Here is a 68,862-nt window from a genome sequence, read left to right as displayed (position 1 = left end):
CGGGACTGCGCCGGACGTCGCTGTGGTGAGTGGAGCTGGAGGGTTTGTCGGAGTTGGGGCTCTGTGTCTGGGTGGTGGCTTGAGGATCTCCCTGTGGGGCCGTTGGGTGGCGGTTCCTCGCCTTGAGGCGCGGGAGCTGGAGCTTTTGGGGCTTGAGTGCGTCCTCGTCCATCGGCAGGAGCGATGGGCCGCCGAGGCGAGGGTGAGCAGAGCAGAGGGGAGCAGCGCCTTCGAGTTCAAGAGCGCAACGGCGAGGCAAGAGGGAAGCAGAAGAGCAGCAGGCTGGATCTGAAGAGGGGGCGAGAGAGGCCCTCTGGGCAAAGGGCATTCCTGGCACGGCCAGGGCACCTTCTCGGTGCTGCAGCTGTCTTTGCGCTGGGCGGCCATCCCTGTAAGCTGGGCTTGGTCTTTGCTGTCATTGGCCTTTTGCCGCTGTGCTCCTTTGGCTGCCTGGAGAGAGGGGCAACCCTGTAAGGAGGGTGAGAGCCCCTTTCTCCACACCTGTCGGGGGGGAAATGGAGCTCTGCCAGACCCCAGCCCAGCCTGTAAGCAGGCCAGGGCTTTTTCCCAACCCAGTGGCAAGCCGCTTAGTGGTAGCGTGGGCTCCGGGACCCACCTGTAGCCAGGGTCTGGGTCTCTGCCTATGCTGCGTGGCTGCCAGTCCCGCTGATGACCTGCCAGGCGTGCCGGCCCTGTACTCAGGGCACGTGTCACGACTTTGTGGAGCCCTTTGTCGCCAGGAGCGGGCCCAGGTCCCTGTAAGCAGGGCCGGGGAGGCTCCTTTAGCCCGGTTACAGGAACGAGCGCTTCCTGGCCCTTCCAAGGGTTCAGGTTGAAGAAGTGCCGTGTCCTTAGGGCGCGGTCCCGCCTTTGGCGCCTGCTTTGTGCCGCTGTGACCACCGTGCTTGGCTCCATTTTTCAAGAGGCTCCCCGGGCTCCAGCCGACACATCTGTCGTTGCTGTGCTGAGCCGTGCCCGGACCAGGCTCCGGCCGGCCCCTACGTGGGGCGCAGGCCGGAGCCTGTGCTCCGTGGCACTTGCTGGGAAGTGCCGGGCTGCGGGGGGCGGCCCTGTAAGTGGGGTTGCGTGCGTCCCCTGCCCTCGGCGGGCGGTTGGAGGGACCCCCTGTAATCAGGCGGGTATCCCTGGCCTTGGCCTTTCAGAGGTGTGAGGCCAGGAGTGACGGGGGCCGGGCGTGTGCCCTCCCCGTCATCGGGGCTGGGAGCCCCGGCCCCTCGGCCTTAGGCCGTGAGCTGGAGTGCTTGACTCTGGAGTCTCGTTCCTGTTGCCGCGGGGAAGGCTGAGCTCCGTGTCTCCCTGGGTGTTGACCGGCCTGTAAGCAGGCTGCAGGTCTGGGATGCTGTGTGCTCCCTCAGCTGGCAGCCTGCGTGGGGCGAGCGCCCCCTTAGTGGGGAGTGCCCCGGAACTGGAGAGAAGGAGCCTCCGTAGGCCTTGGGGGCCAGGGCCGCCCTGTAAGTCAGGGCCGGTGCTCTGGATTCCCGGGCGCTTTGCAATGCAGGCAGCGGCCTGAGCTCCCTGTAAGCAGGGGTGCAACCTCTTTTTGGCCGCTGCTTTTCGTGCCCAGCTTCATTTGCCCAGAGGGCCTGGCTCCCAGCACCGCACGGGACTGCGCCGGACGTCGCTGTGGTGAGTGGAGCTGGAGGGTTTGTCGGAGTTGGGGCTCTGTGTCTGGGTGGTGGCTTGAGGATCTCCCTGTGGGGCCGTTGGGTGGCGGTTCCTCGCCTTGAGGCGCGGGAGCTGGAGCTTTTGGGGCTTGAGTGCGTCCTCGTCCATCGGCAGGAGCGATGGGCCGCCGAGGCGAGGGTGAGCAGAGCAGAGGGGAGCAGCGCCTTCGAGTTCAAGAGCGCAACGGCGAGGCAAGAGGGAAGCAGAAGAGCAGCAGGCTGGATCTGAAGAGGGGGCGAGAGAGGCCCTCTGGGCAAAGGGCATTCCTGGCACGGCCAGGGCACCTTCTCGGTGCTGCAGCTGTCTTTGCGCTGGGCGGCCATCCCTGTAAGCTGGGCTTGGTCTTTGCTGTCATTGGCCTTTTGCCGCTGTGCTCCTTTGGCTGCCTGGAGAGAGGGGCAACCCTGTAAGGAGGGTGAGAGCCCCTTTCTCCACACCTGTCGGGGGGGAAATGGAGCTCTGCCAGACCCCAGCCCAGCCTGTAAGCAGGCCAGGGCTTTTTCCCAACCCAGTGGCAAGCCGCTTAGTGGTAGCGTTGGCTCCGGGACCCACCTGTAGCCAGGGTCTGGGTCTCTGCCTATGCTGCGTGGCTGCCAGTCCCGCTGATGACCTGCCAGGCGTGCCGGCCCTGTACTCAGGGCACGTGTCACGACTTTGTGGAGCCCTTTGTCGCCAGGAGCAGGCCCAGGTCCCTGTAAGCAGGGGTCGGGGAGGCTCCTTTAGCCCGGTTACAGGAACGAGCGCTTCCTGGCCCTTCCAAGGGTTCAGGTTGAAGAAGTGCCGTGTCCTTAGGGCGCGGTCCCGCCTTTGGCGCTGCTTTGTGCCGCTGTGACCACGTGCTTGGCTCCATTTTTCAAGAGGCTCCCCGGGCTCCAGCCGACACATCTGTCGTTGCTGTGCTGAGCCGTGCCCGGACCAGGCTCCGGCCGGCCCCTACGTGGGGCGCAGGCCGGAGCCTGTGCTCCGTGGCACTTGCTGGGAAGTGCCGGGCTGCGGGGGGCGGCCCTGTAAGTGGGGTTGCGTGCGTCCCCTGCCCTCGGCGGGCGGTTGGAGGGACCCCCTGTAATCAGGCGGGTATCCCTGGCCTTGGCCTTTCAGAGGTGTGAGGCCAGGAGTGACGGGGGCCGGGCGTGTGCCCTCCCCGTCATCGGGGCTGGGAGCCCCGGCCCCTCGGCCTTAGGCCGTGAGCTGGAGTGCTTGACTCTGGAGTCTCGTTCCTGTTGCCGCGGGGAAGGCTGAGCTCCGTGTCTCCCTGGGTGTTGACCGGCCTGTAAGCAGGCTGCAGGTCTGGGATGCTGTGTGCTCCCTCAGCTGGCAGCCTGCGTGGGGCGAGCGCCCCCTTAGTGGGGAGTGCCCCGGAACTGGAGAGAAGGAGCCTCCGTAGGCCTTGGGGGCCAGGGCCGCCCTGTAAGTCAGGGCCGGTGCTCTGGATTCCCGGGCGCTTTGCAATGCAGGCAGCGGCCTGAGCTCCCTGTAAGCAGGGGTGCAACCTCTTTTTGGCCGCTGCTTTTCGTGCCCAGCTTCATTTGCCCAGAGGGCCTGGCTCCCAGCACCGCACGGGACTGCGCCGGACGTCGCTGTGGTGAGTGGAGCTGGAGGGTTTGTCGGAGTTGGGGCTCTGTGTCTGGGTGGTGGCTTGAGGATCTCCCTGTGGGGCCGTTGGGTGGCGGTTCCTCGCCTTGAGGCGCGGGAGCTGGAGCTTTTGGGGCTTGAGTGCGTCCTCGTCCATCGGCAGGAGCGATGGGCCGCCGAGGCGAGGGTGAGCAGAGCAGAGGGGAGCAGCGCCTTCGAGTTCAAGAGCGCAACGGCGAGGCAAGAGGGAAGCAGAAGAGCAGCAGGCTGGATCTGAAGAGGGGGCGAGAGAGGCCCTCTGGGCAAAGGGCATTCCTGGCACGGCCAGGGCACCTTCTCGGTGCTGCAGCTGTCTTTGCGCTGGGCGGCCATCCCTGTAAGCTGGGCTTGGTCTTTGCTGTCATTGGCCTTTTGCCGCTGTGCTCCTTTGGCTGCCTGGAGAGAGGGGCAACCCTGTAAGGAGGGTGAGAGCCCCTTTCTCCACACCTGTCGGGGGGGAAATGGAGCTCTGCCAGACCCCAGCCCAGCCTGTAAGCAGGCCAGGGCTTTTTCCCAACCCAGTGGCAAGCCGCTTAGTGGTAGCGTGGGCTCCGGGACCCACCTGTAGCCAGGGTCTGGGTCTCTGCCTATGCTGCGTGGCTGCCAGTCCCGCTGATGACCTGCCAGGCGTGCCGGCCCTGTACTCAGAGCACGTGTCACGACTTTGTGGAGCCCTTTGTCGCCAGGAGCAGGCCCAGGTCCCTGTAAGCAGGGTTGGGGAGGCTCCTTTAGCCCGGTTACAGGAACGAGCGCTTCCTGGCCCTTCCAAGGGTTCAGGTTGAAGAAGTGCCGTGTCCTTAGGGCGCGGTCCCGCCTTTGGCGCTGCTTTGTGCCGCTGTGACCACCTGCTTGGCTCCATTTTTCAAGAGGCTCCCCGGGCTCCGCCGACACATCCGTCGTTGCTGTGCTGAGCCGTGCCCGGACCAGGCTCCGGCCGGCCCCTACGTGGGGCGCAGGCCGGAGCCTGTGCTCCGTGGCACTTGCTGGGAAGTGCCGGGCTGCGGGGGGCGGCCCTGTAAGTGGGGTTGCGTGCGTCCCCTGCCCTCGGCGGGCGGTTGGAGGGACCCCCTGCAATCAGGCGGGTATCCCTGGCCTTGGCCTTTCAGAGGTGTGAGGCCAGGAGTGACGGGGGCCGGGCGTGTGCCCTCCCCGTCATCGGGGCTGGGAGCCCCGGCCCCTCGGCCTTAGGCCGTGAGCTGGAGTGCTTGACTCTGGAGTCTCGTTCCTGTTGCCGCGGGGAAGGCTGAGCTCCGTGTCTCCCTGGGTGTTGACCGGCCTGTAAGCAGGCTGCAGGTCTGGGATGCTGTGTGCTCCCTCAGCTGGCAGCCTGCGTGGGGCGAGCGCCCCCTTAGTGGGGAGTGCCCCGGAACTGGAGAGAAGGAGCCTCCGTAGGCCTTGGGGGCCAGGGCCGCCCTGTAAGTCAGGGCCGGTGCTCTGGATTCCCGGGCGCTTTGCAATGCAGGCAGCGGCCTGAGCTCCCTGTAAGCAGGGGTGCAACCTCTTTTTGGCCGCTGCTTTTCGTGCCCAGCTTCATTTGCCCAGAGGGCCTGGCTCCCAGCACCACACGGGACTGCGCCGGACGTCGCTGTGGTGAGTGGAGCTGGAGGGTTTGTCGGAGTTGGGGCTCTGTGTCTGGGTGGTGGCTTGAGGATCTCCCTGTGGGGCCGTTGGGTGGCGGTTCCTCGCCTTGAGGCGCGGGAGCTGGAGCTTTTGGGGCTTGAGTGCGTCCTCGTCCATCGGCAGGAGCGATGGGCCGCCGAGGCGAGGGTGAGCAGAGCAGAGGGGAGCAGCGCCTTCGAGTTCAAGAGCGCAACGGCGAGGCAAGAGGGAAGCAGAAGAGCAGCAGGCTGGATCTGAAGAGGGGGCGAGAGAGGCCCTCTGGGCAAAGGGCATTCCTGGCACGGCCAGGGCACCTTCTCGGTGCTGCAGCTGTCTTTGCGCTGGGCGGCCATCCCTGTAAGCTGGGCTTGGTCTTTGCTGTCATTGGCCTTTTGCCGCTGTGCTCCTTTGGCTGCCTGGAGAGAGGGGCAACCCTGTAAGGAGGGTGAGAGCCCCTGTCTCCACACCTGTCGGGGGGGAAATGGAGCTCTGCCAGACCCCAGCCCAGCCTGTAAGCAGGCCAGGGCTTTTTCCCAGCCCAGCGTTTTTGTGCCTGTTTCCGAGCGCTGGGCAGCATTACCCCCTGTAGTCGGGGCACATGGTAGGCTTTTTCCCTGTTGCACTCCTGGAGCGCCTCCGTGTGCTGAGCCCCCTGTGTCCTTCCCACAGTGCAGGGGCCTGTCTGCGGCTTTTCTCCCTGCCTTGGCGTTGGGGATGTCTCCCAGCACGTGGCTGCACAGAACTTGCTCCCTCTTCTGGGACTGTGTTTCCCTCCCCTGTGTTCCCTCTAGTTGGTATGAGTGAGTGAGTGAGATTATGGGTAAGGCTCCCTTTAGAAATAGAGCAGTGTGGTTTAGATGTCCCAGGAGGGAAAGAGGAGCTCTGTGTGGCCATAGGGCCGTCCCCATAAAAAGCCAGGCTGGAGAAACAGTCTGGCCTCGCCCCTGACTTGAGGACAAAGCGAAGCCGCTTAGTGGTAGCGTGGGCTCCGGGACCCACCTGTAGCCAGGGTCTGGGTCTCTGCCTATGCTGCGTGGCTGCCAGTCCCGCTGATGACCTGCCAGGCGTGCCGGCCCTGTACTCAGGGCACGTGTCACGACTTTGTGGAGCCCTTTGTCGCCAGGAGCGGGCCCAGGTCCCTGTAAGCAGGGCCTGGGGAGGCTCCTTTAGCCCGGTTACAGGAACGAGCGCTTCCTGGCCCTTCCAAGGGTTCAGGTTGAAGAAGTGCCGTGTCCTTAGGGCGCGGTCCCGCCTTTGGCGCCGCTTTGTGCCGCTGTGACCACCTGCTTGGCTCCATTTTTCAAGAGGCTCCCCGGGCTCCAGCCGACACATCCTGTCGTTGCTGTGCTGAGCCGTGCCCGGACCAGGCTCCGGCCGGCCCCTACGTGGGGCGCAGGCCGGAGCCTGTGCTCCGTGGCACTTGCTGGGAAGTGCCGGGCTGCGGGGGGCGGCCCTGTAAGTGGGGTTGCGTGCGTCCCCTGCCCTCGGCGGGCGGTTGGAGGGACCCCCTGTAATCAGGCGGGTATCCCTGGCCTTGGCCTTTCAGAGGTGTGAGGCCAGGAGTGACGGGGGCCGGGCGTGTGCCCTCCCCGTCATCGGGGCTGGGAGCCCCGGCCCCTCGGCCTTAGGCCGTGAGCTGGAGTGCTTGACTCTGGAGTCTCGTTCCTGTTGCCGCGGGGAAGGCTGAGCTCCGTGTCTCCCTGGGTGTTGACCGGCCTGTAAGCAGGCTGCAGGTCTGGGATGCTGTGTGCTCCCTCAGCTGGCAGCCTGCGTGGGGCGAGCGCCCCCTTAGTGGGGAGTGCCCCGGAACTGGAGAGAAGGAGCCTCCGTAGGCCTTGGGGGCCAGGGCCGCCCTGTAAGTCAGGGCCGGTGCTCTGGATTCCCGGGCGCTTTGCAATGCAGGCAGCGGCCTGAGCTCCCTGTAAGCAGGGGTGCAACCTCTTTTTGGCCGCTGCTTTTCGTGCCCAGCTTCATTTGCCCAGAGGGCCTGGCTCCCAGCACCGCACGGGACTGCGCCGGACGTCGCTGTGGTGAGTGGAGCTGGAGGGTTTGTCGGAGTTGGGGCTCTGTGTCTGGGTGGTGGCTTGAGGATCTCCCTGTGGGGCCGTTGGGTGGCGGTTCCTCGCCTTGAGGCGCGGGAGCTGGAGCTTTTGGGGCTTGAGTGCGTCCTCGTCCATCGGCAGGAGCGATGGGCCGCCGAGGCGAGGGTGAGCAGAGCAGAGGGGAGCAGCGCCTTCGAGTTCAAGAGCGCAACGGCGAGGCAAGAGGGAAGCAGAAGAGCAGCAGGCTGGATCTGAAGAGGGGGCGAGAGAGGCCCTCTGGGCAAAGGGCATTCCTGGCACGGCCAGGGCACCTTCTCGGTGCTGCAGCTGTCTTTGCGCTGGGCGGCCATCCCTGTAAGCTGGGCTTGGTCTTTGCTGTCATTGGCCTTTTGCCGCTGTGCTCCTTTGGCTGCCTGGAGAGAGGGGCAACCCTGTAAGGAGGGTGAGAGCCCCTTTCTCCACACCTGTCGGGGGGGAAATGGAGCTCTGCCAGACCCCAGCCCAGCCTGTAAGCAGGCCAGGGCTTTTTCCCAGCCCAGCGTTTTTCGTGCCTGTTTCCGACCGCTGGGCAGCATTACCCCCTGTAGTCGGGGCACATGGTAGGCTTTTTCCCTGTTGCACTCCTGGAGCGCCTCCGTGTGCTGAGCCCCCTGTGTCCTTCCCACAGTGCAGGGGCCTGTCTGCGGCTTTTCTCCCTGCCTTGGCGTTGGGGATGTCTCCCAGCACGTGGCTGCACAGAACTTGCTCCCTCTTCTGGGACTGTGTTTCCCTCCCCTGTGTTCCCTCTAGTTGGTATGAGTGAGTGAGTGAGATTATGGGTAAGGCTCCCTTTAGAAATAGAGCAGTGTGGTTTAGATGTCCCAGGAGGGAAAGAGGAGCTCTGTGTGGCCATAGGGCCGTCCCCATAAAAAGCCAGGCTGGAGAAACAGTCTGGCCTCGCCCCTGACTTGAGGACAAAGCGAAGCCGCTTAGTGGTAGCGTTGGCTCCGGGACCCACCTGTAGCCAGGGTCTGGGTCTCTGCCTATGCTGCGTGGCTGCCAGTCCCGCTGATGACCTGCCAGGCGTGCCGGCCCTGTACTCAGGGCACGTGTCACGACTTTGTGGAGCCCTTTTTCGCCAGGAGCGGGCCCAGGTCCCTGTAAGCAGGGCTGGGGAGGCTCCTTTAGCCCGGTTACAGGAACGAGCGCTTCCTGGCCCTTCCAAGGGTTCAGGTTGAAGAAGTGCCGTGTCCTTAGGGCGCGGTCCCGCCTTTGGCGCTGCTTTGTGCCGCTGTGACCACGTGCTTGGCTCCATTTTTCAAGAGGCTCCCCGGGCTCCAGCCGACACATCTGTCGTTGCTGTGCTGAGCCGTGCCCGGACCAGGCTGTGGCCGGCCCCTACGTGGGGCGCAGGCCGGAGCCTGTGCTCCGTGGCACTTGCTGGGAAGTGCCGGGCTGCGGGGGGCGGCCCTGTAAGTAGGGTTGCGTGCGTCCCCTGCCCTCGGCGGGCGGTTGGAGGGACCCCCTGTAATCAGGCGGGTATCCCTGGCCTTGGCCTTTCAGAGGTGTGAGGCCAGGAGTGACGGGGGCCGGGCGTGTGCCCTCCCCGTCATCGGGGCTGGGAGCCCCGGCCCCTCGGCCTTAGGCCATGAGCTGGAGTGCTTGACTCTGGAGTCTCGTTCCTGTTGCCGCGGGGAAGGCTGAGCTCCGTGTCTCCCTGGGTGTTGACCGGCCTGTAAGCAGGCTGCAGGTCTGGGATGCTGTGTGCTCCCTCAGCTGGCAGCCTGCGTGGGGCGAGCGCCCCCTTAGTGGGGAGTGCCCCGGAACTGGAGAGAAGGAGCCTCCGTAGGCCTTGGGGGCCAGGGCCGCCCTGTAAGTCAGGGCCGGTGCTCTGGATTCCCGGGCGCTTTGCAATGCAGGCAGCGGCCTGAGCTCCCTGTAAGCAGGGGTGCAACCTCTTTTTGGCCGCTGCTTTTCGTGCCCAGCTTCATTTGCCCAGAGGGCCTGGCTCCCAGCACCGCACGGGACTGCGCCGGACGTCGCTGTGGTGAGTGGAGCTGGAGGGTTTGTCGGAGTTGGGGCTCTGTGTCTGGGTGGTGGCTTGAGGATCTCCCAGTGGGGCCGTTGGGTGGCGGTTCCTCGCCTTGAGGCGCGGGAGCTGGAGCTTTTGGGGCTTGAGTGCGTCCTCGTCCATCGGCAGGAGCGATGGGCCGCCGAGGCGAGGGTGAGCAGAGCAGAGGGGAGCAGCGCCTTCGAGTTCAAGAGCGCAACGGCGAGGCAAGAGGGAAGCAGAAGAGCAGCAGGCTGGATCTGAAGAGGGGGCGAGAGAGGCCCTCTGGGCAAAGGGCATTCCTGGCACGGCCAGGGCACCTTCTCGGTGCTGCAGCTGTCTTTGCGCTGGGCGGCCATCCCTGTAAGCTGGGCTTGGTCTTTGCTGTCATTGGCCTTTTGCCGCTGTGCTCCTTTGGCTGCCTGGAGAGAGGGGCAACCCTGTAAGGAGGGTGAGAGCCCCTGTCTCCACACCTGTCGGGGGGGAAATGGAGCTCTGCCAGACCCCAGCCCAGCCTGTAAGCAGGCCAGGGCTTTTTCCCAGCCCAGCGTTTTTGTGCCTGTTTCCGAGCGCTGGGCAGCATTACCCCCTGTAGTCGGGGCACATGGTAGGCTTTTTCCCTGTTGCACTCCTGGAGCGCCTCCGTGTGCTGAGCCCCCTGTGTCCTTCCCACAGTGCAGGGGCCTGTCTGCGGCTTTTCTCCCTGCCTTGGCGTTGGGGATGTCTCCCAGCACGTGGCTGCACAGAGCTTGCTCCCTCTTCTGGGACTGTGTTTCCCTCCCCTGTGTTCCCTCTAGTTGGTATGAGTGAGTGAGTGAGATTATGGGTAAGGCTCCCTTTAGAAATAGAGCAGTGTGGTTTAGATGTCCCAGGAGGGAAAGAGGAGCTCTGTGTGGCCATAGGGCCGTCCCCATAAAAAGCCAGGCTGGAGAAACAGTCTGGCCTCGCCCCTGACTTGAGGACAAAGCGAAGCCGCTTAGTGGTAGCGTGGGCTCCGGGACCCACCTGTAGCCAGGGTCTGGGTCTCTGCCTATGCTGCGTGGCTGCCAGTCCCGCTGATGACCTGCCAGGCGTGCCGGCCCTGTACTCAGGGCACGTGTCACGACTTTGTGGAGCCCTTTGTCGCCAGGAGCAGGCCCAGGTCCCTGTAAGCAGGGTTGGGGAGGCTCCTTTAGCCCGGTTACAGGAACGAGCGCTTCCTGGCCCTTCCAAGGGTTCAGGTTGAAGAAGTGCCGTGTCCTTAGGGCGCGGTCCCGCCTTTGGCGCTGCTTTGTGCCGCTGTGACCACCTGCTTGGCTCCATTTTTCAAGAGGCTCCCCGGGCTCCAGCCGACACATCCGTCGTTGCTGTGCTGAGCCGTGCCCGGACCAGGCTCCGGCCGGCCCCTACGTGGGGCGCAGGCCGGAGCCTGTGCTCCGTGGCACTTGCTGGGAAGTGCCGGGCTGCGGGGGGCGGCCCTGTAAGTGGGGTTGCGTGCGTCCCCTGCCCTCGGCGGGCGGTTGGAGGGACCCCCTGTAATCAGGCGGGTATCCCTGGCCTTGGCCTTTCAGAGGTGTGAGGCCAGGAGTGACGGGGGCCGGGCGTGTGCCCTCCCCGTCATCGGGGCTGGGAGCCCCGGCCCCTCGGCCTTAGGCCGTGAGCTGGAGTGCTTGACTCTGGAGTCTCGTTCCTGTTGCCGCGGGGAAGGCTGAGCTCCGTGTCTCCCTGGGTGTTGACCGGCCTGTAAGCAGGCTGCAGGTCTGGGATGCTGTGTGCTCCCTCAGCTGGCAGCCTGCGTGGGGCGAGCGCCCCCTTAGTGGGGAGTGCCCCGGAACTGGAGAGAAGGAGCCTCCGTAGGCCTTGGGGGCCAGGGCCGCCCTGTAAGTCAGGGCCGGTGCTCTGGATTCCCGGGCGCTTTGCAATGCAGGCAGCGGCCTGAGCTCCCTGTAAGCAGGGGTGCAACCTCTTTTTGGCCGCTGCTTTTCGTGCCCAGCTTCATTTGCCCAGAGGGCCTGGCTCCCAGCACCGCACGGGACTGCGCCGGACGTCGCTGTGGTGAGTGGAGCTGGAGGGTTTGTCGGAGTTGGGGCTCTGTGTCTGGGTGGTGGCTTGAGGATCTCCCTGTGGGGCCGTTGGGTGGCGGTTCCTCGCCTTGAGGCGCGGGAGCTGGAGCTTTTGGGGCTTGAGTGCGTCCTCGTCCATCGGCAGGAGCGATGGGCCGCCGAGGCGAGGGTGAGCAGAGCAGAGGGGAGCAGCGCCTTCGAGTTCAAGAGCGCAACGGCGAGGCAAGAGGGAAGCAGAAGAGCAGCAGGCTGGATCTGAAGAGGGGGCGAGAGAGGCCCTCTGGGCAAAGGGCATTCCTGGCACGGCCAGGGCACCTTCTCGGTGCTGCAGCTGTCTTTGCGCTGGGCGGCCATCCCTGTAAGCTGGGCTTGGTCTTTGCTGTCATTGGCCTTTTGCCGCTGTGCTCCTTTGGCTGCCTGGAGAGAGGGGCAACCCTGTAAGGAGGGTGAGAGCCCCTTTCTCCACACCTGTCGGGGGGGAAATGGAGCTCTGCCAGACCCCAGCCCAGCCTGTAAGCAGGCCAGGGCTTTTTCCCAGCCCAGCGTTTTTCGTGCCTGTTTCCGACCGCTGGGCAGCATTACCCCCTGTAGTCGGGGCACATGGTAGGCTTTTTCCCTGTTGCACTCCTGGAGCGCCTCCGTGTGCTGAGCCCCCTGTGTCCTTCCCACAGTGCAGGGGCCTGTCTGCGGCTTTTCTCCCTGCCTTGGCGTTGGGGATGTCTCCCAGCACGTGGCTGCACAGAACTTGCTCCCTCTTCTGGGACTGTGTTTCCCTCCCCTGTGTTCCCTCTAGTTGGTATGAGTGAGTGAGTGAGATTATGGGTAAGGCTCCCTTTAGAAATAGAGCAGTGTGGTTTAGATGTCCCAGGAGGGAAAGAGGAGCTCTGTGTGGCCATAGGGCCGTCCCCATAAAAAGCCAGGCTGGAGAAACAGTCTGGCCACGCCCCTGACTTGAGGACAAAGCGAAGCCGCTTAGTGGTAGCGTGGGCTCCGGGACCCACCTGTAGCCAGGGTCTGGGTCTCTGCCTATGCTGCGTGGCTGCCAGTCCCGCTGATGACCTGCCAGGCGTGCCGGCCCTGTACTCAGGGCACGTGTCACGACTTTGTGGAGCCCTTTGTCGCCAGGAGCGGGCCCAGGTCCCTGTAAGCAGGGCCGGGGAGGCTCCTTTAGCCCGGTTACAGGAACGAGCGCTTCCTGGCCCTTCCAAGGGTTCAGGTTGAAGAAGTGCCGTGTCCTTAGGGCGCGGTCCCGCCTTTGGCGCCGCTTTGTGCCGCTGTGACCACCTGCTTGGCTCCATTTTTCAAGAGGCTCCCCGGGCTCCAGCCGACACATCCGTCGTTGCTGTGCTGAGCCGTGCCCGGACCAGGCTCCGGCCGGCCCCTACGTGGGGCGCAGGCCGGAGCCTGTGCTCCGTGGCACTTGCTGGGAAGTGCCGGGCTGCGGGGGGCGGCCCTGTAAGTGGGGTTGCGTGCGTCCCCTGCCCTCGGCGGGCGGTTGGAGGGACCCCCTGTAATCAGGCGGGTATCCCTGGCCTTGGCCTTTCAGAGGTGTGAGGCCAGGAGTGACGGGGGCCGGGCGTGTGCCCTCCCCGTCATCGGGGCTGGGAGCCCCGGCCCCTCGGCCTTAGGCCGTGAGCTGGAGTGCTTGACTCTGGAGTCTCGTTCCTGTTGCCGCGGGGAAGGCTGAGCTCCGTGTCTCCCTGGGTGTTGACCGGCCTGTAAGCAGGCTGCAGGTCTGGGATGCTGTGTGCTCCCTCAGCTGGCAGCCTGCGTGGGGCGAGCGCCCCCTTAGTGGGGAGTGCCCCGGAACTGGAGAGAAGGAGCCTCCGTAGGCCTTGGGGGCCAGGGCCGCCCTGTAAGTCAGGGCCGGTGCTCTGGATTCCCGGGCGCTTTGCAATGCAGGCAGCGGCCTGAGCTCCCTGTAAGCAGGGGTGCAACCTCTTTTTGGCCGCTGCTTTTCGTGCCCAGCTTCATTTGCCCAGAGGGCCTGGCTCCCAGCACCGCACGGGACTGCGCCGGACGTCGCTGTGGTGAGTGGAGCTGGAGGGTTTGTCGGAGTTGGGGCTCTGTGTCTGGGTGGTGGCTTGAGGATCTCCCTGTGGGGCCGTTGGGTGGCGGTTCCTCGCCTTGAGGCGCGGGAGCTGGAGCTTTTGGGGCTTGAGTGCGTCCTCGTCCATCGGCAGGAGCGATGGGCCGCCGAGGCGAGGGTGAGCAGAGCAGAGGGGAGCAGCGCCTTCGAGTTCAAGAGCGCAACGGCGAGGCAAGAGGGAAGCAGAAGAGCAGCAGGCTGGATCTGAAGAGGGGGCGAGAGAGGCCCTCTGGGCAAAGGGCATTCCTGGCACGGCCAGGGCACCTTCTCGGTGCTGCAGCTGTCTTTGCGCTGGGCGGCCATCCCTGTAAGCTGGGCTTGGTCTTTGCTGTCATTGGCCTTTTGCCGCTGTGCTCCTTTCGCTGCCTGGAGAGAGGGGCAACCCTGTAAGGAGGGTGAGAGCCCCTTTCTCCACACCTGTCGGGGGGGAAATGGAGCTCTGCCAGACCCCAGCCCAGCCTGTAAGCAGGCCAGGGCTTTTTCCCAGCCCAGCGTTTTTGTGCCTGTTTCCGAGCGCTGGGCAGCATTACCCCCTGTAGTCGGGGCACATGGTAGGCTTTTTCCCTGTTGCACTCCTGGAGCGCCTCCGTGTGCTGAGCCCCCTGTGTCCTTCCCACAGTGCAGGGGCCTGTCTGCGGCTTTTCTCCCTGCCTTGGCGTTGGGGATGTCTCCCAGCACGTGGCTGCACAGAACTTGCTCCCTCTTCTGGGACTGTGTTTCCCTCCCCTGTGTTCCCTCTAGTTGGTATGAGTGAGTGAGTGAGATTATGGGTAAGGCTCCCTTTAGAAATAGAGCAGTGTGGTTTAGATGTCCCAGGAGGGAAAGAGGAGCTCTGTGTGGCCATAGGGCCGTCCCCATAAAAAGCCAGGCTGGAGAAACAGTCTGGCCTCGCCCCTGACTTGAGGACAAAGCGAAGCCGCTTAGTGGTAGCGTGGGCTCCAGGACCACCTGTAGCCAGGGTCTGGGTCTCTGCCTATGCTGCGTGGCTGCCAGTCCCGCTGATGACCTGCCAGGCGTGCCGGCCCTGTACTCAGGGCACGTGTCACGACTTTGTGGAGCCCTTTTTCGCCAGGAGCGGGCCCAGGTCCCTGTAAGCAGGGCCGGGGAGGCTCCTTTAGCCCGGTTACAGGAACGAGCGCTTCCTGGCCCTTCCAAGGGTTCAGGTTGAAGAAGTGCCGTGTCCTTAGGGCGCGGTCCCGCCTTTGGCGCCGCTTTGTGCCGCTGTGACCACGTGCTTGGCTCCATTTTTCAAGAGGCTCCCCGGGCTCCAGCCGACACATCCGTCGTTGCTGTGCTGAGCCGTGCCCGGACCAGGCTGTGGCCGGCCCCTACGTGGGGCGCAGGCCGGAGCCTGTGCTCCGTGGCACTTGCTGGGAAGTGCCGGGCTGCGGGGGGCGGCCCTGTAAGTAGGGTTGCGTGCGTCCCCTGCCCTCGGCGGGCGGTTGGAGGGACCCCCTGTAATCAGGCGGGTATCCCTGGCCTTGGCCTTTCAGAGGTGTGAGGCCAGGAGTGACGGGGGCCGGGCGTGTGCCCTCCCCGTCATCGGGGCTGGGAGCCCCGGCCCCTCGGCCTTAGGCCATGAGCTGGAGTGCTTGACTCTGGAGTCTCGTTCCTGTTGCCGCGGGGAAGGCTGAGCTCCGTGTCTCCCTGGGTGTTGACCGGCCTGTAAGCAGGCTGCAGGTCTGGGATGCTGTGTGCTCCCTCAGCTGGCAGCCTGCGTGGGGCGAGCGCCCCCTTAGTGGGGAGTGCCCCGGAACTGGAGAGAAGGAGCCTCCGTAGGCCTTGGGGGCCAGGGCCGCCCTGTAAGTCAGGGCCGGTGCTCTGGATTCCCGGGCGCTTTGCAATGCAGGCAGCGGCCTGAGCTCCCTGTAAGCAGGGGTGCAACCTCTTTTTGGCCGCTGCTTTTCGTGCCCAGCTTCATTTGCCCAGAGGGCCTGGCTCCCAGCACCGCACGGGACTGCGCCGGACGTCGCTGTGGTGAGTGGAGCTGGAGGGTTTGTCGGAGTTGGGGCTCTGTGTCTGGGTGGTGGCTTGAGGATCTCCCTGTGGGGCCGTTGGGTGGCGGTTCCTCGCCTTGAGGCGCGGGAGCTGGAGCTTTTGGGGCTTGAGTGCGTCCTCGTCCATCGGCAGGAGCGATGGGCCGCCGAGGCGAGGGTGAGCAGAGCAGAGGGGAGCAGCGCCTTCGAGTTCAAGAGCGCAACGGTGAGGCAAGAGGGAAGCAGAAGAGCAGCAGGCTGGATCTGAAGAGGGGGCGAGAGAGGCCCTCTGGGCAAAGGGCATTCCTGGCACGCCAGGGCACCTTCTCGGTGCTGCAGCTGTCTTTGCGCTGGGCGGCCATCCCTGTAAGCTGGGCTTGGTCTTTGCTGTCATTGGCCTTTTGCCGCTGTGCTCCTTTGGCTGCCTGGAGAGAGGGGCAACCCTGTAAGGAGGGTGAGAGCCCCTTTCTCCACACCTGTCGGGGGGGAAATGGAGCTCTGCCAGACCCCAGCCCAGCCTGTAAGCAGGCCAGGGCTTTTTCCCAGCCCAGCGTTTTCGTGCCTGTTTCCGACCGCTGGGCAGCATTACCCCCTGTAGTCGGGGCACATGGTAGGCTTTTTCCCTGTTGCACTCCTGGAGCGCCTCCGTGTGCTGAGCCCCCTGTGTCCTTCCCACAGTGCAGGGGCCTGTCTGCGGCTTTTCTCCCTGCCTTGGCGTTGGGGATGTCTCCCAGCACGTGGCTGCACAGAACTTGCTCCCTCTTCTGGGACTGTGTTTCCCTCCCCTGTGTTCCCTCTAGTTGGTATGAGTGAGTGAGTGAGATTATGGGTAAGGCTCCCTTTAGAAATAGAGCAGTGTGGTTTAGATGTCCCAGGAGGGAAAGAGGAGCTCTGTGTGGCCATAGGGCCGTCCCCATAAAAAGCCAGGCTGGAGAAACAGTCTGGCCACGCCCCTGACTTGAGGACAAAGCGAAGCCGCTTAGTGGTAGCGTGGGCTCCGGGACCCACCTGTAGCCAGGGTCTGGGTCTCTGCCTATGCTGCGTGGCTGCCAGTCCCGCTGATGACCTGCCAGGCGTTCCGGCCCTGTACTCAGGGCACGTGTCACGACTTTGTGGAGCCCTTTGTCGCCAGGAGCGGGCCCAGGTCCCTGTAAGCAGGGCCGGGGAGGCTCCTTTAGCCCGGTTACAGGAACGAGCGCTTCCTGGCCCTTCCAAGGGTTCAGGTTGAAGAAGTGCCGTGTCCTTAGGGCGCGGTCCCGCCTTTGGCGCCGCTTTGTGCCGCTGTGACCACCTGCTTGGCTCCATTTTTCAAGAGGCTCCCCGGGCTCCAGCCGACACATCCGTCGTTGCTGTGCTGAGCCGTGCCCGGACCAGGCTCCGGCCGGCCCCTACGTGGGGCGCAGGCCGGAGCCTGTGCTCCGTGGCACTTGCTGGGAAGTGCCGGGCTGCGGGGGGCGGCCCTGTAAGTGGGGTTGCGTGCGTCCCCTGCCCTCGGCGGGCGGTTGGAGGGACCCCCTGTAATCAGGCGGGTATCCCTGGCCTTGGCCTTTCAGAGGTGTGAGGCCAGGAGTGACGGGGGCCGGGCGTGTGCCCTCCCCGTCATCGGGGCTGGGAGCCCCGGCCCCTCGGCCTTAGGCCGTGAGCTGGAGTGCTTGACTCTGGAGTCTCGTTCCTGTTGCCGCGGGGAAGGCTGAGCTCCGTGTCTCCCTGGGTGTTGACCGGCCTGTAAGCAGGCTGCAGGTCTGGGATGCTGTGTGCTCCCTCAGCTGGCAGCCTGCGTGGGGCGAGCGCCCCCTTAGTGGGGAGTGCCCCGGAACTGGAGAGAAGGAGCCTCCGTAGGCCTTGGGGGCCAGGGCCGCCCTGTAAGTCAGGGCCGGTGCTCTGGATTCCCGGGCGCTTTGCAATGCAGGCAGCGGCCTGAGCTCCCTGTAAGCAGGGGTGCAACCTCTTTTTGGCCGCTGCTTTTCGTGCCCAGCTTCATTTGCCCAGAGGGCCTGGCTCCCAGCACCGCACGGGACTGCGCCGGACGTCGCTGTGGTGAGTGGAGCTGGAGGGTTTGTCGGAGTTGGGGCTCTGTGTCTGGGTGGTGGCTTGAGGATCTCCCTGTGGGGCCGTTGGGTGGCGGTTCCTCGCCTTGAGGCGCGGGAGCTGGAGCTTTTGGGGCTTGAGTGCGTCCTCGTCCATCGGCAGGAGCGATGGGCCGCCGAGGCGAGGGTGAGCAGAGCAGAGGGGAGCAGCGCCTTCGAGTTCAAGAGCGCAACGGCGAGGCAAGAGGGAAGCAGAAGAGCAGCAGGCTGGATCTGAAGAGGGGGCGAGAGAGGCCCTCTGGGCAAAGGGCATTCCTGGCACGGCCAGGGCACCTTCTCGGTGCTGCAGCTGTCTTTGCGCTGGGCGGCCATCCCTGTAAGCTGGGCTTGGTCTTTGCTGTCATTGGCCTTTTGCCGCTAGTGCTCCTTTGGCTGCCTGGAGAGAGGGGCAACCCTGTAAGGAGGGTGAGAGCCCCTTTCTCCACACCTGTCGGGGGGGAAATGGAGCTCTGCCAGACCCCAGCCCAGCCTGTAAGCAGGCCAGGGCTTTTTCCCAGCCCAGCGTTTTTGTGCCTGTTTCCGAGCGCTGGGCAGCATTACCCCCTGTAGTCGGGGCACATGGTAGGCTTTTTCCCTGTTGCACTCCTGGAGCGCCTCCGTGTGCTGAGCCCCCTGTGTCCTTCCCACAGTGCAGGGGCCTGTCTGCGGCTTTTCTCCCTGCCTTGGCGTTGGGGATGTCTCCCAGCACGTGGCTGCACAGAACTTGCTCCCTCTTCTGGGACTGTGTTTCCCTCCCCTGTGTTCCCTCTAGTTGGTATGAGTGAGTGAGTGAGATTATGGGTAAGGCTCCCTTTAGAAATAGAGCAGTGTGGTTTAGATGTCCCAGGAGGGAAAGAGGAGCTCTGTGTGGCCATAGGGCCGTCCCCATAAAAAGCCAGGCTGGAGAAACAGTCTGGCCTCGCCCCTGACTTGAGGACAAAGCGAAGCCGCTTAGTGGTAGCGTGGGCTCCAGGACCACCTGTAGCCAGGGTCTGGGTCTCTGCCTATGCTGCGTGGCTGCCAGTCCCGCTGATGACCTGCCAGGCGTGCCGGCCCTGTACTCAGGGCACGTGTCACGACTTTGTGGAGCCCTTTGTCGCCAGGAGTGGGCCCAGGTCCCTGTAAGCAGGGCCGGGGAGGCTCCTTTAGCCCGGTTACAGGAACGAGCGCTTCCTGGCCCTTCCAAGGGTTCAGGTTGAAGAAGTGCCGTGTCCTTAGGGCGCGGTCCCGCCTTTGGCGCCGCTTTGTGCCGCTGTGACCACGTGCTTGGCTCCATTTTTCAAGAGGCTCCCCGGGCTCCAGCCGACACATCTGTCGTTGCTGTGCTGAGCCGTGCCCGGACCAGGCTCCGGCCGGCCCCTACGTGGGGCGCAGGCCGGAGCCTGTGCTCCGTGGCACTTGCTGGGAAGTGCCGGGCTGCGGGGGGCGGCCCTGTAAGTGGGGTTGCGTGCGTCCCCTGCCCTCGGCGGGCGGTTGGAGGGACCCCCTGTAATCAGGCGGGTATCCCTGGCCTTGGCCTTTCAGAGGTGTGAGGCCAGGAGTGACGGGGGCCGGGCGTGTGCCCTCCCCGTCATCGGGGCTGGGAGCCCCGGCCCCTCGGCCTTAGGCCGTGAGCTGGAGTGCTTGACTCTGGAGTCTCGTTCCTGTTGCCGCGGGGAAGGCTGAGCTCCGTGTCTCCCTGGGTGTTGACCGGCCTGTAAGCAGGCTGCAGGTCTGGGATGCTGTGTGCTCCCTCAGCTGGCAGCCTGCGTGGGGCGAGCGCCCCCTTAGTGGGGAGTGCCCCGGAACTGGAGAGAAGGAGCCTCCGTAGGCCTTGGGGGCCAGGGCCGCCCTGTAAGTCAGGGCCGGTGCTCTGGATTCCCGGGCGCTTTGCAATGCAGGCAGCGGCCTGAGCTCCCTGTAAGCAGGGGTGCAACCTCTTTTTGGCCGCTGCTTTTCGTGCCCAGCTTCATTTGCCCAGAGGGCCTGGCTCCCAGCACCGCACGGGACTGCGCCGGACGTCGCTGTGGTGAGTGGAGCTGGAGGGTTTGTCGGAGTTGGGGCTCTGTGTCTGGGTGGTGGCTTGAGGATCTCCCTGTGGGGCCGTTGGGTGGCGGTTCCTCGCCTTGAGGCGCGGGAGCTGGAGCTTTTGGGGCTTGAGTGCGTCCTCGTCCATCGGCAGGAGCGATGGGCCGCCGAGGCGAGGGTGAGCAGAGCAGAGGGGAGCAGCGCCTTCGAGTTCAAGAGCGCAACGGCGAGGCAAGAGGGAAGCAGAAGAGCAGCAGGCTGGATCTGAAGAGGGGGCGAGAGAGGCCCTCTGGGCAAAGGGCATTCCTGGCACGGCCAGGGCACCTTCTCGGTGCTGCAGCTGTCTTTGCGCTGAGCGGCCATCCCTGTAAGCTGGGCTTGGTCTTTGCTGTCATTGGCCTTTTGCCGCTGTGCTCCTTTGGCTGCCTGGAGAGAGGGGCAACCCTGTAAGGAGGGTGAGAGCCCCTTTCTCCACACCTGTCGGGGGGGAAATGGAGCTCTGCCAGACCCCAGCCCAGCCTGTAAGCAGGCCAGGGCTTTTTCCCAACCCAGTGGCAAGCCGCTTAGTGGTAGCGTGGGCTCCGGGACCCACCTGTAGCCAGGGTCTGGGTCTCTGCCTATGCTGCGTGGCTGCCAGTCCCGCTGATGACCTGCCAGGCGTGCCGGCCCTGTACTCAGGGCACGTGTCACGACTTTGTGGAGCCGTTTGTCGCCAGGAGCAGGCCCAGGTCCCTGTAAGCAGGGTTGGGGAGGCTCCTTTAGCCCGGTTACAGGAACGAGCGCTTCCTGGCCCTTCCAAGGGTTCAGGTTGAAGAAGTGCCGTGTCCTTAGGGCGCGGTCCCGCCTTTGGCGCTGCTTTGTGCCGCTGTGACCACCTGCTTGGCTCCATTTTTCAAGAGGCTCCCCGGGCTCCAGCCGACACATCCGTCGTTGCTGTGCTGAGCCGTGCCCGGACCAGGCTCCGGCCGGCCCCTACGTGGGGCGCAGGCCGGAGCCTGTGCTCCGTGGCACTTGCTGGGAAGTGCCGGGCTGCGGGGGGCGGCCCTGTAAGTGGGGTTGCGTGCGTCCCCTGCCCTCGGCGGGCGGTTGGAGGGACCCCCTGTAATCAGGCGGGTATCCCTGGCCTTGGCCTTTCAGAGGTGTGAGGCCAGGAGTGACGGGGGCCGGGCGTGTGCCCTCCCCGTCATCGGGGCTGGGAGCCCCGGCCCCTCGGCCTTAGGCCGTGAGCTGGAGTGCTTGACTCTGGAGTCTCGTTCCTGTGGCCGCGGGGAAGGCTGAGCTCCGTGTCTCCCTGGGTGTTGACCGGCCTGTAAGCAGGCTGCAGGTCTGGGATGCTGTGTGCTCCCTCAGCTGGCAGCCTGCGTGGGGCGAGCGCCCCCTTAGTGGGGAGTGCCCCGGAACTGGAGAGAAGGAGCCTCCGTAGGCCTTGGGGGCCAGGGCCGCCCTGTAAGTCAGGGCCGGTGCTCTGGATTCCCGGGCGCTTTGCAATGCAGGCAGCGGCCTGAGCTCCCTGTAAGCAGGGGTGCAACCTCTTTTTGGCCGCTGCTTTTCGTGCCCAGCTTCATTTGCCCAGAGGGCCTGGCTCCCAGCACCGCACGGGACTGCGCCGGACGTCGCTGTGGTGAGTGGAGCTGGAGGGTTTGTCGGAGTTGGGGCTCTGTGTCTGGGTGGTGGCTTGAGGATCTCCCTGTGGGGCCGTTGGGTGGCGGTTCCTCGCCTTGAGGCGCGGGAGCTGGAGCTTTTGGGGCTTGAGTGCGTCCTCGTCCATCGGCAGGAGCGATGGGCCGCCGAGGCGAGGGTGAGCAGAGCAGAGGGGAGCAGCGCCTTCGAGTTCAAGAGCGCAACGGCGAGGCAAGAGGGAAGCAGAAGAGCAGCAGGCTGGATCTGAAGAGGGGGCGAGAGAGGCCCTCTGGGCAAAGGGCATTCCTGGCACGGCCAGGGCACCTTCTCGGTGCTGCAGCTGTCTTTGCGCTGAGCGGCCATCCCTGTAAGCTGGGCTTGGTCTTTGCTGTCATTGGCCTTTTGCCGCTGTGCTCCTTTGGCTGCCTGGAGAGAGGGGCAACCCTGTAAGGAGGGTGAGAGCCCCTTTCTCCACACCTGTCGGGGGGGAAATGGAGCTCTGCCAGACCCCAGCCCAGCCTGTAAGCAGGCCAGGGCTTTTTCCCAGCCCAGCGTTTTTGTGCCTGTTTCCGAGCGCTGGGCAGCATTACCCCCTGTAGTTGGGGCACATGGTAGGCTTTTTCCCTGTTGCACTCCTGGAGCGCCTCCGTGTGCTGAGCCCCCTGTGTCCTTCCCACAGTGCAGGGGCCTGTCTGCGGCTTTTCTCCCTGCCTTGGCGTTGGGGATGTCTCCCAGCACGTGGCTGCACAGAACTTGCTCCCTCTTCTGGGACTGTGTTTCCCTCCCCTGTGTTCCCTCTAGTTGGTATGAGTGAGTGAGTGAGATTATGGGTAAGGCTCCCTTTAGAAATAGAGCAGTGTGGTTTAGATGTCCCAGGAGGGAAAGAGGAGCTCTGTGTGGCCATAGGGCCGTCCCCATAAAAAGCCAGGCTGGAGAAACAGTCTGGCCTCGCCCCTGACTTGAGGACAAAGCGAAGCCGCTTAGTGGTAGCGTGGGCTCCGGGACCCACCTGTAGCCAGGGTCTGGGTCTCTGCCTATGCTGCGTGGCTGCCAGTCCCGCTGATGACCTGCCAGGCGTGCCGGCCCTGTACTCAGGGCACGTGTCACGACTTTGTGGAGCCCTTTGTCGCCAGGAGCGGGCCCAGGTCCCTGTAAGCAGGGTTGGGGAGGCTCCTTTAGCCCAGTTACAGGAACGAGCGCTTCCTGGCCCTTCCAAGGGTGCAGGTTGAAGAAGTTCCCTGTCCGCAGGGAGCAGCCCCTCCTTTGCTGCTGCTTTGTGCCGCTGTGACCACCTACCTGGCTCCATTTTTCAAGAGGTTTCCCGGGCTCCAGCCGACACATCCGTCGTTGCTGTGCTGTGCCGTGCCCGGATCAGGCTCCGGCCAGCCCATACATGGGGCACAGGCTGTTCCCTCTGATCAATTTAATTAACACTGACCGAGCTGTTGACCTTTGTTCATTTTTGAACTGCAATTGTCTTCTTGTCTAAATGATACGGGTTCGGTCAGATAGAGGAAGTCCAAGAACCTTTTTTTCAATGCTCGTCAGCCCGGACTCTCAGAATCAATCCATTTTACCTTAGATTTGACAGGTACATTAACTTCTAAGTACTAATTTATAAAAATACCACACAGTTTGTCTGATTTTGAACATATGATTTGTTGTTTTAATGCTAGCAAAGAGTTCAAGTTGTCATGTTAATGCATGTTAGGGGTTCGGCAAGTTTTTTCTCCTTCCCTCAGTGGAGAAATTTTTCCCATTATCATATTAAGAAGCTCCCCGGGCCCCTCCTTTTGCTTTTAATTGCTGAAGACCACAGGAATGGGTCGGGTTGATGGTCGTGGGTTGCTTTGTCCTTCCAGGGGGACACACTCTCTTGCTGGCCCAAACGTGGAGGAGAGAGGTTCTTTCCCTCTGCGTTGGGACCGGGCCCTGTACTCCAGCACTGCTAAAGCTTCCTGCTTCTGAGAACAGCACTGACAACTGGCACAAAAATGGTGGGCGGAGGTTTTTGCTTCTCCCTTCTCCCATGCGGGGCAGCCCTGCTGCTGCCGCCTTGCCTGCCTGCTCCGGCTGCTGCTGTGACCGAGAGGAGTCCACCCCACTGCACCGGGACCATGCGGAAGAGGAGGACGTCTGTGACTGGAAAAAGGGACTGAGACTGAGTTTCCTTCTATTTTGTCACTGATTTTTCATAGCTGATGTTGTTCTTGTTTGTCTTGTATATATCTCAGTAAAGAACTGTTATTCCTAAACCCATACCTTTTGCCTGAGAGCCCCTTAATTTCCAAATTACTGTAAACTGGGAGGGGAGGGGATTTTCACTCTCCATTTTGGGAAAGGCTCCTTCCTTTTTTCCTGGCAATACTGTCCTCTAAACCAGGACAATGCAGTAGCTCAAACTAATCTTATGTCTGTTAGCTTCCATCAAGATCTTAAGGACTGTTAACTCACTCCTGTTCAGCTCTTTCTACTCTTCCCTTGATCCCAATCTCGAGCTTACAACACTTTTATGAACAGACTGTTTTGACAGTACCAACAGTACAATGGTGAAATATGCTGCATGTCAAAGGCAAGCAGCACCATCTGCCAGCTCTTTCAGAGCACTGCAAGGAGCAGCAGATTCCCAGCAAACTTGGGTAATCCTGCAGCAGAAGTGGGTGAGAAAAGGAAAGATAATACTTCTCACACCACAATTCCTTATAAAATTCTAGAATAAAGATATCTGTTAGGTGCCATTGAGTCAGTCCGTGACTCAAACTAATCAAGATTTTTTTTTTCATACACCTAACTACAACATATTTTTCTGAACATTTTGATTTGTTGCAATAAAAAAAGCATTCAAAGTAATATGCTCATTTAATTTAAAGGCTTTTGGGAAAACGTTTTCTAAGGTCCAAGCTGGATATCTGGCAAAAGAAACCTGACCTCTGGCACTCATAGATAACCAATATTCTCCTGTCTGAGGTGATCCTCTAATTTCTCACCCAGAGAACCTCTAAAATAGAGTGTAGGAGCTGTCTCTACTGCACCTATTTCTATTCTTTCACTCCTTCCATTTGTTCTCCATCCCCTTTCCAGATGTGTGAGTACCTGAAAGAGTATGTCTCCCTGCAGAGGCACAATTGGCTAGAGATTTTTTTAAGAAACTTTTGTGAAACAGTGCTTTTTCTGGTAGTATACAAGCAGGTTAGTTATGAAAACAGCCTCCTCCTCTGAGATGCAGTTGATCCAATCCATTCTCCCTGATAACAGGGGGAAAAAAATTTAAAAGTAAAAGCAAGATAGTTCTCCAGACCTCTAGCTTCTAAATAAACACATGCCATAGCACTGATCTCCTAGAAATACTCTTTCCTCAGTCCGCTCTTCTGTACCGTTGTGGGAATTAGCTTTCTGCTAGATTACATGTTTTAATTAGTGACAATAGCAGATTGAGGAGAAATGAAGATAAGTTAGCCTGGAGATTTGCAAATTCTGGCACAGAAAACGTGGCACAGCAAGAACTGAAATCCAGGGGGGTCCAAATACTAACATAGGGCAAACACGTAGCTTTTCAGATGCTTAATACAAACTTCATGTACTTCTAAAAGCCATGGTTGATTCCAGACAGAATACCAGCTGGTGTCTGGAGATAAGATGTTTTAACTTATAGCTTGTCATTCATTTGTCACTCAAATGAAATACTGCTGAACTCACAGGATGACTAAACCAATACTTGAAAAATAAAGGGCATCACTCCAGAGAAAGCTTGTATTCCACATGTTAAACCAACAGCTGTAGGTAGAGGGTCAGCACTGAGTTGGTGGCTGGTTCTACTCATATAGTATAAATCAAGTTTGTGAAATACTAAATAAAACAGAATAGCAAAAAATATGCATATGGCAATGATCAGCTTCTGGCTCATCACACACCCTGCCTGGCCAGGCTTGCCAGTGGCAAGACAGAAGGGCCCCGCTGTGGCTTTCAATGGTGGTTCTGTGTTCCTTTGCAACCTTGCTCATACTCATCCTCTCTTTCCATGGGAATTCTGCAAATTGCAATGTTATTAACACACCATTTACTATATTTAATTGTTTTTGTACTAGAAGAACTCAAGTGAAACTGGCTGGTTTTATATTTTAGTATCTTTCTGGATAAGTTCTGTACTTTTCACATCTTTGTCACATGCACAGGGCTGCCATATAGACATGTGCCTGCCCTGTAACCTTCACCAACCATACACTCACAAAGATGAGCATGTAGCAAATAAGGCTAAATGCAAAATGGAATGTCCACAGGAGAAAGTCACAAGACACTTTACATGAGAAAAGTCGGGTTTTTTTCTCTTTTCCAATGTATAACATGTACATATTCTCAACTTCTTGATACTCATTAGCTTGATAAGGAGTAACCCACACTGTTTGCTTCTGGGGTTGTTTTATTTATTTTGCAAGTTCATCAAGTTTTGGCAAATTCTGTAGAACTTAACACACGTGCACAGTCACGCAAGTCTATTAGCAATTCTTCTTGTCAGAGATCCACCAGCTAAAGTGAGGTAGAGATACTGATTTCATACCCGTATCTAAGTGGTCTCTGGCTAGTGGCTCAGTCTTGTGTTGGGTGCTGAGATACTGAGACATCCCAGAGATGCAGCTGGGGTGGAGCTGGAAAGGGGCTGCCAAATAAAGCTTGGAGCTGCAGAAAGATCTTTCCCATGGGAGGAAAGGATGGGCACTTTGTCCAAGGTCCAGCCAAGGATTACAGTTTAGTTCAGAGACAAAAGATAAACTCAAAGCTACACGTGTTAAAAGGCTACAAGATGTCATTCCAAGTAAAGACTGATGCCAGAAGCCACTTTGGAAGAGTGCCATCAGCCCTGCTCCTGGAGCTCTGGGCTTTCTCTAAACCCACCACTGAGGTAAAGCAGTGGCATTACCAGAGCTCATATCCAAAGAATTCTGATTGGGAAGGATCACTGGCCTATGGCTTAGCTTATTGCTTGGGACAGGACTAAATTTGACAGCCACAGACCACAGTAGGAGCATGGCTGGAAGATGACGAAAGGACTGTATCTTCTTTGGACATGATGTAACTGGGAGAAGGACACACTAGGATTAGGTTTAGGATCAGGTTAAGAGAAAAAGCTAGCATAAAACTAAAGCTGTAGGTACCCAGGAAAGTTTATTCCAAAGCAAACTAGAGGCTAATTCCCTAAATGTTCTCTAAGGAATATTTAGTCCAGAGGAAGCTCTTAGCTTAGGGGTAGCGTGGTTTATTCTCACCAGAACCTTCGAAACCTAACTAACACTTTATGATTTAATAGTGCATAAAATAGTACTGGTAATATTACTAGGAGAAACGTCACAAAGGAAGCAGCATAAAGCAATGTTGATTAGATGACTTTTTTTTTACAACACAGTGGACGGTATCATCTATAGGGGTTTTTGATTTAATAATGTTTACGTGCATTCCAAAGCTCTTGCGTGTTTTTGTTCCCTGTTCAGTTAGCCCTGAATGCAGGTTTTACTGACCAAGCTCACAGTCACAGGCCAGTGGCAACTCAGGCTGAGTACTGATCAAGAGTAGCCTATAGAAAAATATTGCAAATTTCTTACAGAGTAATGGCCACTGCTGCTTTCTGTTGTGTAAGAACTAGACCCACTTGCATAACCTCAGTGACAAATAACCTTCCCTGCTGGCTTCTCTGTCAGTGCTGTCATGTCTCTCTTGGATTATATACACACAAAGCTACTCACACACATTTACAAGTATTGTGCTGAGGTCCCCATGAGCTGAAGGCATCAGAGCTGCCACTGAAAGGAACATACTATGCTCGGGTCTGCAAAGGGCATGAAGTCTTATACAGAGAAATAGCATAGTGGCATCTAGTGGTTAACCACTGCCTTAGCTGGTACCAAGCAGCAATAATTCTTGATTCAATAGGGCCATGCTCTGCACCAGGGCTGAGACAGGGGAATATAAAAACTGTAGGGGTATAAAAGCTAAACTATAAAACAAAAGCTAAAGGGCAGGGGAAATCTGGAGGTCTGTCTCTGCCTCCCTTTCCCCTGCAGTGAAACCCCCTGGCATGAGGGGCCACCCCCACACAATTCTCAATAGCTCTTGCAACAGCTTCCATGAACTCATCCTTAATTTCTTCTCAATCCTCTTTCATCTGCTTCCACATATTCCACAAAAAAAATCTTGATCATATGGATATTTGTACTATAAATGTATTTGTCATCTATTTTCACTGTCTACTCATTACTAGGAAACAGGTCAGTACAGTTCTTTCTAAACCTCTGTCACCTTGGTGCCGTTCTCAAAAATAATTTCAATTTATTGTTGGGATATCTTTTACCAAAGCAGTTACATGTTTTTTGTCATGGTGCAAATAAAGGCAAGCTTTTATATTATTCAGCTAATGAGGGAGTTTATGCTGTCCATTAGCAACTCAGGCTAAGAAACTCCAGAAAAGCAAACAAGGTTGGTGGTAACTGCCCTACACAAGCTTTTTTCCAACCCCATCCCCAAAATGATTAATTCCTTAATCAAAGCTAGATAAGCATTTCAAAAAATAAAACAGCAATATGGAATCAGGCCAAAGAATCAACCAGAATCAACCTTGGAAGAAAAATATTGTCTGCAATTGTGTACAAATACTCTGGTGCATTGCACTGCCATCCCAGACTGACTGAGGTGAAAGGAGAGGAGCAGGACAGGGCTGCAGAACCCTGTCATGTCAGCCAGCACCCCCAGGGATGCTGGTACAACTAGAGCACCCCTGCTCCAAGGTGCAGACTCCCCCTTCCAGCCAGACTTGATTCCACCCACCTGAAATAAGAAAACTAGTGGAGATCCACAACACCTAATAAATACACCCCTTCAATGCCCCTCTTGATATTTCCCCCTTCTTTTTACAGTTTCCCTTGGGTGTACATACACTGCTGTACTTCTCAACTCCCTCAATAACTGCTCTCTTAGTCTTGTCACTTCTCAAATACCCTTTAAAATCAACACTTCTGAAAGCTTCAATAAAACATAGACAAACCCAGGCTGGCCTTATACAATGTGTTTATTGGAGTTTAAGGCAAATGCTAAAGAAGAAGAGAAGCAGTACAGCCCAGTGCAGCAAAATGAGGAAGGTTTCTATATTCAATGACTTAGTAAAGCAAGACACCAAGAGGGGAAGCTGAAGCGGATTCGCCAGCTATACGTGAGATGTCTGAAAACACTGATTTCTGCCAAAACACATATTTGTAACAAGATCATACAGCTTCAGCCTTTCGGGGAAAAACTAGAAAACATTTGACTGCTTTTAAACTTATTTACAGTCCCTCTAACACAATCTGAAAGGAATATTAGGTCTGTGATGCTGGCTCTTAGATTTTCAATGGGCTGATGCTTTGACTTTCTTGAGCAGAGATGTTAAGGGGCCATACAGATGCTGCAAAAACATGCAGTGCTTGTCTAGCAGAGTTACAGTGATTCAATGTGTAGAACTACACAGACCTATTAAGTTTGTGTGGCAAAAGCTGGCCTCAGCTTGCACAGAAATGGTCATACAAAAGAAAGCATTAACGCTGCTAGCAGTGCTGTGTTCACTGTTCAGGTAGGTGGCAGAGGTGGGCCTTTGTAGTCAGGACCACTGGAGGTGATCTTCAGAGCCAAAGCTAAGTCTGAGTGCTCAGGGTCATATTCAAAATTTTAATGTCTCTAGGGATGAAGGTTGCAAAATCTTTGTGTGCCAATGCTTAGTCACTCCCAATGTAAAAAATGTTTTCTTATCATGCAACCAGAATTCCCTTTGTTGAAATATTCCTTGGTTGAAACATTTCCCATCCTCCTTTTTCAAGACATAGTGGGAGCTCAGGCTGAGGAGGCTCTGAGGAGGTTCTCCTCACCAAGGAGAACTATCTGTGCTCATGGGCATTTACAGTGACTTCCGAGGTTTTTTATACAACAGGTCAGCCTATATGTCATACATGCAAGTCAAACCTGTATTTCTTAATGAAAGATAGCTGTTGTTACTTTATTACAACAGATTTTTCTCCTTGGCACAAATGGTCAAATAGAACAAGGCAGTCATTATACTGAAAAATGATGATACATTTACTAGACTTCCATAATATTAGGTATCCACCATACTGGTCTTTTCTTGACAATCCCAGGGTGAGTTCCAAAGCGACACATAGTGTGGCCTGCCATACAAACATGCATGACCTAGTCAGCCCTGAGATTCATGAAGATACTGTAATTCTGTGTTTAGCACAGAACTGATGTTCAGTTGAAGACACTCCTAAAGAATCCTCTGAACTGCTATACAGTCCTCTGCACCAAACATCATGTTACTTCTTGAAAATCTTACTGGTTTAGTGTAAATGGTTTGGTGTAATTTTTTCTTTTTATGCAGAATATTCTGGTAGATCTGCCAGAAGAGGCAAGGGATTTTATTCAGCTGCTGAAAATGCAGTTTCTGTGCTGTCAAGCCTTCTTAGGTATTTCAAGCTAGAAGGTTTCAGACTTGCTGTGCTTGCAAGTTGATTGATCACGTTGAAGAAAACAGGGAAATGGACCCAGAAACAACTCCTTTTTTCAGCAAAGTAAGAATTTGTTTTTCCATTCTGCTCCTATTCCCTCTTTGAAAATGCAAGCACAGAAAGTATTGCCATTATGTACTCTTTGGGACAAGTTTTGGGAACTCTCCCATGTAACTGAATTTGAAAGGTTTTCATTGCTTCTAAACTGGATGGTCATGCTTCTACCCTCTGACACTTATGTATGTACCCTCAGATACTTGTACCAGTATCTGAGACATCTCCTCCTGCATCATGCATTCCCTTGCTTCTCAAAAGTTCAGCAGCATCCTCAGCACAGAGTCATCCTCAATAAAGCAGATCCTTATTGACTATTTTCCTTTTGCCACTGAAATCTGAGGGTTCAGTCTGTGCTAATTTAAGATACTAGAAGTCAGAACTATTGGGATCCTGCCAGTCTTGCTTCTGAACCTGCGCAGATGTGTCGGGGAATTTAGATAGATGAAATTTAACTGCTGAATACAAAGGCATGACCTGTCAGCTGGGTGTCCCCACATTCCTGCTGTCACTGCTTCCAGGAGCACCAGAATGAAATGGGGTCACACTAGTAACACCTCCATCAGCAAAGGCCACTCCTCCCAAACTTATTCATGGGCAACAGCAAAACTGGTCTGGCAGCTATTAATGTTAAAAGCACTAAAAAAATAGTACTTGCTGCTATTTTGAAGGAATGGGTCCATCCTCAGATCCCAGGAGAACAGAGGCTTAACAGCTTAAGGAAGGTACCTCTGACAGGTGTCCTGCATCAAACAATATTCTAGAAAATGCCACTAGAAATCCTTCTGGTTCATCTTGCAATCTTGCTGTCTCATGTGGCCCAGATGAATGGCAGGTGACTTTCTGCATCAGGGTGTGTCACTGTTACCTGTATCACTTGCTATCAGGATATAACCTAAGAGAGGAGGCATCTGAGAAACATGATCCCTTCTGTTGTCACGCATAAAGGATAAATCTCATACTGCAGCATTCTGAGCTGTCACTGCATGATCAGGTCAGACTGGGTGCCTCTAACACTACTAGGTTTCCAATGCCACTTTGAGAGTCCAGAAGTGATAACAAAATGGCTGTGAAAGAGGCTAATCCCAAATAAATTATTATACAAAGAAGTGGAATGACAGGTTCCCCTGGGAACCTGAATAACCACAATAGTAAAGAATTGGGAGAGGAAGGCCTGGATTTGAATAAGTGAATGCTCCATTTAAACAACAGAAGAGGACAGATGGCTGATTCCTGCATTTTGGTAACTCCAAGTGACTAAAATTAAATGCATGTTAATAACACTAATGAAAAATGTTCCTTCAGGCAACCCATGTTTTACTGTGAACTGCATTACAGAAATACTCAGCCCCATCTCAATCTGGAAATCAGAAAGCAATCAGAACTTGTAAAGTCAGAATGCCTCTGTGTTACACTCCTTATAGTCATCTCCAAGGCAGGAAGCAGGCAAGACCCCTGGAATACAAGATTATTTCTGACATGTATAATATTGATTATCTCAGTGTCCTGTACAAATGTTTTTCAAACACAGCATTTCCTTTGTGTGGTAACCGATTTCAGGTTTGGTGCCAGCTGGCTCCCCTGCACATATCCCTGAGGTGTCTGTCGCAGGCTCCTACATGGAACGATGTATCCTCATCAACCTGCTGACCTCAGAAATCTCAAAAATTTTTCTAAACCTGTCTCTGAAAATATCTATGTATTCTTAAACGTAGAGTCAATAACTTGTCTCAGTAACCTCTGCAGACAAACTATCTTTCCTCTATTCCCTTTGTATGTACCATGAGTCACATAAGACATTTTGGCACTAATACTTCAAAGTTCATGCTGCGACGGAGAAACGGCATCTAGGCATCTAAATCTCTGTCGAGACTCCATTCAAGCACTGTCTTCACTGAGATTGTAAAGCCCCACGCAAGCTCATTACCACCTTTAATGCATTCTGTCTGAAGGCAACTCATTTGTCACATAGCCTCCCTCGTTTCCCTGTTTCCATCGTTATTTATCACTCGACTAATATTTGTCATGGTGCAGGTTTTATCAGCACTATCTTATGCGCATTTCCAGAACAAACATTAAAATGTTGAAATGTTCCTGTAGAACCTTTTCCTGCAGAAACTCACCAGGAATTTCATGAAGTAGTAAAAATCTGTCTTTAAAGGCTCTTACTCGGTAATAAGTGCTTTAACACACGCTTCTCGGTGCTATAGAAATGTTAAATACAACCATTCGATTTAATGTAGTAGACACCCGTGGAAAAGAAATCACTCTTATCCTTTTGCAGATCCTTCTATTAGACATTCTCTCCCCTCGCCCCCAATTCTCAATTTTCGCTGCTAATTTACACGCCATGAAATTATTATTTTATGATTTTTGGGTTACCTGGAGCTGACGTCATGCTAATTGCTCAATAGTGCCCTGATGTCTCATGTTTAGTTTTTTCACCATACCAGTGGAACGTAGGAGACACTTTCAAGAAAGACGCATTGATGGTCTGCAGAGCAGCTCCTGTCTGCTTTAGGAATCAGTAAAATAATAGACATGTTTTGTCTTAAGAGCTATGAAGTACCACAAACTTGAACCTGCCTGCTCAGCAGCCTGCCTTTTCATGGATGGAAATGCCAAGATATCAGTATTTTGTAACCATTCTGATTAAAATGTTTATTCCATGTATCTCTGAGTCCCCATTTCTGAAAAAAAAAATCGAGGGTGAAAAGGGCTGTCTGTTCTTACCGTGCTAACAACTTCATTCTCTCAAAAAACAGGACTGAACCGTAGTGAAAAGTGCTATTTGTGATCATGAAGCAGTGGGGGTGTGGATGGGGATAAAATTTAGAGAACTTCAGATCCAACATCTGAAAAAATCTATTTCAATGGTACATTAAATTCAGCTACTACTACGACTCCATTCACTTAATTGTGTACTCCTAGCTCTGCAAAAGCCTTTGTCTGGATCTGTGCCCAATATATAGCCCCAAATCCTAGGGCCCACCTGCAGTGTGCCATCTTTGGGGGAAGGGGGGATGGAATACCAGCTTTTCAAATCAGTTGTTTCCAGTGCTTTTGAACTGGGATGCTGATTTTTCATACTAAAGAGCCACTACATGCTGTGCTTCTGGAGCCAAACTTTCCAAGCGTCTGTCGGATGCAGGCAGGTTACCCTGGGTTTAAGAGCCCTCTTATCAGCATGCACTAGGTCTCCTCCCCTGCTTTTATTTACCCACACTGCAGCAGACTCAACCGGGCAATTTCTACAGGCGAGCTTGCAACTTGAAAACATTTTTAATTTTTTTTTCCCTATCTAGATTCGTGCCTCGGTTTTCACAGAGGCTGTAGCAAAGCAGCTCGGCCACCCAACAGGATAAATCCCGGGCCTGCCTTCCTTCTCCCTGAAGGCCTGAGCGGGCACCCGCCAGAGCTGAGCGGGATCGGCGGGGGGCGCTCTTGACAGCGCAAGACCCTTGGAAACTGCTGGAAGCAGACTGAGGAAGCTTTCCCCGGGGCACTAGAGTTCTTCAGGGCCACCTGCCTCACGGCCGTACCCCCGGCAGCACCGAAGCCCTGCCCCGCCCTGCCCAGCCGGCACCACCGCCCTCCTCCTCCTGTTCCGCCCCTCAGCGCGTCCCAGCCCCGCGCGCCGCAGCAGCTGGCGCGGCCGCTCCCCATTGGCTGCTGCGCTGCCCGGCCGCCGGCGCGGCCAATGCGCGGCGGCCACGGCGGGGCGCGCGGCGCGCGCGGGGCGGGGCGGGGCGGAGCGCGCAGGCCGTGGCGGCGGCGGCGGCGGAGGGAGCGGGGCAGCCATGGGGGTGCGCGGCGCGGGCCGGCTGTGGTGGGGTAGGAGCCGTGAGGGTCCGGGGGGCGGGCTGAGGGGGCAGCGGGATACGGCGGAACGCGACTTCCTTTTCTCTGGCATTGCGGGTCCCGTCGCGGAGGGAGGGAGCGGGGCCGGGGGCCGTACGGCTGGTCTGCGGGGCGGCGGGCGGAGCGAAGAGCCTCCTGAAAGGAGATTGCAGCCAGGTGGGGATCGCCCTCTTCTCTCAGGCAGCTTGCAGTAGGACTAGAGGATATAGTCTTAAGCTGCCCCGGGGGAGGCTTAGATTGGACATTAGAACGAATTTGCTCATACATAGGGTGAGCAGCTAATAGAACGGGCTGCCCGGGGTGATGGTGGAGCCAGCGTCCCTGAAGGTGTTTAAGGAAGGACTGGACACGACCCTCAGTGCTGTGGTCTGTTTGACGTAGGGGTGGTGGGTCATGGGCTGGATTTGATCTCGGCGGGCTCTCCCAGCCCCACTGATTCGGGGGCAGCGCTCGCAGTCGCGGTCCGGCTGTGGCCGGTCTGTGCCGCGGGGCCGGGGGTTGCTCCGTGGGTTAGCGAACCACATGCAGAGAGGAAAAAAAAAAGAAAATTGTAGTTATCTGTCACCCTAATCAAAGACCTTCTTTGATTTGCGTGATTTGAGTAAGCGGCGGTGTTGTGGGCGCCTGGCTGGTGCTCCGGGGGCAGCAAGAGGTCAAACGGAGGAGTTCCGAGGGGGGCTGGTGTTCCCCTGCCCTGGCCCTGCTGCCGCCTCTGTGCCGAAGGAATCGGTGAACGATTCCCACTCGGGCCCTTCCATGGAAACGCCCAAGGTGCCGAGAGCTCTGCCCCCGGCTGTGGCTCGCACGTGTGCAGGGATGTGTGGGCCTCGGCACACCGAGCTCTGCTGCAGGAGAGGGTAATTGCAGGAGGAAGTACACAAAATCATTAGCATCCCGTGACAAAAGCTTTTTTTAAAATAGATCTACCGACTTACGACTTTGCAGTTGAATTAGCACTAGTAATACCAGCATGGAGCTGCTGGTTTATTGATGCTTATGTCTGTGTGATATGCTTGCATTAGAAAACAACTTTTGAAATCAGATTATCTATTTCTTTTTTCCTGAATAATAATGATAGATTTGCATTTATCTGGCTTGATGCTTGTAGGAAAATTATTTTTGTTGAACTTGAATCAAACTTTGAATGTTTCACTGTAGAAAGGAAAGTTATGCCACTGGTTCATGACTCATAGTTTAAAAAAATGCAGTGATAGGGGACTAGGTGAATTTTACTATGTACCTTTCTTTTGTGAGTTCTCTTTAGCAGATGTATTTTCATAAGCTAGAACTTCTCTCTTTCAAGGGACAGAAGTGGCTGAGTGTATTCTGTCTTCTGAATGTATTCTGCAGAGATCACCTAAAAGGTGAAGCGAGAATGTGCTGATTTCAATTTAATGGTCTCATTCTCTCTAGAGAAGGTTTTTTCTCCTGATAGTTACTATAACATTCAAGGAACTTTTCCCATCCTTTTTTTCTTACTCTACCCCAGCAGCAGCTGCTACTGTAGGTCAACGTAACATGCTGTGACAGCCGCAGATCGCTTGGAAGTCAGTTGATCAATGCTGATGAAGTGCTGCTTGTGTATGGGCGTACTGAAGAGACAGAGCCAATCTAACACGTACATCTGGTGGTGGAAACCGATTTTGATCACCCCAGAAGGAAAGAGCTGGGTCCTCGTGCTAGAAGAAACCATTAGGATGGGGTGGTGGTGCAGTGGAGAGGGCACTGGTTTATAGTATGGCAGTTCAGTCCTGATTCTTGAGTAACCTGGAAGATGTTACTTCTCTCAGCTTCATTCTCCTGCAGAATAGGGGTAATGAAACTGGCTTTTATTGTGTGGGACTGATAAAGTGTAGGTGATGCTGTGCAGTCTGTGTGCCATGTGCTGTAGAGTTCTGCATCACTGACCTGTTTTTCTCTCATTTTGAGTCTTGAGAGAGAATATGCAACTTCCCATTCAAGTTGTTAACCACTTGCAGCAACGCTTTCTGTCTGGTTCTGACTTGGGTGCCTGAGCTCTTACTCCCTCCAGTTTTTAGTGGATTAAAAAAAGTATTTTTCTGGGTGGATTTTGTTACAGAGATGCTTGTCATCTCTCAATCTCCTTGACTAGGTAGAAGGAAGAATTCTGAGGCTTTACGTACAACATCTCAAGCAATAATAAGTTCCAGAAATTATGAGAAGTACAAAGCCATAAGAGAAAGCAATTTCCTTCTATTTCCTTCTTTCAGTGTTATTTTTTTAGCATTCTCAGGGTGCTTGAGTTGTTAACCAGAGAGATTTAGCTGTTGTTCTCCAGTCTGTTCCTAAAGATATAAATAAATGGTAGACTAAGATCCTCATGAGCAAGGATGATGTACTACCAGTGCATCAAGTGCTGGTCCTAAAATCAGGGTAACTGTGCCAAACCTAGCTGGGACAGTCCTGCATTATGTGATAAAAGACGTGTGTGAGTGCCTATTATGCAAGAGGTTTGAACAATTGGCTTAGCAGTTTCTATAAGAACTGAAAGAAAACATAGCTGATGGTGGGGATCTCTGCAGAAATCTTGGTGGTCTGGTACCAGCAGGAGTTAGGGTAGGAGCTTGGACACAAGTTGCTCCTCCTACAGAGCCGTAGCAGGAGTGGTGTAATTCCAGCTAGCTTTAGGCACAGACCTTATTTTATGTCATCCTATGGAATCATGTTTTAAACGAGGAGGGAGAGCATATATCTTGCCTTAACTTCCTTTTTGATCTGGTCTAACTGGAATCCCTTCCCACCACTGCTGATTTGGGAAGAGTGGGGAGATGATTTAGCCACGGCAACATGAGAGTCATAAATGTTCAACAGGACTGCTGATGTCTCTGCTTTTCGTTGTAGGCACAGTAAGCTGCACTTTGTTCCTGGCAGTTAACGGTTTATATTCAGCCAGTGATGATGTGATTGAGCTCACACCAACTAATTTCAACAAGGAGGTCATTCAGAGCGACAGCCTGTGGCTGGTGGAGTTCTATGCCCCATGGTAAGAACTGCAGCCAGGTACTTGCTTGCTGTAATGATAGAGGAGCAGCACAGGAATCTACTGCTGATCAGCTCAAGGTTTCATTCAGTTGTTTGCAGCACAGTTGTTAGTTGATGGCCTAATGAGTAGCAAAATAGCTGTACTTGGGATTCCTGCTTTAAATATTTTCGTGAGGGAAAAGGGCAGGAATTGACATTTCAAGTTGACAAACAGCAAAACCTATGCCATTTCTCTACTTGATTTTCTCTGGTTCAATTAATATTAATAATGACTGATTAAAGTACAGTAGGTAAGTGAGAAAGTCCCTCACATCTGTGTTTGAGTCTAATTCTGATGTGAAATTACAGATCTAAATTCACACTGAACATTTCCAATTTCCATTTAAAAGTACTGGCTTTGTGCATCTTAATTTAGCATCCCTCTTTGTTGCCTGTTCTGTTCAGGTCCAGAGTATGGAGTCTATTCCATTTAAATTCTGGTGATATATATATATTCCATCCTTGCACAAATTGTCTGTGATATTATGATGTTGCCATCTGAAGATCCACATTCTGGAGAAAGTGGCCTTTTATTGCAACAGCTTGATTCTGTCTGGACTGAGAATTTTAGGGAAAGTCTTGCTGTGCCTCCTCTAGTGTTGCTGCAGTCTATATAATGTGGAGGTTTTTCTTCAGAGGCCTGAGTGATGGTATGATCTTGTGGCATAGGCTTTTTTCCTCTTCATGAGTAAATCCTCAGTCTCCTACAGTTTGCTGTAAGTGACTGTGAAATATTTGTCAGATCTGAATGACATTTACAAGTTGGTTTTTTTTGTTGTTTTTCTAAAAAGGTGTGGTCATTGTCAAAGGCTAACCCCTGAGTGGAAGAAAGCAGCAACTGCTTTAAAAGTAAGTTTAACGTTTTAGTTATGTTTGTGAAAGTGGATTGAAGTGTTTGGCTGTTTTGGCATCTGGATTGGGCTTGATCCTTACAACCGTTTAATCATACTTGTCTAGCCAGAACACTGTTATTCAGGCACTTGAAAACTCAGGATTTTTGGGTTTTTTTGTTTGTTGTATCCTTTTTAAAGAAGCCGCTGAATTGTAGAGGAAGAAAGTAATTTCTATCCCTGTGAATTCCTATTACTGTTCTCTAGGACTGAAAACATTTGTAAGCCATTGGTGTTAAACTATGTTTTAAATTACAGAAGAATTAGACATGTTGTGATTAGCTGAACTCTTCCTAAGTAAAATATATTATATTCTCTTTCTTAGAAAACCGAACAAAAAAAAATCCATTTAAGTAATAGTCCAGACAGTTTAAAGTTTGCTTTTTCATGCTGAGGAAAGAAGTGGACATTTATAGTGTTCTGTAGTTTAATGCTCGTGGGGTAAAATATCTCTGTTCTGTTCAGTCCTGCCCTTCTCTCTTCCCCCTTCCCTTGTGCCCCTAGCAGAGAGTGTAAAAGGTGCTAAATTGCTATAGAAGTCTTTTTTTCTTAGGGTGTCATTTTTTGTTTTGTTTCTGCAGGGTGTAGTGAAAGTGGGTGCAGTAGATGCAGATAAACATCAGTCCTTGGGTGGACAGTATGGAGTCAGAGGATTTCCAACTATCAAGATATTTGGAGCCAACAAAAACAAAGCAGAGGATTATCAGGGTAAATGTGATCAATTTTTAGATGTTGCATGCTTAAAAGCTTCCCTGAATGCAGTAATCATGGTAGCTGTTAATGCTGTGTTGTGTAGTTTTTCCTTTTTGTCCAGTGCTTGTAGTAATGGAGAGACAGATGGGTGGGAGTGGTTTAACCAAATTGTGTATGTCTTAGCATTGTCTAACAGTCCCACCTGCAGTTCATAGTTGTTGGAACTTGATAGGGAGTTTCAAGGAATCATTCCTTTCTTCCTGTTATTTGGAGCTTGCCCTAGAATCACTCCTCATCAGAAAAGCCAGGTAATGAAAAGATCTAGTGAAGTCAGTCTTGCTGCTTGTGTTTAATCAGATGTCCCACCACTTGTACTGTATCACTCATAGCCCAGTCCTGCTTTTCCCGAAAGATCACTAGGGTGAGGGAGGATTAAGTTTGTAATTAATTTAGGAGCATACCTTAAACTGGCCTTTTGATGGTTTGATCTCTTGCTTTGCTGCACTGCAGGTGGCAGGACAAGCGATGCTATTGTTGATGCCGCTCTAAGTGCCCTTCGGTCCCTGGTGAAAGAACGTCTCAGTGGAAGAAGCGGAGGATACAGTTCTGGAAAACAGGTATTTGAGGGAATGAATGGGTGTTTGTTTTTCAGCTGGAGACTGTCTTTTACAGGAGATCAAAGCTCCCAACTCAATCACAGAATTGGAAGGGATGTCTGGAGTTTTATCTAGTCCAGATGCCAGGGCCAGCTGGAGTAGATTGCTCAGGGCTGTGTCCCTTAAAATTGTGTCTCCAAGAACTGAGACTCCAAATGGACTGCATTCTCCAGGCAACCTGTTCCATGTTTGATTGTGTTCGCAATAGAAGTGTTTCCTCTTATGTTTTAGGTTATAGAATCATAGAATGGTACTTCTTGTGTTTCTGCTTCATCCCTTTTGTCTCTTGTTGCAGTGAAGAGCCTGCCTTTGTTTTCTTTACTCTCTTGCACCCTCTCATCACATGTCAGATGCTCAAAGCCCTTAATCAGCTCTGACCATTGGTGGACTTGCTCCAATGTGTGCGTGCCTGTCCTATGGAGGAGCCTAGAACTAGACCCAGCACTCTGGGTGTGTCACATTGTGCTGAGCAGAAGAAAAGATTGCCTCCTCAGGCCTTCTGGCAAGTCTGCCTAGTGCAGCTCAGGAGGCTGTTGACCACCTTTGCCACAGGATTGCAGTGCTGGTTCGTGTTCAGCTTGTCAACCAGCACACTCATGTTCCTCTTTGAAAAACTGCTTTCCAGCTAGTCAGTTCTGAGTGTGCACTGGTGTATGGGGTTGTTACTCTCCAGGTGCATCTGCCCTTGAACTTTGGGGTTCCTGTTAGCCCCATTCTCAGGTGGTTCAGGTACCATTTGCCTAATCCTAATCTAAATTAGACAGATTAAGGTTTTTTAATTTGATAATGTTTTTCTGAAGTTGGCTTGCTGGATTTCTCCCTGAAGGTAAATTGAAAAGCTTCCAGTTCCTACTACTATTTCTGAGTCGTGGTGCAAGTACACTCTGACATCCTGAGGGTCCAAAGAAGACCTGGGTGGACTGTACCCTGTAGTGTGTGTCATACTCCCACGTGTTTGTTTTGCCTGGAAACTAGGACTTGGTTCCAGATGGAGGTGGGGGATGGGGAGCACTTTGTTCATGGGCAGATCAGAGCATGAAGAACTGAAAAAGTGTTCCCACATTTTCTTGGTAGTCAGTTTGACCTGATTTCTCTTTTTTCAAGAAAGGGTTCATTTACTGTGTCTTGAAAATGCTGTAGTGATTAGGCTGTGTGTACTGTCAGTTTTAAAAAGGGAAAGTTGTATGACCTAACACTGCCTATTTTGTATCTTGCTCAAAAAAAGATCTTTTGGTTCAATGTGACACATAGGAGTTGTGTGGGAGACCAGTTTTGGTTACTTCTTACATGAGGGTCTGTTTGTTTCTTACAGAGCCGGGGGAGCGGAGGTGGCGATAAGAAGGATGTGATTGAGCTGACTGATGACAGCTTTGATAAGAATGTCATAAATAGTGACGATGTGTGGATGGTGGAGTTTTATGCCCCATGGTGTGGGCACTGCAAAAAGTAAACGAGGTTTTACTTTAACAATTCAGTTCCTGTTAGTGCCTGTTTTGTGTAATTTTCTTAGTCCCCTAACAGAGACCTTGGATCTCTGCTATACCAGAAGTGAGGTTTTGCTATAAGGTGATCTAAAAAAAATTTGTGGGCTTCTGCTCAGAGCTCCTTGGTGCTGCTCTGGTTGCACTCCTCCTTAACAGTAAAATTCCCAGTTACCAAAAGAAATAAGATCTGGGAGTTATATTAAACTTTTAGTTCCTTTAGATGCAGGACATCAGTCTAGTTTGGAACGCCCTCTTAGCTGTCATTCTCAGCAAGAGACTTTTATTCTTGAGTAAAACATGCTACATAATGTTTAAATGTGGTATACTTTTGCTAGGTCTGAGAGAGCTCAGGGCACTTGTACTCTCTGTTTTTCAGCCTGGAGCCAGAATGGGCAGCTGCTGCCACAGAGGTGAAGGAACAAACAAAAGGAAAAGTAAAGCTGGCTGCAGTAGATGCAACAGTCAATCAGGCGCTGGCAAGCCGATACGGGGTGAGTGTGCTCTGCAGTGGTTACCATTTCCTTTCCATCTCTACCAAGTCAGACTTCTCTTCAATCCTTACTGAACTGTTCCTTAATCTGGTGCTACTTAAATGTTTTGTGCCAAAAATAAGTGACACATTCAGTTTTTTTTCCACAAATAATTAATGAGTGTCAATAACAACGTAAATAAATGTAGGAAGAGGAAAATAATTATTCTGGATGTTGCTGAGGAGGGAGGTTGTCTATTTACATAATGTCTTGTGTACCTTTATCATCTGGAGTGAGAGGTCTCTTTCTTGAGACTGTAGGCTGCTTGGGCATCTCTGGAATCCTTGGAACCAGTTATCAGGGATCAGTCCTACAATATCAGCTGCCCAGATTAGGTGTGTTGCTCGCCAAAAGAGAATGGATACTCTTGAATTTTTACTAGTCTACAGAGCTTACACTGTGCTGCAGTTTCCCTCTGAGTGCACATGGTTGACAGTGTAAAGGCAACACTGAGCAAGATTTACTGGAAGTGTAGCAGAAGGAGGCCAAGGTCCACTTGCTGCCATGTAGGCCCAGTGTTCTCCATCACCAGACAAATCAGGAAATTGATATTTAATAAATATCAAGGGTAAAGACAGTTTTCATGGTGCTTAAACCTGCAGTGCTTGGTGCATCTAAATTGAGATTAAACCAGTGCTAGTTCATCAGGCCAAAACCCTGAGCAGCCTTTTAGTGTACATTCACCTTGTTTTGAATTGTTGAAAAGGTAGAAAGCTACAAAATTCAAATTGAGCCAGAACATGTGAGACTCGATACACAAAGATGTTGAATCTCTTCCCTGCTCTTAGTCTAGAGGCCATCAGACAAGCAGATAATTTCCACCATAAATATTCAGGTTTATGTGATGGTTTAAACTTGTCTTGCAGATTCGTGGATTTCCCACCATTAAAATCTTCCAGAAAGGAGAAGACCCTGTTGATTATGATGGTGGGAGAACTAGATCTGATATCATTGCTCGTGCTCTGGATCTGTTTTCTGATAATGCACCACCACCTGAGCTCCTGGAGGTAACTGTACATCATTTTCTCAAACTGCTTTTCCATCATACTCTTGGCAGCAGTTTTTGCAGGTCTGTATGAGCTCTAAATAAAACTGCCTAAGTGTGCTGCTTCTGCACTGTTTTGCTCCAGAAAGTAAAGGATGAAAAGCTTTGAATAACAAAAAGCTGAATGTTCATTTCTACTGTCAATTTGTTGTTATTTGGAAGATGATCAGAATTGATACAGTGGAGGCATTGACAGGGTGGTGATATGGTGTCTGAATCTGCTCTTGAGGAATGAGTGAAAAAGTAAAGCTCTGTGCCCCATCTCTTTTCTTGCAATAAGAGGGCAAGGCCCTGTCATTTGCAAGCTGTCTGATGCTTGATGAGTAGTTTTGCTTGTTGTCCAAAAAACTCCACCCTCTGTCAGGCAACTTTTCTCAGCTTGCTGTTGGTAGATTTGACACGGTGATCACTTGTCTCCTAAGTGAGGTGCACGTAAGACAGTCCATTGGGATGCAGAAAGGAAAAAACCAAAAAATATCTGCACTGTTTATAAACATTAAGATATTATTTTTATATGGTGCTTATTTCATCTTTCTCATCCTATTCTTTTTTAAATTTTGCTTGATTTGTAATATTTAATATAGCAGTACATGTTGATTTATGTGTATATGCATATAATTGATTTCTGTATATCAGAGGCTGCATACTTAGCAATTTATTTATTGGTGGAATGCACAATCAAAGGTTGGAGACCACTGGTGTAGGTCACTCAAAAAATTGCTTTTTGAAACAGATCCCACACAACAAGTGTTGCAGTTAATGTTGCTTGAATATCCTCATCCACAGCAAAGGCTGCCTCTGCTGGCTCTCCTTGTGCTCACAGGCATTCGCACGGGCCTGGGGCTGCTCTTTCCAACCTTGGGCAAGAAAAGTGATTTTGAGCAAGAAGTGACATCTGATTGTGCTTTCTGTAGGCTTTATTTGGTACTGCATAGTTTCCTGTTGCTGCAAGTCTCAACAGAAGACTTTGTGAATTACTCTTGTACTGATACCAGTGAAGTAGAAGAGATTTGTGAGCTTTTGTGTCAAGTTGTTTCACTGCTTACTGCCTTGCAGGATGGAGTTATTAGGCTGTTGGAGAAAAGTTCAGTCACAAACGAAGAACCAGGTCTTACTGTCATTGAGTTTCTGCTGTTTTCTTCTAGATAATTAATGAAGATGTTCTGAAGAGTACCTGCGATACTCATCAGCTCTGCATCATTTCTGTCCTGCCTCATATTCTTGACACAGGTACACATACAAGCAAGCAAAGTTCTGTATGAATTTGTCACTTAAAGCATGTACCTATGTTTTTTAACTTGTCTAATTCTCTTTAACAAACAGGAGCTTCAGGGAGAAATTCTTACCTGGATGTCATGTTAAAAATGGCTGAAAAATACAAAAAGAAAATGTGGGGGTGAGTATTATTGTCCACTGGTCATCTTGGAAAAGATGTGAGCATTTCTGGGGGTAATGGAATAAAATTTGTATAATACCTGTTCAGCTACAAGAAAGAGTTGTTCCTTTTTCAGGGTAGCATGTCTTGGTATTTCACTAATTACTGGAGAAGGGAATGGTTTGACTTGAAAATAGCCCTTTTTTAAAATTTTCATCCACCTCTCAAATTCTGCATTTACAAGTGATATATCTAAGTTTTAATAAGATTAAGCATCTTTTACTCTTGTCCTGAATACTTAAGTATTTTAGGGAGGTTTCTTTTACTGACTTTTGCTGGTTGGTGAGTCTGCCAGTGTCACTGTTGAATTCTCAAAGAAACTAATAAATTGCAGTTTATTAACATGTTTCATGCTCTCAAAGAAACAAGCCAGTAGGCTATGCCTTTACTCCTCCTTCTCTCAGGTGCAGGTTAGGATCTCTGGGACTTTTCAGGAAAGTGAGAGCTCTTCTGTCACACTGACTGCTCTGAAGAGGAGCAAAATGGCATTGAAAGCCTGGGGGAAAAATGCTGAGATTGGCTCATTCCAGAGGTTCCTCAGGGGACTTGCTAAGATGAGAGGAACTGAGACTGAGTGTCCTTAGCTAGAAATCCTCCATAGTGATATTTGGGCAGGACTTTGTAATCTTTAGGTCTGTGTCTTAAATAGTTTTAAACTTTCCCCTTAATACTGGCTAAAGTGTAGCAGTGTGTTCACTTTACTAACATAGTTCTTTGCCTGCACTGTGTTTAGTGGCTGTTCTTACCCACTTTTGGTGGCTCTGTGGGTGGGACTGGCCTAGAGGTGCTGCTGAGAGGGGGCTTCCTTCTGTTGCAAGGTTCAAGATCAGGACTCTGCTTCTCCATGCTGACTTTGAAAGTGTCAAGGGCAATACAGAGCCCTGCTTGAACTCTGCAGGGTTGCAGGATATGTGATTTGAAAATTATTGTAGTGCCTATCCTCATTATTAATTTTCTATTTCATCTTTTCCTCAAGGTGGCTGTGGACAGAAGCAGGTGCTCAGTCAGATCTTGAGAGCTCTCTGGGGATTGGAGGCTTCGGGTATCCAGCAATGGCAGCTGTTAATGCTCGGAAGATGAAATTTGCCCTTCTGAAAGGATCATTCAGTGAGCAAGGAATTAATGAGTTTCTCAGGTACGAAATCTTTTAAGTGACTTAAATCTTTCTGTATCTGGGGCTATGACTCTTTAGACCACAAGCATACTCTCCTTCATCAGACAAGACTTGCACAATTAAGAGAATTAAGATGAGAATTCAGCAGAGTAAGGGAATGGTTTCAATGGGGATTGCAATAAAGCAGTCACTACCTTTTTGTGGTGTGCAGAATTAAACTGGCCATTTAGACTAAGGTAGTTTTAGTACAATATTTGAAAACAGGGGTGGACTTTGATGTTGAAAATTTCTGTTTCTCTGGTAATTTAAGAAATAACTTACTAATGAATTCCATTTAATTCAGATGGTGCATTCTGACTAAGTCATTAGTAATTGGAAAGTCCTCAGTTTGGGAATTGTAATGGGTGCTGTTGAAGTTCTTGGTTGTATATGTTGCTGTTCATATTAGAGATTCAGTTTGGTCCTGTCTTCCCCCTCCCACTTTTCTATTCTCCTGGCACCTAATAAATTGATTGGGAGAATTGAAACAATTCATCCAAAAAGTCAATAGCTCACTGCTCAGTGCAAGTCCTGTGAAACTGCCTGTAGCTGGGCAAGAGCCAGTGCTGAGAAGAAAGAAATACAGAAAGGAAATTGAGAGGATGACAGAAGGCGGCAGCAGTGCTGAAACAGAACAGCTAAACTTAAACTGTTACTTTAGTGTGGTCAAAGTTAAGTGGGAACTCTGCCTCCATGTGAAGCACCAGCTGCCATAAGTTATGCAAGAGCCCTTGAGACCTTACAATAGAAGTGTTATTCCTATGTTTGTCATTGGAGAATGGCAGAGAACAGCCAGAATTGCAAAAGCAAATGCAACAGCCTCTCTCCACCTTGCCATAAAAAACAGATTGAATGCAATTCCTGCTAGATTAATGGAATCAGTGCTGTATTCTTACCTGTGAAAGTGATTAGACTTTCTTCTTAATGCCAAAAAATTGAACGTTCTTAGGGCATCAAGTTAAGGATACAGATGGAAGAAAAGACATACCAGGCAGTTTGTACTAATGCATGTAAAAGTGTCTACCTTTGTCAGACATGGCAAATTTTCTTAGTCTATAAAGTCCATCTTAGTGAAGCCTCTCCTGGGTGAGGCTAGATGGGGCTTCCAGGACACAACAGCCAATTTAACAGCTTATATTGCATTAGGTAATTGGTTTGGTATTGTCTTATCATGCAGCACTACTTGCTAGAATAATCTCTTCCTGACACTTCAGCTCAGCTGTGCTGCCTAGAGAAAGCAGTATAATCACAGCTGGTGTGGCTGGCCATTCACTCAGCTGTGTAGGCAGCTTCTGCAGCCTAATAGGCAGTGTCGACTACGAGTAAGGAAATTGGCACTATGAAGAGCATAAAAATTGTCAACTCCACTTGGGGAGGAATGCTAATTCAGTTTTATTTGCCTCTGAAAGATGCAAAGGGATTAGCTCCTCAGGATTTTAATGCTGGGCTTTTTGAACAAGCCTAACTGGCAAGTTCAGGATAGAATGTCTCGAACAAAGCTGGTTACCATGTACTCTTTGAAACCATGGAGGCTGTCTCCACTAAAGCTCACTGGTGATTTCAACTAACACTTGGAGGTGACTTCCAGAACTATAGGCTCCCCTTGGAGATGCCTTAAGTGATAAACAGTTAAAGAGGCTGCGCTTACCTGTGACTTTTACACTGCTGAAATATTAAATAGTGTATGTCACAGATGTCTTTGAATCTAGTTGTAAATTTTCAATGCTGCTTTAAGGGCTCTGTCATTTTCTGCTTCTCAAAGTTTTTACATTCAGTTTAGATCTACTTAAAGAGGTGAAATCTTGAACTTGTATTCCTCTTATCTGAAGCAGGTTCTGTTCCAGGTCAATGGAGGTTGGAGGAATTTCTTAAATTTAACTTTTACTTGTTTCCTTTTTTCACAGGGAACTCTCTGTTGGTCGTGGTTCTACAGCACCAGTGGGAGGTGGAGCTTTCCCCAAAATTCATTCAGTTGAACCTTGGGATGGCAAAGATGGTGAGGTAAGCGGTGCTCCATTTCTGAATGTGCTGAGGAATTGCTGCATTCAGAAGTGACACGATAGAGTAACTAACACCTGTCACTGTGAAAGTTCTTATTCTTACAAGATTGTGTTGATGGTTTCCCATTATCTTAATCCAGATAGCAGACCAAATGGCACATTGATCATCTGGCACTGTGGACCAGATGTTCCTGCCTAACTGTTATTATGTGATCTGAAAGCTGGATCCCTTGAGGCAGAAATGTATTACCAGTGCTGACTAAGAGAGATGGTAGTGCATGCATTCAAGACCCCAGTGTTGTGGAGACTTGGGTTGTGCAATATGCTGACCTTGCCATCAAGGTCTTAATGCCAGAAAGCTTGTCAGGTGAAGCCTGTGTAATAAACAACATGGTGACCAAGTCTACCTTCTTGTGGTTCAACATTGATGTAGAAACCAAAGTTACTGCAGTCCTTTGATACACTTCAGATAGATAAAAACACGGAATATGGTAGTAGTTTTGTTACATAGTCGGGAGTACTTTGAACAGTAAAAAAAACAACCTCCAAGTCTAAACTCTGATCACTTGTCCTGTGCTTAGTGCATTTGGAGTTTTCTGAATGAAAGAATTCTCATTCAGAAAGGATAGATGAAGTAAGAATCTTTCCAACTCGGGGATCTCCTGGCATTGAGCACTTCTAAACATGTACCCAAAACCTTCCCTTTTCCACAGCCTCCAGTTGAAGATGACATTGATCTCAGTGATGTGAATCTGGATGACTTGGATAAAGATGAGCTGTGAGATCTTCAGGAAACTTCTTTTCTTGGGAGAGCCTGCGCAGCAGTTTGCAGCCTGGATCACAATCGGACAGAAATTTCAGTGGCCTTTTTATGGAGAAGTAGCACATGACACACTGTGCTATTGGGTGCACTGCAGCAGTGGGCTGTACGCATCTCAAGAAAACATTGCAGAAATTCTATGAATTGTCATAACCAGTAAACTTGATTGTATTCTGTGTAACAAATATTTTGAGGACAACATGGATATTTCTTTGGAACATCTTTTGTTGATAATGTGCTGTTTGAGTGTTACTGGAGGCTGTTAGTGTAACCAATTTTAACTGTAATTTTTTTCATGGAGGTGGAACCTGCTCAGCTTCTGTTTCAATTAAAGAATAAAATATTTTTGACACACAGTGTTAGTCTTGTATAGAGTAAGAAAGGTGCACATAGTACAAGCAGTCCCATTTTGGATGACTCTTGAAAGTGAACTGTAGAATAGAGAGGCTTGTGCAGAGGGGAGTCTTAAACCACCTCCTTGCTGTGAGATCTTGACAGTTTGGCCTAAAGCCTGATAAGATGGACAATCTTAGTTTAAATGCTCTTCAGTCTTCCTTTTCCTATTCCTTCTCAGGGGCTTTCTCTTTCTTTGTGCCAGACTTCGTAAGATCATTAATACAAAGGAAGTGGGGTTGCTGCTGCAATGAGAGATGCTGGGAGCTGTTGGTCTTTCCCCTGGATTAGTGATGAAGCTAATCTGTGTTTGAGGGTGTAAGGATTTCCAGGTGCTAACAGAAAACCACCCTGGTGCTGTCTCCAGCAAATTGGGTAATATTTCTTCACTTCCCATCTGGCATTGTTTTGATCTGAAATTGCTATTTCCTTTGGAAGGGGAATCAGGACTGCAAATAGGGATGTTTACTGCTGCTTTTTAAATAAAAATACTATTATTTTATTGCTCTCCATGTCTTGTATATTGGTGTCAAGTGAAGTGACTCTGATGTGATCAGCTTGTTTATAAGTAAGGAATGAAGATTCCCCTTCTTTCAAGGAAATAACATAATCTGGATATTTGTCATCTGATGTGTGTAAGAGATTGCCCGTAGCTCATCCCTGTGAAAGGCAGTATCAGAACCACGGGCAGCCAGCAGTAACTGCTGATTCTGTGCAGGAGATGTGCTCCAACTCTAAAATCATCCCAGCAGATGAGCTGTAATGGAACTGTTCTAACTGAAATATCTTGGCAAAAACTAAACTCAAGAGTACTTGGGACTGTAAATCATATTATGATAAGTTCCACAGCACTTTTGAGGATCTTTCCTCTTAAGCTTTTTGGGTTTTTTCGTTAAGTTAAAGAACTTTGGGCTTTGCTCTGATGCTTTCTACTTTTTCTGTTTGGAATTTTTTTAAGTTTGCTTTGTTAGAAAAAGAGGACTGTATACACCTAGTAGATCCATTAGCCACCACACTTTTTGAATTGTTTTATTTCAAGTCCAGTAGATACTCCATCTTTGTAATTTACCAAAAAAATAAATACTACCATAGTACCTCTGCCTCTGGAATATGTTTTTGTGAAACTATGAATAAGAGATAACTTATATTGTAGTCACTGTAAAAATCACTAGAAGTGATAGGAAGAACATCCTGCTACAGCATCTGCCTTTTGACTTTCAGCATGTTTTATGATAACTTGAGGGTCTTGAAAAGTAATAGATGAAGTTTGAGCAATTCTTCTTTAACTGCAGTCAAGAACACTGAGATCAATCTTGAAATAGACATAAGGATAATATTCTTGATTGCTCAGTTGTAACCCAGGGATGTCCATGCCAGGCTGCAAAAGGAAGTAATGGCTTTAGTCGCAGTAAATTTGTGCAGTTCCAAGCTTCAGGGGATTGCTTTTGTGCTCCCTTCCCACAGGTGCAATGGAGCTTTGTATGTTCCATGCTTAAAGTGGGGAATTCACCACTGAGAATCTGCTCTGCTTCTTGTTTCAGGCTGACTAATGTAATTTGCATTGAGAATTCATGCCTGTGCTGTTACACACTTGCAGCATTTTTGTGTGCTTCAGCTCTCCAGCAACTCATCTGACTTCCCTTCATGCAATGGACCTGTGCTTGCTGGTTTTAGGCTGTTTTGAAGGCCTGCTAGCTCATTTTTTGCTTTAGCCTAAGTTGTTATGAATTCGTAATTCAAGATATGGGGAAGGAGAAAGCAGCTACTGCTGCTTGTTGAAGGCCTAGGGTATTTATGAATGACAGCCTTTTACAGAGGACAGAGGTGTCACAGTCCTAGGATTTAGTTCCAAATTAATTTTTCTTACTTGTGTTGATCTGAATTTATAGTAGATTTTAAGCTTTTTACATAGAGGAATGGCCATAATTGAACAGACCTATTTTGTTCTGATAGCTGCAAACATCAGATGCTTCTATAGAAAATGTCAGCAATTTCTCTGCAACTGCATTATAATGCAGCTACCCTAATCCAGTCTGTAACCAGCTGGGACTAGAGCTGCATAAAGGGCTCCTCAGTTCAAGATGTGAGGAGATGCATGCTCTAACCCCAGGACACTGGCAGTGTTCATTGGGCTAAGCTGAGAGAAGCTACAGCATGTGCACTTGCAGTGCAGATACCTACATCCATTATACTTGCTGCTGCAACTTCATCCAGGTGTTTGAAGACCACGTTCAGGACATCTCTCAGGCGCTTCACAGACTTCCTATTTGGCTGCAGCAGCATTGCTTGGAAATTCACAGGGAGGCCATACCTCGGAACACAACATACATGATCATCTGCTGGGAAGGGGCACAGCTCTCTACCCGTGCCCTTCTCCCTCCTCAGCCTCCAGCTATGCCCTCTGGTGGTGTGAACATTTCCTTGTTGGAAAACATTTGATTTTTGAAGCCAGAAGTCAACTAAACAGTGTCTGTTTTCCCCTTCCCTGTAAGTGCCCCCAAAGATTAGTTTTTCATCAGATTCATATCTGTATTGTCTCCTGCGAGCTCCTGGAGTGAAGTGTGTAAGGCACACACCTCGAGCAAGACAGAACAAGGTGTGTAAGGGTTCCTTCCAAAAGGAACTGCACCAGGAAGAGAGCTGTACATTTTGAATTCACCAGGTATCTCTGCCTGCACTCTGTGTTTACTTACCTCAGGACAGATTCAACAAAAACTCTCAAGGCTTTCACATGAATCCAAGCCACAAATGCTTCACTGAAGTTCACCTTCAGCCAGCGCAGTAAGGGGCCCTGTGAGAACAGAACAGTGCTGGGATCCCCTTGCTGAGTGAAGCAGCTCCACAGCCAACACTGCCACTGAGGCCATCAGGCTGCTGGGATGGCTCCCAGGCAGCCTGATAGAGGCTCCCAGTCTATCAGAAACTCAAGTGACCGTGAGCAAATTATTTTTCCCATGCCTCAGTTTTATGGGCTAAATGGAGCTCACCAGAGACTGTTGGAACCATAAAGCCATTTCTCAGAGAGATGCTTAGCCATGCTGGTAGCAAAGGCTGCCTCTTATGTGGGCCACCAACTCAAAAGGTGCTACTTACATATTGTTGTTTCTTGTCGGAAGCTAATTTCATCAGCTCTTCCTTTTCACATTTGAGTTCTTTCTCATCATAATAAAATTCTCGAACCATGAACCTACAATTGAATGACATTTGCTCTTACAAGCCTTAGTCCAGGCAATACGCACACTCATTTCTTTTTCCCTGGGACAAGCAGGTATGGGAAGTTGCCAGCCATTAAACAAGTTAAAGCATGTAGAGGGTGGGAGTTGAAATCACCCCCAAAAAGTCAGCTTCCTGCTGTCAGCAGAATGAGAGCAGAAAGGGCAATTCCAGAATCTGGAACTTGGAGCTTAAAGAAAAGGATCCCTAATTCTGCTACCACAGCTCCTTCCCACCCTGCCTTCTCAGTGGCTTTAGGACCAACTGCAACTCAAGCAGTCAAGAAGTCCTAAAATCAGTGATGGATTCCCTATGCTTCACGCACAACAAGCCTCAGCTGATCCTCATCTCTTGTTAGCCTGCCTTGCCCAGCAGTCAGGGCTTCTTACCTGTTCTCCCTGGCTTTAGCCTTAAAGTCATCCATCACTTTTCTAAACAGGGTCACAGTGAAGAGTCCTCCCTCTGCATCCTCAGCAATCATTCTGTGGGAGGGAAATCCACTGCTGTGATTTACAAGGCAAATCCCTCATGCCTTTTTTACCTACCTCACCTTCCCCTTTTGCAATTCTTTCATCTTCTCATTTATGATACTGAACAACACCCTGCTTTTTGGAAACTGCTGTGACAGAAGCAGAGAACAATGACTTTATTTGCACTGTCTATTCTATCTCAATGTAAAACTCAATTGGTTTCGTTCCTGAACACACTTTAATACACAAACATTCTGCCTGCCTGATTTTTCTGTTTCCTGTAACATTCCCCCAGCTTTACACACACTTGTGGTTTTGAGACAGGCAGTAGACAAGGCAGCTTGTTTCTTTGTGCTTTCCACCTTCTCCATTTCAGGTAACACTACTGTTAGCTCTTGTGCCCTGGACTGGATCTCAGAGTCTGCATGAGCTGAGCAATGGAATATTTAAGTCTTACCAAAATTTTTTTAGCTGAGGTGAAAGGATTAGTTAATATGGCTTTTGCCAGTGCAAATGACGGTATGCTGAATTATTCTATGCTACAACAGGAAGCAATTAAAAATGCAGATTTAGTGTTTCATCTTTATAAAAAGTAGTTTCCATAAAGCTCTATGTGATTGCAGGTGTCTGAACTATACCTCAATTAATGTAATAAATTGCCTGTTTTACACAAAAAGAAGCAAAGGCCTGGTTGAAAGTAAAAAGAAATAGATTACTGGAAAAGGGAACAAGCTAATTGTAAAAAAACTTTCCTTTAACAAACTAATTTCTATTTGAATTGCTAATACGTTAATGTGGAGCCTATGCATTAGAGTAATGATTTCCTCCAGGATCCAGCAATTTGGGGGGCTGAAACATGACAGATCTCTGAAACAAACACAGAGCTTAATCTGGAATTTCACTTACTTGGTGGAGCGAGGTACTACCATATCTGAGAGTGATTCATAGGTCTTCTGCCACTGTAGGTAGCTTGACCTTTGAGCAACACAAAACAAAGCACAGTAAATAAATACTGTATACTGGAAAGCAAATGTTGATATATGTAGTTAATTAAGCTAATGGATTATGTCATTAAGATACATTAAGCCTCTCCTATCGTTTCCTCTCCTAGTCACCAGCTAGGAGATGATTCCCTCAATGCTACACCCCACTCCTCACTTTGGATCTTGGCTTGGGAAGGGTGAACATCAGGAAGCTGATGGTAGGAAGAATGTTGCATATACTTCCAGGCTGCCACACAGTGTTCCATGCTCTAGGACCCCTGCACAAGCTGCCCTGGTCCATGGGTAGGTGTGCTACATCTGCTATGAGCACTCCCAGAGCTGATCCAGTGCTAGACTGCACTCATGGCAAATGCCAGCACCGTGAGAAAGGGAACAGGGGGATGGTAAGAGTTTGCAAAGAGAGAAATCTCTTTTTAGCATGACTAAACTCAGATAATGAAGTAAACAAACTTACCTCAGATATCTTTTTTGCAACCTAGTTTTCAGAGACTGAAGAGTGATGATGTATGTGTGATTGGGACAGGGCTATATGGAGAGGAAAAGCTTTGTGTAGGGCCCTGAGGAGAACATTGTGTAACTTCCCCATTGGTAGCAGTCACCCTATGTATGGGCACTTACAAGGGCACAGCCAGCAGAGAGGGACTGTGAGTCGAACAAGTCTAATTCCTTTTAGAAACTGACTGTGCTGCAGTAAAAATCTGGTTTTCTTTTAGCTCATATACTCCTATCAGGAGACTGAGAACCCAGCTGTAACAATAAAAACCCTATATGCCAATCATCCTGCTCCAGCTTTGGCGAGTCTTTGTCTCCCTCTTCTGTGCTAGCACCACTCTTGTCAGAAATTGTTTTTTCTTCTTTGCTAAAGGCTCCACCTGTGTCCCAGTCAGGGCACTCATGAGCTGCCCCAGCCTGACCCAGTATCACCTGGTTCTGGTGCTGAGGCCTGGGACTCAATGCCACACGGGCTGTGTGCACACACTGTTGCCTTACTTTGGCACCACGACGAGCAGCGTGATAAGATACTCAGAATTCAGAACAAAGTCTTCTTTGTGCACAATGTCTGCCAGGGTCCTGGTCAGCAGATTTCCCCTATGGTGAAGAAGACAAAGTAAGAATAACAGTAGCAGGAACTCAGGAGCAGAACATTGGAGGCATTGTGCTGTGGTTGGAGATGCTAATAGCATATACTGGGGTAGAAGAATGCCCAGAAGGAGGTGGCTAAAGGACACAGCTACACTTCTGAAATGGCTGTCTTATTATTTTTATTGCAACTAAAAGAATCAAAAAGTAACTAATAGTAAGGACACAATGTTGGTGACTAGCAGGAGGCCAGTTTATGTCCTTTATGTAAAATTACACTATTCTGCTTATGTAAAATTACACCATTTACAGTAAGAGTGAGCCATGAAAGTACAGACCTAAGCCATCACAGCAACCTGGCATTCCAGGACTTCCATGGACAAGCACACTGAGGCACTTCGTGCAGAACAGCAGCGAGACAGCAGTCTCATACACTGTGGAGGAGGTCTCCACAGCTTGCCCACCTGATCCCATTAATTCCCAGGACAAGTAGTGTATATGGCTGGAAAGCACTAGGTGTGAAGAGGAGTTGCCCTCCCTGTCACCAGGAAGGAGTGAAGAATGACCTAAACTAGAAGTTTTTGGTTTGAAGTTCATTGAGCCAGTCTAAGTATTAACTAACTGGCTGGTAACTTATTAGATGTTTGTTCAACCCAAGCCATCTGGCCCTGGTGGACACCAGAGTTGTCAGCATTTAAAGGTGGATGGAATGGCAACAGGAAGATTGTTCCTGGCCATGAGGAATCCATTCTACTCCCTCCTCACGTTGCTGGAGCTCTGGCTGCCAGCCTGGCTGACTGCAGTGTGCCCTGTGCCCAATCCTGAGTAGGATCAGTAGCACATACGAGCATGTGTTGGGTGAGGGCTTGCACAGCATCATCTAAGTTGCTTTAAATTTACTACTTACTGGATTTGACCATTCTCCCCAGTGATATCCTAGAAAAAAACCCAGGTATCAGCACTGACATAGGCAAAGACCATAAGCAGATGAAGACAGGAGACAGAACATTTGGGAAGCCTGAACAGTGCATTGCCTGAACCAACAGAAGGAAAGAAAGAAAGAAAACAAAAATATAAGTGGGAAGCTGGTGAGGTGCAGGATCAAGCAAGACAGACCTCCTATGGGAGCTTTGCAAATGCTGTTCAGAACATAGGGCACAGGTCATGTGGCAAAGGAATCCACCAATTGACACTGCTCATCTAATTTCTGACTCTCTGAAGCCCCATCAGAGCAAAACAATTGACCTTCTCCAAGACTGCCTGCTCACACTGTCAGTAAAATCTTATTAGGAACTTCAGTCTCCCTGAGCTGATTCTGAGATATGCTGACCACACCAGTTACCCCACCACCTGTTTTCACTGGGTCTTTGAATGCTCAGCATGTCCCAAAGTTGTTCCCACCAGAGCACACATGGTCCATCACACAGCAGTGGGTGTGAGCACACACTGCCTGCATTTCAGCCATGAAACAACATCCCCAGTGCAAAATACTTACATGGTTTTCTTCTCCAGGCTTTGCAAATTTCCTTTAATGTTGTTGTACGCAGATGATCGGGTCTTTAGGTCTGCTTCTATTTGAGTCACTTGCTAAAATAAAGTAAAGAAAGGGAGTCAATGCAGTGCTTGAGGCCTTGTTTTCACCTCAGTCCTGCTACTACTGCACCTCAACACAGAGACACAGCTGCCAGCTCCCCTAAAACCACCAGCCTGTGGCCAAGAGAGAGTGGAGGTCAGAGCTCCCCTGGGGCAGTCAGGGATTGCTGCTGGTGTGCTACAGCTGTACCTAAGGGGCAAGTTCATGGTTTTATTTGTTACCTACACTGAACAACACCCCAAGCCTTTCTGAATGAACTGACAGTGTATGTAATTCATTCAGCCTGAAGGCATTTGATTTAATGTTGGAACAACAATTTCATGAAAAACACATCCAAAGTGGAGAATAATATGGCAGTATATTTAAAAAAAAATTACAATGAGGTGGATTAAAAACGTACCCTAGTGAATCTGATAAAGTGCCATATACTTACAGACTGGATAGGTTTAAATATATGTATAATTATCATTGCAGTAGAAATTACAATAATATCAACTGCTTCCCTACAAAGTGTGTGCTTCTGAACTTGCTCCTGCCCAAACCAAAGGCAAAGCTCCCCCTGACTGCCATGAGAAGAGGGATCACAACCAGCCAAAGGACATGCTTCCCCATCCTGATATCTTTAAATCTGGAGTACAATTTACCTTTGCTAATGCTTCTGATATATTCTTCAGCGGCTGCTTTATGGGATATTTGGCCATGTCCCACTCAAACCGTGTCAAGTAGCTAATTAGGTCAACTGAAAATGCAAAAAGATGCATGAAAGCAGGTAGTGCACCAGATGGCAGGTCAAGGTTTGGGGAGTACTCCCCAGCTCTATCTTAGGCATAGCTTTGATTAACTTTACAACTTTAACCAGAAGTCCACCTCTCAATTCTAAAAGAGATTTAATCTAGATCAAATACGCATAGATCCTATGCCCAATCTAATCAACTTCCTAAACATCCCCAAAATTAAAAGTTAAACCAAAAATCTTTTCTGAATTACACCTAACAGTACAGAAAAAGTGTAACATTATCTGTATCAGTGGGACACAGCAGTGTACAGCTATTCTTCTTCACAGTAAAAACAGTTTTGTGTAATCTCAATCTTCATTTCTTCAATAAAACTGAATTTAATCCGAGCAACAGCTATCAGAAAAATACTTCATGCCCAGGATCAGCAGTAATATTCAGGGTTGCTGAGAGCTCGATCAAAAGTATTAAGAGCATAGCAGATGTCACTTCTCTGTGATTCAGTCAAATGCTTGCTAGGAATCAAACAAATGCAGGTGGGATGAGGAATTCCTCATTGACTTCGCACACAGAGGTCCCCATTTCACACAAAGCTAGAGATTACTTACATAATAGATAAATCTAGTCACAGCATCCAAGAACAGAAATTCACAGCAAGGACCTGTGCATGCAACCCCCAAAACACAGCACCCTCAGAGCACGGGGACCCACAGCTTCTTTCCAGAATGAAGGTGAAATGAACAAACACAACACCCAGCTGCTGGAACAAGATTTTCCTGTTTCACTGTTTGAAGATCAAGGGTTCTTGATGTTAGAAAACATTAAGGCTTATGATACCAAATAAGGAATTCTCCTCCAGCAGCTCATGAAATCAAACAGTTCTTTGTCAGAGTCCTGAGAGCCTTTGGTTGCTGAACAAGCCACTACCTAGTGTTCTTGCAGACCTTTATATGATGGGGTAAAGTCATGCATCCTGCCACAACGAGAAGGGCTGGGACTGCCTGCCCCCCAGAAGGTTAGGGGAAGGCAGCAGGCCTTTCAAGGTCTAGACCAAGAGGCCAGAAGCACTGTCACTAAAGGGTGGGCTTCTTCCAGACCAAGAGGGTAAATAGGGAGAATGTCTGGGAACTTGCTCTGAGGTGACAGGGAGCAAAACAAGCTCAAGGTGCTGAGTAAAAGAACATGCATGCTGGGGCCCTTCAGTGTTCTTTGCTGCCTTGTTCAGGGAGTGAATTCAGTCCCAGAGCAAGGTCTGAGCGCAATTTATTATGGGCTGGACTTTGAGGTTTCAGGAAAAAATTTGTGAACCAAGATGCACGACAAGGAATGTGAAAAACTGTGTAATTGCCATACTACCAGGCTGAGGGTACTCTGCGGTCCTGTGTGATACTGAATACCCTTGGTAGGAGAGCACTATCCTTTCCATGGGCTTCTCTCACCCCACAACAGAGTCAGTTTACCCTATTAGATTTCCAAAGCATGGAAAGTCTTATGTTAGGAGAAATAGGCTTCTTAGCAAGAGATAAACTGCCTGGAAAGCAGAGAGCACTTGCCATGGCAGTGTTCTCCCATCTTTCAAAACCAGAGCTGTTTCAACGTCCCCCACATCCCATGGACAAGAGTCATAGGGCAAAGATCCAACCCCTTCTGCTAATATCTGATCAGAAATGAGCAAATTCTCTTGCACAGGGAGGGTATAGAAAACAGGCAAAACTACAGAAGACTGAGAGAGCCATGACACAGCTGCTGTGTGCACAGTTCTCCATTGGTGCTTGCTCGTGATCTCTGTGGGAAAGGCAGAGAGGTCAAAAACACTTCAACAACAAACTTCACACAGTATTTTCAGCATGGGGTACACAACACAAAGATTTCACCCTCTAGCCTCTCTTCTAAGCTTGTGTGCTTAGGCTTTGCAGGCACAGGCTCTTTAAAGACAGACAGTGACCTATTTATAGCTGGTGAGATATAAAAGTTCCCTGAAGAACTTCACATGCCCTTTCTAACCTCACATTCCTTGAATCTCAGCAGCATCCAAGTGTTGGGCAGTTAAGCACAGCATGAGTTCTCAGGCCAGTTTGTCAAGCTCACTCCTGAGTGAGCTTGCCAGTGCTAGCTGGCACCGGTGCAGATTAGTTAAGCAGCCTGATCTTGGGGATGGCACAAACTACTGTGAACACACCAGCAGAGCTGTGTTTAAAACACCAAGCAGCCCCAGCTCCCTGATGCTCCTGGAATGGCATCTCTCATTTGTGGAACCTGTCAAGTCACTTCTGAAAGGCTTCACACAGTTGCCCATTCAGGAGAGATGATTCCTACCACCTCACAGCTGCCCAGGGAATCCACAGCCTGAATGTCTCATAGCTAACTTACACATCCAGCTCTAAAATGCAATGTTAAATACTTCCTCTCCAAAACACTTGATTCTTCAAAATTGTTATGCTTCCATTTTGCTTTGTTTTGGGTTCACTATAAAGAATAGAGTTATTCCACCACTTACCAAATTTTTAAATTCATTTAGGTTTAACATATCCATAATTTGGATCGAGAGAATAATTTGGGAGAGAATTTGGTATGACTCTTTGAAGAAAAGCTTTACTTACATTTCAAGAAAGGTTGTCTATGCTGCTATGATAGATTAAAAGTTTCTGTATTATGCAAGCACACATTTCCCTCTATAAGACAGAAATTTACATGTGGTTGCTTTCAAGCATTGTTCTGGAACTGGAAAGTTGATTGTCTGTGTATGTGTGTGCGTGTGAGCAAGTTCATGTAACTAAAAGTGCTGTATTTTTACTACTTTGCATTTTTTTCCTACAGATCTAGCAAAAAAACCTTTTAGACACACAGCCACCAGCAAACTACTATTGGGGTTATATACAAGTGAGCTAAAGTCAGTATTACTTAAAACCATCTCGGGATGGTCAAATAGTATGAAACAGGACCATGCAGCAAGAAATTGTGTCTTATAATTTTGTTTCTGATTTCACAACCTTGAGGAAGTCTTCAACTTTATAGCTCTTTTGCTAATGAAAAAGGGAAGGAGGAAGAATTGGTACAGTAAAGTTGCTGATGCTTATGAAGATTGACACTGGAATATATTAGGGGAATTCTCATATACTAAAGCTGACTTCATTTTTTAAGATGCAGTCAATAATCTTAAAACGGTTAATGTCCTAATTCAATATGATTTGTTTGGATGATCAAACCCAGGCAGAGGAAATTAGTAACACATGCAAGTAATTTCCATATACTTCTAATACAACACATGCAGAGCTAATAGTAAAAAAATCGTGTAAAAGGGGAAAACAAAGGAAATGAACGAAACTTGTTGTTTCTCAAGTCATAGGGATATCGTGATCAAGCTACGAGGTTGTTACTTGAGAAATCCATCGTAACCTGATCACTGTATCTCTACAACCAGACCAAGGCTTGTGTCTAGCACTAATATACACAAATACATGCATGTAACAACACCACAACCATCAGTCCTCAACATACTTTGGAGACATTTCATTTTATCCTTTAGCCCTGAAACACAGTAAGTGGGATTATTGTATTTCTCAAACAGTTGCACCCATCAAACATCAGTTTTATATCATTAAAGGATATTTCTAAAAGAAATTCCTCCCCATCCTTTACTGATACAGGTCTGAAGTACAACATTGCAGACAAAGGCAGATGGAGTGTGCACTCTTAGTTTATCCAAAAGTATCATGCTGCAAGTCTGTAATCAGCATGCATACCACATCCAATTTGGTTGTATTTTTCCAGAACAGCTGGGGAACACAAATTACTGACAAATCACTGTGTTGTCACACAGCTATACAGAATGAGATTTAGGTGCCCTTAAAAAATCAAGCCCAGGGAGGGCACAGAAGTGTGCTAAGTCATGTTAGGAGTGAACAAGGATGTCTCTTACTTTCATCTTCACTCCAAAGTTAGCTTCTGCTGAGAAAAATGGGAGCAGGACAGACACGCTCTTATAAAATGTTGCTGATGGTTGTCCTTTCTAAAGTGTCAGGGTTTCAATTCTACATATTTATATTCTGAAGCAAGCAAAAGCAACATCAATGCATTTAAAGCCCCACATTCACAGCACCTACCTCCATTGGCCAGAAGATTTTCCTGGACTTTATCTTTTGAGTCCTCCATAACTTCTCCTATGTACTGGGCTATTTTCTTTATTACGCTTAAATGCAACAAGACAAACATTATTAGTGAAGAAACAAAATGATTACAAAACAGTTTCAAAGTGATCTGGTAAGCACAGAAATGCCCAAACAAAACACATCTGAAGCAAGGCAGATTAATTTGAAATTCAAATGATAATAAAAAAATCTAGGACACAATGCAGAACTAAATGTCTTATCTCTAAATACACTGATCTCTGCAAAAGCATAGGTAATGCCATTTTGCCTGTGCTCTGGACTTACAGAAGATCAAGATTCAGTCTTCTGTACATTCGTTAGACACATAGCAGAAACCAGAAAGCAAGAAAGGCAAGAAACTCACTTTTAAATCCCCAAGATGATGAAGGTAAAGGAGGCTACATACAGACATTGACTGAAAATATGTTTCACAGGATCCTAAAGAAATCCTTAGGGCTTGCTGAAAAAAGAGTCTCAGAAAATACATGGGGGAAAATAGCAGTGTTATCTTGCTTGATGGGGAATTTCTTTCTTATTCCTTTTCTATACAGGACTCTTTCTCTCTTCCCTTTTAGCATGGTGGACAAGACACTCCTTTGAGGTGTAGAAGAACTAGATTCAAATCCTTCTGCCCAATTCAGAGTAGTGATTTGTACAGAGACCCTCCTAGAGACAGCGCTCTCTAGAACACTGTCTCTAGTGTGCCACTTATTCTTTACTTATTGTAAGAAATGGATTAGTCAAGTCCCTCTAGCAGTAGGTCCCCTTATTTCTAGTCAAAGTACCTGTCTCATACAGGCTGAGACACTTTCTGGTAGTTTAAGTATCCCTCTGCACTCAAAAATACTCACAGAATTTGGCCTGCAGCTCCCTAACTGTCCTAGGTTGACTACGCCTTGTAAAAACCCCAGCAGCTACAAGGTTACTGCCTGACCATTAAATTGGCAGAGACACGAGGTGGACACAGTCCTTGGCATCTTGACAGGGAGTGTAACAGGAGGCTTAATTTCTGCCTCATATCTTTTTCTTTCCTTAGTGAGGGGAGACAACTACAGCTGCAGATGAGCTGGAGACTGAAAGGACATCTACAGTGTTTGGACAATGTGTTGTGTGATTGGACAATGTGTTGTTGTGACAAATCCTGTGGTTTTCAAGAGCAGCTAGATATAGCTAGATATAGATACCAGGAAAGCACCAGAGAAGAGGATTTTTCCTTCATGTGCTGCAAAGCAGTTGCATCTATCTCTGTTACTGTGAAGAAACTTAGTCATGGGAAAGGTTTTCCAGTCCTATGACAGGTAGGAAAAATCTGAGATTGCTGATGCTGCCAAGAATGCAATACTTAAAATTTGTGCTGTTTGGTGTCAATTTAGTCTGAAGAATAGAAGACATTCTTGTGAGCTTTCAGTATACAAAGGGCTCTTATAAGCAAGTTGGACAGAGGCTTTTTACCAGTGCCTATAGTGACAGGACAAGAGACAACTGTTTTAAAGTAAGAGTAGATTGAGACTAAACATAAAGAAATTCTTTACTGTGAGGGTGATGAGGCACTGGCACAGGGTGCCCAGGGAAGTTTTGGATACCCAGTCCCTGGAAGCATTCACAGCCAGATTGGATAAGGGTTTGAGCAACCTGGACTAATGAAAGGTGTTCCTGCCCATGGTACAGGGTTGGAACTAGAGGATCTTTAAAGAACCCTTTCAACCCAAATCATCCTTCTCAGGACCCTGAATAGGTGCAGTTCAGAGTGCCTGTAGGAGAAATCTATACCACTGTGCTCCAGTTCACTTGCCTTTCTCAGAGCTGCTGCAGTTTTTCACCACCTGGCTGCAGCCCCAAAGGGACCCAGCAGCAGCCGAGGGCTGCTGGAGTACAGCACATGTTGCTCACACTCAGGCTGTGGGGGAGTTAAGGGATCCAGACAGATTCCCTGACAACTGCAACCTTGCCAAGCACTTCTGCAAATCTCAGCTTGTAGATAGAGCTATTTTTTATCTGCTTCATGATGCTCAGAGAGCCCAAAGGAACTTGTTATGAGAGAGCAGTTGCTAAAACCAGCATAGCAGGAGCCTAAAGACATTATGGAGAAAGAAGTTCACAGGGAGATGTATAAATCAGAAGTTTCTCCAAAGGGCCTGAACTGCTTTCATTACTTTTGAGTGCATGTGGTGGCTGATCTGACAGGTGGGAGACAGCTCTGGCCTCTCTCTATGGATACAGAGGGTGGGACAGGTGTGTGCTCTCATGCACCTGACAGTCCTGCCTGCCAGGGTAAGGCTTGGCTCCCTTCCCACTCACAGATCCCGTGGTCCCTACAGCAGGATACAGCCACATTGTGTGCAATACAGTATGCCAGAGGAATGTTCTCCAGCCCTGCCTTACCCTCTGTGCCTTGCATTGCATCCTGTGAAATGTAAGTGGGATTCACTCACCCAGTATATTTCCCATGCAAAGACAGAACCCATTCCTTCCACACCACTAATGTCTAGGGCAAATGACAGGAATCAGACCCCTTGAGGAGCCCCACTGACTACACTGACATCCAACAATGGCCAGTTTTCACAGCCAACCATCAGATCTCTACCTTTAGATGAGATTAATCCCATCTTGAGCAAATATCCTTATCAAATTATGCATTATAAAAAGAGAGAGCTTCAGCAAACCTGCTTCAACAAGTAGTAATAAAAATCTGTAAAGGGAATAACTCCATTTAACCTACTATTTTGTCTTGAGACTGATGTTTTGCTTCTGCAACACTCTTGAAGTGATACTGAGAAAGGAAGGGTGCCACCCACCAGGCCTCTGAAATACTGCAGGGAGCAGAAGTCCTGCAGTTTGAGGCCACTCCCAAGTATGCCACGGACTGAGGACCAGAGAGAAGCCCCGGGTAAGAGTGACCCAGGAGACTGCCAGCTTTTGAGAGAGCTCCCTGCTACCACAGGATGACATGGAAAAACACTCCTCCCCACTGTGTAAATAAATAATAAAAGTATGTGGAAACAATAGCTCCTGCAAACTCTTGCCCCTTCTCTGCTGTCCTGGCAGGAGGCAGCGCTGACAGGTTTGTGCTGCCTCGCTTTACTGGCAGCTGTGTTTATCCAGCAACAGTTCAGCAGGCAGTTCTTTCACAGGACCGAGAACATAAATGCTCAGGTCATCTGAACAGGCTTGTAACCCTCTGAATGCCACTAACTTCAACCAAGTGTGAGTGCTTGGCATTTTAACCCTTGAATCACAATTTAGACATAAAACCTGGAGCATTTATTTAATGCAAAATGCTTTTGTATGTCCTTATGGGACTCAATCTGCTAATACCTTTGATTATTCTGTTATTCTCTGTTACTGCTCTAATGTTGCTACTGTAATGCATTTTTCTTATTTTTCGAAACATCTTCCTTATTTTTAAATCTTGTTGATTCTTCCTGGTTACCTACCTTGACAGGCAAATAAGACAAGCAGGAAGAATCTTTGCCTCAGCAGATTACAGTGGAAGGGCCTCACTGACCCCTTTTCTCCATGCCTAGAGCCCACTAGAGGGTAAAAGTCATTATTGGCATTAAAGGGACAATTACTGGTGCAAAGTGATGTTCAGCTTGAACTAGCAGCTGTATCGTGCTGGCAAGTTAAAACAAAGATAACAGGAGTCAGTGAGCCTAAGGAGCTCCTACTGATAGATTACAAGGATTCTGCAGTCAGCTTTTCAGAAGTCCTAATTCTTCAAAAAGCTGGGTATTAGTTACGCCTTTCTGAAAAATCAGTTCTGATGATTTCTGGCAGCCCTCAAACCCAGATAACACAGTTGCTTCCTATCTGCTACCCTGACTAGAGACACAGAATCACAGAATATTGTGAGCTGGAAGATATCCACAAGGATCATCAAATACTTTCCATTAGAACAGATAGCAGGTATTGGAACCGTCTCTCCCCAAATTTGCCCCCATTTGCACTTCCTCAGGAATCTTTGCAATTGAATAAGAAGCTGTTACAAAGAATATGGGGCAGGATTTTTGGGAGGGTCACGCTGGAGATGGTTTTGTTGATAAATTAAGTTGCTCTGTCTTGCTTAAAGTCCTAAAAAAGCAGTATGGTTTAGTTCTAGGTAGTCCTGTTTGAAGCAGGATGTTGGACTCAATGATCATGATGGGTCCATTTCAACTCGAGCTATGAATCATATTCTGTGATTCTAAAAGATCAACCTTGCATGCAACCCAGAGATATCAGATGCAATCACTCTTACACAACCCTTATGTAGCACCAGTAAAATCAGCAAAAAAAATGCTATGGAGAAATGTATTCTAGTAGACCAACTTTTACCTAAACTACCTAGCATAGATGCAAACAGTTTATATCAGGGTCTCTGTATATATTTGCACCTGCCACACACAGATCTATGAAAGGATTGAGCATATTTAGACAAGACAATGGTTATCAGTCTGGACTGGGAGAAAAAAAGGCAAAAAGTGCTAACGCATGTCTCTGTGACCAAAACTACATGTGAGGTAAGACGCCAAAGCAAAAAACAGAACAAAGCAAAAAAACCTAGCAGCTTATACCTTCACTGCCTCGCAATCTACCGAGTGCCATGAAGTATCTTAAAACCTGGCATTTTCTCAGCTTGCTGTACTACATTATTCTTTTGTATACCCAGGTCAGTTTGCCCCAAAAGGCAGACTTGGCAATTGTCAGCAAGGAGATCATGTGAGTCTTTGCTTAAGTAGGTTTGATGTAAACTGAGTCAATATTCTGGTTTTTAAGGAGTTTAAAATCCTGAGACAGAGAGTTCTGGACTTCATTCAAAAGAATATAATCCTTGGAAGTCCTCTATCTGATTGAAAAGGTATAGAAGTTTTAATAGAAACATTCTGTCAAAACAAGATCAGGGAGAGCTTTACAGTCTCTAAATGTCGTTTTATCAAGTTTCTGGATGAGGTGGGAGGATGTTCTTTAAAAGAAACCTAAAGCACAAAACAAAATAACCCCATAACCCACCATTTAAAGCAGTTTTCTTACAAGAAACAGCTTCCCTAGCACTGTCACTTGAATGGATTGCTGTGCTGACAAAGCTGAATTTTAATAGATGATCCTTTCTTTGTGATAACTCCATGACAATCAACACAAGGGTTAAACAAAGCCTATCCACTTTAGTCCAGTTGTAGTCCAGGCTGAACTGAGTCAGACAAGGTGAACACAAGTACATACCATCCCATAAAAACAATGTCTGTTTCTCATTTGTAGGTGGTAAATAAGATCTATTTTACCTTTCAGCAAAGCTATCAAGTTTTCCCAACTCATCTGACAGACCAACAAGAGCATCCAGTGTCCCCACCTGTGCAAAAGATGAGAATTAGGTGAAAGATGCACAACTCTGACTAAGGCTTTTGTTGGCAGGGACTTAAGGAGACTGACTTGTCCTTAGTACATGTGAATTTAACGGTTTGGCAGAACTTTGTTTACTTAGTGGAAAATAGCAATTCCTTTACCCAAGAACTAGGGCATAAAAAAGCCTTTTCCAATAAAGGAAAATTATGTGCAGTCTCAAGATTACATGTCAGTGTCTTTCTTCCTGTTTTCACTTTGCCCTCTATCATCAAGCTGCATAGAACAGTCTTTAACCAGAAAAAACAGTGACTGGAAATGCACACAAATAATGCACACATACAAGCAAGTCAGATGTACTGAGAGAACCAAGGGAAGCTGCACTTATTCAAAAGGGGATGTCTGTCTGTGTCTCCTGTTATTACTGAAGGAAGTCTCTCACAAAGCCATTTCTGACCAACATCTGCTCTTTGAATCACTGTCAGTCATAACCCCATATTTATTTTATTGCAGCATATTGCCAAATCTTTTCTTGTAATGTTGCCAGCTCAACATTACGAAGGGTCAATCTAAGGGAGAAGAAACAAATTTTATGTAGAACAAACAGAATGCAAAAGGGCATCTTCAATGCTTTACTTCCTTCAACATAAGCAGACTTAGACCACCACCAGTGGGGTAAGGTCCACAGATAGTAAAAATAAGGTCCATGGATGACAAAAATCATATCAATCTCAGGTGTGCATACAAAAAACCACAACATTCTCTTCTCTTCTCTGTCAGTAGTTTTGCTGCCATGGCTGTGGATAGTCAGCTACTCGCTTTGCATTAGCAAACCATGACGTACCACGCTGTATGATTTTGATGACTAGGAGCAAATTGTACATGGAATGCAATAGATCAGTTATTTAACATTCACTTATATTCACTCCTTATACATGTACCTTTCCAATGTGAAGCTCAACTTCAAGCACAATTACTTATTTCTCTCTGATTTTCAGTTGACTGAACACAACTCCTCCCTCAACCATAGTCTCCTTCTACTCTCTGCATATTATCCCAAATGATAAATCCCATATTTATCCCAAAAGTCTTTAGCCCTGGTTAATGCTGCTGTATTGCCCATACACAAACCCCTTCCTCACTTACCTTTAAATCTGGAATATGGAATTTACTGTTGCTAGACAGGTTGGATTTAGATGTCACAGTGTTCATTCTCTCCCACGCCTGCAGATTTGTTTTGTCTCCTGGGGCAGAAATTAGCCAGAACTCCGACATGATGTAATATTTTCCCTTCACTGCTGGTCACTGTATAAACTCAAAGCAGGTAAGCGGCTAAAAGAGCACCACACAAAATGTGTTCTTCCCTAAGAACAGAAAGAATTAGAACAGATCACTGATTTCTTTTCTTCAGAAACACCAGGAGAGTGAGTCAGTTGTGTGTCTCAGGCTGAAATGGAACATGACCTTCTCCAGAATGTCACGGAAAGACTGTGGCTGTTCCTTCCTTCTCAGGATTGTTCCACCTAGTTTCTGCATGAAGAAATGAAGTTCCTCCTCCCCTTTTCCCTCCCAGCCTCTTCCATTCGCCTTGCGCTTTAAGTTCAGTGCCTATTGGGGAGCCCGGCAGCTTCACCAAAACATGCAAATTTAATAAAGAATTCCTGCTTGATAAATATTCTCTCTCAAATTGTTGGACATTTGCAAAGGAAAAATGAAAGGAAGACCTCTGCTGAACATAGAAGCTGCAAAAGATGCCACTGGCAAGACAGAATATTGCTCTCCTCTCTGTTGTTTCTTCCCAGGCTCGATAGGAAGGAACTGGAGGAAGGCAAGTCCTGGCGTACACGGACGGTATCGGCAGAGCCACACAGATGGAACAGTGACGAGAATAGAGGGACAACTACCGTGGTGCGAAGCAAAGAGATGAGAGCGGGAGAGCGAGCAGCTGGCACCCCACCGCAACCTCCGTTCCATCCGAGAGCTCCCGCGGAGCATCCCCGCCGCACGCCCTCGCTCTCAGGTGCGCGGGACGGGGCAGGCGCGGCACTCGCCCCTCGGCACCCGCGCCGGGTCCCGCCGTGCCCGAGCGCTGCCAGCACGGCCGTGGGGCTGCGGGGGCCCGCGGGGCACTGCCCGCTGCCTCTCCTGCCCGCTGCCTCACTGCCCTTGCAGTGCCTGCGGGCGCCGCTGGCCGTGCCCGCCGCGCTCCCCGCCGCTCCCCGCCGCTCCCGGCGCGGACGTGGCCGGCGCAGTGGCCGGGCAGGGTCGGGGCGGAGCGCGGCGAGGCGCGGAGCGGCCGCAGCATCCACGGTGGATGCAAGGGGACCAGGGCTCCCTCCCGGAGCACACGGGGCTGCTGCGCCTGGTCACCTAAAGCTCTGTCACAGCTCTGACTAGGGCAGCTTTTCATCTCCTGCCTGTCTTTTAAACTGGCGCAAGTAATGCAGAGGCCATTTGTTCTACTAAACACTGACTACCTCTATGAACTCTAAAGGTTTTGGAATAATTAAAGAAACTTCTAGGAAACTCTTGTTTCCGGGACTTCCCTGAGTGCTTCATTTAACAAATATAGGGGGCAGGAGTCTGCATTGCCTTAAGCTTGGTTAAAATACTGGGAGTATTTCACAGGTTGTGTGAAATGATGCTCTCAAGGCATTTCTAATCCAGGCGCGCTCTGAAGGTAACAAGTGTCTAAACACTCGGTACCCACCTCTGAGAGGCAGCTCTGCAAGAGGGAGTCGAGCCTCCTCGCTGGGGATTATCCAGTTCTCATCTTCCAGCCGAGCAGTCTAATTCCTGTGCTGTCATACAGCACTTCGGCAATTTCTGCTTTTACTGGGGGCTTATTTTCGTCAAAAAATGGTGTATTTTAAACTCATGTTTCTCTGCAACAAAGGTAAATGAAACCCCCAAAAGAAATTAAACAGAAGGATGGTCTTCGTTTTCCACATGACCTGTCATAAACTGAGAGGGTTTGAGATGCTGGGGCCAGGCAGATGTGGTCATGCACAGAAGCAGACCTCTTGACATTTCCAAAAACATTAAATGAAGACCCCTAAGAGATTTGTGAGTCTTCAGCACTAGGAAGAAGCAGCAGATGCAAGGCATCCTGAGTGATGCCATGTAAACCATGCTTTAGGTAGCTAATGTGTAGGTCAAGGTCCTAGGCTCTAAATTTATAGATTGTTTAGGTAAGCCAAGGATTCATCTTCCTTTGCTTCTCTTTAACATTTTTAGTGATCTATAAAAAAGCAATACATGTGTGGAGGAGGAGAGTCTCTACTGAAACACTCCAGAAAAAGACACTGAGAAGATTTGTAGCTGAAATAACCATTTTGTGGGGTTTTTTTTGTTTGCTTTTTTGTTGGTTTTTTTTTTTTCTTTCTGGGCTAATGAACCATTCATTTCTCATAACTGTTATGATTCTAATTCTTTTCAATCACAGTGTTCCCTAGGGCATGAAAAAGGCTTCTCCAGAATTTATGGGGAAAAATGAACATATTGATCTGTGAGATGGCATTCACAGAAGAAATTATTATTATCTAATCCTTCATTTTGTTTGTTTCTTTAGACTATTCATTTTAATAATGAAAATATACTTAACTGATGTTTAAATATCTACATCATATATCTTTACCCACAGCTTACAGGTTCGAAAAGTACAGTAAACCTGATCACCTAGATAATGCAATTCTTTCCCATCTCAAACCAAGAACAGTTTTGACTGGATCCTTGCTGCAGTCTTGAGCTGTGGAAATGTTTTGCATGATTAATTTTAGAAATGTTACACTCTCATAATCTCCTTAAATTTAGAATCATGTAAGTTGAAACTAGTGCTGACAGCTGAGAAAAGTTTCTTGCTGCAGTGGTGCAAGATTTTAGGAATATTTTTCTGTACACATGGATGTTATAACAAATAAGGTAAAATCCAAGCTGTAAGGTTGCTGGATTTCTGGATTCT

General features: G+C 49.8%; 2 protein-coding genes across 3 annotated transcripts; one reads left to right on the top strand and one right to left on the bottom strand.

Annotated features, from left to right (window-relative positions):
• Positions 1 to 33,107: 33,107 nt before the first annotated feature.
• On the top strand, positions 33,108 to 48,436 carry PDIA6 (protein disulfide isomerase family A member 6). Its single transcript, XM_033054907.2, has 13 exons — positions 33,108 to 33,174; positions 36,064 to 36,205; positions 37,035 to 37,092; positions 37,715 to 37,841; positions 38,337 to 38,443; positions 39,795 to 39,928; positions 40,343 to 40,457; positions 41,363 to 41,503; positions 42,687 to 42,771; positions 42,865 to 42,937; positions 43,953 to 44,111; positions 46,034 to 46,130; positions 46,843 to 48,436. Exons 1-13 carry the CDS (start codon positions 33,141 to 33,143, stop codon positions 46,909 to 46,911), a joined length of 1,341 nt encoding a protein of 446 aa, XP_032910798.1. The 5' UTR covers positions 33,108 to 33,140; the 3' UTR covers positions 46,912 to 48,436.
• Positions 48,356 to 68,380, bottom strand: ATP6V1C2 (ATPase H+ transporting V1 subunit C2). 2 transcript variants are annotated; one of them, XM_033054908.2, is made up of 13 exons: positions 67,612 to 68,380; positions 66,048 to 66,265; positions 64,844 to 64,911; positions 59,541 to 59,626; positions 55,348 to 55,442; positions 54,605 to 54,696; positions 53,020 to 53,118; positions 51,932 to 52,000; positions 50,945 to 51,037; positions 50,436 to 50,529; positions 50,036 to 50,133; positions 49,524 to 49,653; positions 48,356 to 48,720 (listed from the first exon to the last, which is right to left on the bottom strand). In XM_033054908.2, the coding sequence occupies exons 2-13, from the start codon at positions 66,174 to 66,176 to the stop codon at positions 48,625 to 48,627; spliced, it is 1,149 nt and encodes a 382-aa protein (XP_032910799.1). In that variant the 5' UTR covers positions 66,177 to 66,265; positions 67,612 to 68,380; the 3' UTR covers positions 48,356 to 48,624. The 2 variants fall into 2 exon arrangements, with proteins under 2 accessions (XP_032910799.1, XP_032910800.1); XM_033054909.2 differs by lacking the exons at positions 53,020 to 53,118; positions 67,612 to 68,380 and having other exon boundaries at positions 66,048 to 66,948.
• Between the last annotated feature and the right edge of the window lie 482 nt (positions 68,381 to 68,862).

Source organism: Catharus ustulatus, chromosome 3, assembly GCF_009819885.2.
Source record: "Catharus ustulatus isolate bCatUst1 chromosome 3, bCatUst1.pri.v2, whole genome shotgun sequence".
Lineage (NCBI taxonomy): Eukaryota > Metazoa > Chordata > Aves > Passeriformes > Turdidae > Catharus > Catharus ustulatus.
The sequence above is the reverse complement of the archived record's forward strand: the minus strand, read 5'-3'. Positions and strand labels throughout refer to the sequence as shown.

Coding starts and splice junctions, on each gene's coding strand:
- PDIA6 (XM_033054907.2), top strand. CDS start 33,141: ATGGGGGTGCGCGGCGCGGGCCGGCTGTGGTGGG. Junction 33,175..36,063: donor CGCGGGCCGGCTGTGGTGGG/GTAGGAGCCGTG, acceptor TTTTCGTTGTAG/GCACAGTAAGCTGCACTTTG. Junction 42,938..43,952: donor TACAAAAAGAAAATGTGGGG/GTGAGTATTATT, acceptor CTTTTCCTCAAG/GTGGCTGTGGACAGAAGCAG.
- ATP6V1C2 (XM_033054908.2), bottom strand. CDS start 66,176: ATGTCGGAGTTCTGGCTAATTTCTGCCCCAGGAGACAAAACAAATCTG. Junction 64,912..66,047: donor TCCATATTCCAGATTTAAAG/GTAAGTGAGGAA, acceptor TCTTTTGCACAG/GTGGGGACACTGGATGCTCT. Junction 50,530..50,944: donor GCTAAAGCCAGGGAGAACAG/GTAAGAAGCCCT, acceptor ATTCAATTGTAG/GTTCATGGTTCGAGAATTTT.